This window comes from Oxyura jamaicensis, chromosome 3 (genome assembly GCF_011077185.1).
Source record: "Oxyura jamaicensis isolate SHBP4307 breed ruddy duck chromosome 3, BPBGC_Ojam_1.0, whole genome shotgun sequence".
Classification (NCBI taxonomy): domain Eukaryota; kingdom Metazoa; phylum Chordata; class Aves; order Anseriformes; family Anatidae; genus Oxyura; species Oxyura jamaicensis.
Genome location: NC_048895.1, coordinates 60,581,025 through 60,652,540, shown reverse-complemented (window position 1 = coordinate 60,652,540; position 71,516 = coordinate 60,581,025). Strand labels below are relative to the sequence as shown.

Genomic DNA, 71,516 nt, shown 5'->3' with positions numbered 1-71,516 from the left:
AGGTGCAAACATGTAACTTTTGGTCACACTTCTCAACAAATGAACTGTCCAAAAAGAGCCATAGTCAAAGACAGAAACAAATGCTCAAGTGGAAAAACTGATTAGCTACAGAAGAGCCCTTCTTCTTAAAGCCACTTGTTCAATAAAATGGAGGCAAATACATTTTGCCCAATAGATGAGTACTTTTTAAGGATACAGACACCAAGTCTTACACTCTCCATCTTTATCTCAATACACCATTTCGCCCCATCTGAATGATTTCCACTAGAGTATCTATTTCATGCTTTGAATGCATTGTCAGACAAGCTTTAGATCCTACCTATCTTGTTCCAAAAAAGAAGGCTATCACTGAAATTTCAAAGCATTAAACAAAGGCACAAAACTTTAAATTAATTTAGATAACTGTACAAATATATATACACAGTATTTACAATATTAAAAAAAAGTAGCTTGTTACAGGTAAATCAACTGCCACAAGCTGTCCAGTCTAATAGACATGATTCTGATTCTTGTTGACCAAGCCATACGAATCAGAGTGTCAGAGCTGAAATATTACGGTCCTGACTAACAGAACACCTTCTGCTTAGCACTTTGCTGGGTGAGGGTTTGCATTCCAGCTGTTGCTGTCACTATAACCAGTGTCAGCAAACATGCTAATGGTCTCCTTCTCAATTGCACTACCAGATGAAAAATACTGTACCACATTAAGGGAACATTTGCTTGAATCTGCTTTTCCTGCACATTTCCCTTAACCCCTTCACACCACCTCATGAACAGCATGTTCTGAAGCTGTGTCTTGCTGTGGTCCCACTGTCCGTTTTACCTTCTTCTTCAAACCACCGTTTGGGGTCAGTAGACAAATTGTCTTAGGTCACATGGAGCAGTTTGTTGAAATTAAAAAAAACTGATTTAAATACCTTGTGCTATTGAATCATGTTTACAAAATGAGATGCAAATCAGTTCAAGTTGAGAATCTAGTTAGCGTCTCCTTCTGGCTTTATGCCATGTCTCCATACATCTTTCTGTAGTACAGAGACTCAAAGATGTCGTTGTCTCCAGGGCAGTTATAGTGGCACGCGCAGGTCTTGATGAACATCATTTTCCTTTTCATGATCTCCCCATCAGGGCACTTGAACTCCACAGGGAGGGTGGCTGTTCTGTGGGGTGTGCAGCAGCGCCCGTCAGTGCAGACACCACAGAACTTAGCTCTGTAGGTCTTCACACTGGTGCAGCCAGACAGCTCAAACTTGATGGGCTTGGAGATTTTGGGGGTGCGAATGCACTTTTTGCCTTTCTGTTGGGATATAAGTGAATACAACATGTTTAGAAGGTAGACTTTGACATGGCACTAAGCTTAAGTGTTAAAAGCAGGCAGATGCACTAATCATTACAATGTTTTCAGCAGGAGAAAGTGTTTACATAGCATCATAATAACGTGTGAAAGAGAATTATAAGGGCATTTAATTGCAAAATATTCACTGCTGGGGCAAAACTCAAACTTCATGATTAGCCACTTGAAACTTACTACCTATCAGAATGCCATGTTCTTTGGCAAGATACTTTTTTTGCCAGCTGATGAAAGCATCCTAGTAGATCATACATTAAAGCTGAGACTCTACCTTGATGTTCTCCTCCAGATCTGCTTCACAAGGTCTGACCATGCAGAGCCTGCTCTGTTTCTCCAGTCTGCAGAAGGCATTATCGTTGGTGACCCTGGTTGAGATGCCCATGCCGCAGGTCTTGGAGCAGGCACTCCATTCAGTGGTCTGCACCAGGCAGTTGGCACGCATCATGGTTGGATCCGGACCGTAAGTGTCTTCCTGTCTGTACGCTGCAGGGGACAGACAACCAGGATGAGGCCACCATCTGAGTTTGTGCCCTGCTACATGCTCTGTCCCCTTCCCAGAGAAGTTTCAGCAGCTACATTTTTATCTGAGGGGCGATCCCACTTACTGTTGCCCTCTGGCTGCTGGGTCAGCCCCAGTCAACCCACCCCGCTACCCCTGACCCCCATGCAGGCACCCCTTTCCCCTCAGCCCACCACCCACGGAGGGTCCCCCACTCACCTGCTAGAGCAGGTCCCACGGCGGTCTGCTCCTTGGGCTCGTCACAGACCCACTCCTCGCAGCACTTGCCGGGGAGCTTCACCCTCCGCGGGAAGGGGCAGTCGGGGCTGGGCAGGCGCACGTCCATGCTGCAGAGGGGCACGCAGCCCACCGCCCCGTCCAGGCAGGTGCACTGGTACTTGCAGCTGCTCTGGAAGGACTCCCCGCTCCGGTACACCATGCCGCCGAAGACACACGGGGCGCCGTCCCGAGCTGCGGGGGCAGGAGGCAGAGGGGGTCAGGCTCAGCCCCGGCCGCCGGGACCCCCGTCCCCGGTCACCGTCCCCCGGTGCCGGTCCCCACTCACCGGTGCAGACGCCAATCCTGCGGTTGGCGGGGGAGCCGAAGTCGCAGAAGAGCCCCTTGTGGTGGTCGCAGGGGTCGCGCTCGGTGCACAGCTCGCCCAGCTGCTTGGCGCACACCCGGCAGCAGCCGCAGCCGTCGAGCACCAGGGAGACGCCGGCGGGGCAGCTGGGGCCGGGCCCGGTCCCGCACTGGCACTGCCCGCTGCACTCCTGCCCACGGGCCTCGTCCTGCGGCGGCGGCGGGGGGAGAGAAGGAGACAGCGGCCGTCAGCGCCGCCGACGCCGTGCCCGGGCCGGCCGGGGCAGCAGCGGCGGGCGGCGGCGGCACTTACCGGGCCGAGGAGGGCGACGAGGAGGAGGAGGGCGGCGGCGAGGCTGGACGGGGACATCCTGAGGCGGCTGCGAGGCGAGGTCCCGGCAGGGCGCTTCCCTTCGGCGGGGCTGGTGCGGGCGGCGTCTGAGCTGCGCTGCTCGGCTCTGCGCTGCTCGGCTCGGCTGTGCTCGGTGCTCCGTTAGCCGCCGGGACAGTGGCTGCGTGACTGCGGAGCCCGGCGGCGGGCGCCCCTTTATAGGCGGCGGCGGCGCGGCCCCGCCAATGGGCTGAATGGGGCCGCGCACCAGCAGCCGCATTCCCCGCATTCCTGCGCGCCGCGCCGCCCGCCCCGCCCCGGAGCGGCCCTGACCCCTGGCTCCCGCATTCCTCCGCCGCCCCCCCCCCCCCCGTCCGCCCCCCCTTTTCCTGTTTTTTTTTTTTTTTTTTTTTTTAAGAAAAAAAAAAAATCGCCGTGTTTTCCTCACGCCGCGGCCCGCCCCGCGCCCGGCCGGTTGCTAGGGGCGGCCCGGGAATGCTTCGCTCTCCCCCCCCCAGGTCCTCGCCGGCCGGTGCCCGCCGCCCGTCCCAGCGTATTCCGAGCGTTTTGTTACGACCAAAAAAGGTATAATTACCCCGCGGGGTGTATAAATTGACTCTGTGTCCTCCTGAATCATACCGAATATTTGTAATGTGTTCCTTTCCTAATAGATGCTCTCTATGAATAGAGAGAGTGCCTATTTACTCTGAAATATTTGGCACAACGGAGCGAGTCTGGAGCATGGAAGAAATGGCTATTATTTTCCCACTGCCTGTGTGCAGCTGTCATCCCCGAGCAACACAGTCTTAGCACAGCTCCGCTTCCCAAGCTCCCTGTTGGACCGTCCAGAGAGGACAACCAGATATGTTAACACACTCAGCCGAAACCCCAGCACCGTGGCTTGGATCTGACCGAACCCCAAAGCTATGTGTTGTGGTTTGGATTAAATCATTGCAGATAACTCTTAGGCTTTGCATTTACTTTTATTTTTTTCTTAGGCCAGAAGGATGGTTCTGCCCCCCACTCCCTGTGTACTATTTGAATATTCAATGATGTCATGTTTTTTGACCTCTGCATTGGCACGAGGAATGCATGTGTTTTGACTCTTGACCCACAGAAGTATGTTAGCATTTAACGAGAGATTGCCTTCGTGCATCTTGTTAGGCAAATTGGAATCTGGTGGGTATCTTAAAAGACAGCATCTTCTACATGTAGTCATTTTTCCACTGCCATATCCCTCCCTCTTTCCATTCCTCTGTACACATGAGTGCTCATATCCATGCTATGACACTGCAATATGTATTCACAGGACTCTTGAGGGAGAAGGATACATTTTCATGTAAAGCCCCAGTAGGATATATTGTACCGTAAAACTGTCTTTATATTCTGCCAACCCAGTACTTTGGCTGCTAAAGTCATTTGGATGTCATTCCGTCTACTTGAAGTTCTCCATTAAAAGAAATGAGATTGGCTCTGAAAGAGAAAAAGTCCCAGAGGAACAGTTATGGTAAATAATATATGTTCTCAAACATGAGGCCGCCTGAAATCTCTATTTACTTGAAGGACTCCAATGGCCTCAGTGCTGGGTAAATAATATGTGTACCAAACTATGTATGACATGCATACCAAAATGCAAATGTAACCAGGTAAACAGAAGGCCTTTTTTAAATGCCTAAATATGGTAGGAGAACATCAGAGAGAGAGAGGCTCTAGACATGTTTTATAACTTTCCATGTAAGAGGTTTTCTCAGAGAATCAATTTTATTAAACAAAACCGGAGAATCTCACCGGCAGAAAAAGTCTGTTTAAAAGTAACAAACCACCAGAAAGCCAGGAAATCCAAAATTAAAGGATAAATCTGTCCTAAGTCCTCACACTGCAGGCCAAGTACAGCAAGCCCCATCCACTTGCTGCCCTGAGAAAAAAGACTTACACAGGCACTTGGACCTCAGAACTAGTCCTTGCACAGACATGAATCAGGAGTTAGCCCCCTGAGTTACAAGTTGTGCCAACCAGTGAAGTGGGATAGGAATAAGTGCTCCGCAGGTTTGCCATTTTGTGATTTTTGGTTTCTGCACTGTTAAATGTGACTTACCATCTGCCATGGGGCAAAGAGACCCTGGAGGTAAGGGTGGTTCTTTCAGAGGCTAAGCTGTCATTAGCTTGTCCCCTCCAGTGACACTGTGCCACGAGCTGGAGAAGGACATCTTGGTGTTGAGACATAAAATGGTTGAAATGCACTCATTTTGACTTCCATGCAGGTGTTTATACAGCACATGCTTTTAAGATAGTATATTTTTTCTGCTGAAATTAGGAATTCACTACACTGGCCCTGCAGACTTGTTTACACAGCTATATACGGTATGCATGTGTCTACATCAGCTTCGGTTGGTGCAGTTCCTTTGGTGAAGTCTTGTAAAATGTACAGGTGTGGATATGCTAAATTCCTCTCTTGTGTTTTTCCTTCTTTTTTTTTTTCCTCCTTCCCCCCAAAAAGTCACTTGATCGGGTATCAGACATACTGAAAACCTGGCAGGACTACAGGAAAGTGGCTAGACTTGGAGTGTTTGTGTACTTAAAGAAAGAATCTTGCACATTTTCAACTTTCAGTCACAGATATTTTTTTATAAGAGCAATTGGAGGTCTGAGCCAGCCCTCAAAGCGGAAATCAAAAGCTCCAGAGAAACATACCCGAGGAATGTGAACGGGATCCAAGAACCATACGCAATGCACATACAGTACTGTCAGTCTTATAGGAAGTCTGGCCATATATGGACACCTGGGCCCTGGGCTGTTTATCATCACTGCGGGCTTGTAGCTGGCTTCGGACCCTTCCTGGCTTGCCTCGGCTTTAGTGTGCCAATTAGTTCCTCTCCCAAAATGCTCACCAGGATATTTCTTATGCATTGTAACAAATCTATCTCAAAATCCAGAGAGGTCTTGTTAAAGTTACGTTTGTAGGCTTTCACTTAAAATGAAAGTTCTGAGCAATGCTTGTTCTGCTAGCTCAGAAGTAGGCACAAAATAAAAATAAAGAGATTTATTCTGTCGTGAATGTGGTTGCCTGGTATTTATCTTTCTTAGAAGTCATCTGCTGACTTATTCTATGCATCTGTAGGCATAGAGAGCACTTCTAAAGCAGACTGCTTGCTGCACTTTTACTCGTCCTTCTCTGGAGGCATGTGTGCACTCGTGAATCAACAAAGACAGAGGAAAACAGAAAACCTCATTTCCTGGGAGCTGTCAAGCCAGTTATCCATGTCATGCTGTTGTTTTACTGCATCAGTGAGTCACGTGGCTAAACTCTTCCGCGCTGGAGCAATGACGGCTCGCTTCAGCTAACTTGCCAGTGGGATTTTATTTGCTAATAGTCATTAGCTCTTCTCCAGGGTGAAGCGTAAGGAGAAGGCTGGGCAGCATGCTGGATAGAGGGCATAGGTCCTGTGGAAATGTCTGCTGCTGAACTTGTGGACCTAGTCCAGGTTCCTCGAGATACTAGGTCAGATTCTCTGCAAGTGTCAAGTGGGTTGTTTCATTGAGTGCACTGTTGGCCATCAAAATATCTGCACTGAGAAGTCCAAGTCCATTGAGCTAAACCTACTCAGCAGTATGAGTAAAGCAAACCCATCCAATGTAATTACCGTTAGCAGATCCGAGTTTTCTTGCTTTGTTTAATCATTGCCCTTAAAACATGTTCTTTATGTTCAAACTTGTAATGCTTTATTGCTTCTAGAGTCACTGGGAATGTTGCTTTCAGCTCTTGGCTTCATTCTTAAGAAGTAACTGGAGTGTTTCACAAATGTGTGTGGTCTTAAAGCAGCAATGTGGTTACTGGAAGTAGAATAATCAAAGTGAGTATTCAAAGCACACGTAAAACTATTTGTATGAAAGAGAGATTCTAGGGAGCATGAAGCCAAGGGGTCTTTTACCTATCAGGCCTCAGGTTCAGCATATCTGAATGCATTCTGACAAATTTGCCCTGGATCTTTTCAGTGCTATAGGGAGCAGCATTCACTACATTGTGCAGAGTTTGGCCGTGTCCTGTGTTTCTGTGGGGAAGCTCAGAGCCCTTTCCACAGCTCACAAGAGTCAGTCAAGAGAGAAGAGGCTTTCAGTTGTCTGTTCCTCAGTTTTGTCTGAGGTTTACAACCTCTTTCAGCAGTAAGTCAAACTAGGACTGAAGTGAGTCACCTGTCACTCCTTTGACAATTGTCCTATAAATGGTTAACAGAGTTCATAAAAAATGAGTGGTGCTGGATGGAGAGGAAACGTGTTTGGGGACCTGCTTCAGGACATTCACCAGAAGTCCTTTGAAGTCCCTCTCTTAGAGAAACTGCATGGAAAAGAGTTGGAAGAAGACTTCCTTCAACTCTGTCATGGCTTACATGAGCAGGAGTGAATCAGATCTCCTTATTTTAAAATGCATGTGATCTTATTTTCATTTTTTTTTTCACCTTGATTCTCTCAGGAGCTGTGAGTATAAATTTTGAGTTTTTTTCTTTAGTTTTCTCCAAGCTGGGAAACATCAATGTTTAATTAAGGCTTGACCAGATTAAGGACTTTAATTAACAAATGCTGTTTACAGTAGACTATGGGAGCTGTTAATTTATGTTGTAGCTGCTGTGGAAAAATAGAGTCCTGTGGAGAATCCTGTAGGATACATTTGTCCACATTGTGTGATGGGGTAGGGCCAATATTTATACATTTGGGGATGAATTGAGTAGACCATTTTCCTTGGGGAGAAAGAGATATCACTGTCTGTGAAATTTGCCTCTGTTTTGCTGCAACCTGAGATAACTGACCTTGGTATGGTGTAACATGGGTTTTTCTGTTTGCACAGGCCTTCCTGAGGTGGTAGACAGACTGGATTACTGCACAGGTCTACAAAGCCCCTGGAGAACTTGATAAGCACGCTGCATCAGCTGACCTATGACTTCAACATGCTAACATATTATTTTAGGGAGTGCTTGATTTTCAGGAAAATGGCTCCCTATAGCTCAGCTGCCAGCTTGGCTGGCTGTTTTTGTCAGCAAGTGATCTGTGGTATGTGAACTGTGTAAATACATCTGTACACTGACGCAGATGGGGAAACTAGGATGTAACCTACAACAGCCAAGGTGGCTTCCTTATTGACCTGCGGATGTGTGTGAAATTTGGCAACTACCAGACCAGGTCTGAAAACCATCCTACAGTGCTGATCTCTCTGGCATCTGTGGGAAATTCTCTGTTAGACCGTTTTTCACGGAGAGATGAGAAGAGCAGATACTCCAAGAAATGTGCATTGTCAGGGGAGTGGTGACATTTCTAAGATATTTCAATTTCCTGCAGGAACTAGTCGAGGAACTGAGTTGTGCAGTGGTCCCAGGTCTAGGGCGTACAGCTGTGTTGCAGCAAATGTCTTGGTGATGAGTGGCTTTTAAGTAATAAGCATGAAGCTGTAAAAGTGGTAAGACTCCCACCAATGGCAAGTGTTTGTGAGCATATTACACTGTGTACAACATTTGTATTAAAGAGTTATAAATAGAAATCAAGGTTAGGCTTTTACTGTACCTAGGTGTTTGTTTTGACCGGTTTGGACAGTGGGGTCTCTATGAAGTTTGAGTCTATGAAGTTATTTGTGGTGCATTTCTTGTGAGGAAGCTACCCTTGATGGATCTTGTGGAAAAGTCTGACCTTAATAGCATGGTAAATCTTTATGATTATTTAGGATTCAGTTATGACATAGGATGAAAAGACAGTTCATCAGTTGCCTTTTTTCATTACCTAAGATTTGCAAGGTATTTGGGAATCCTAAAACAGTCCTAACCAATGTTCATCCCATGAGTTCGGAACTTTGTAATACAAAATTTTCAGGTGAGTTTTAAAAGCAGATAAATACTAGTCACATCTCTTTCTTTCTCCACATGTCATTCATAAGATACAGGGGGCTGAATTTCAAATTCCATAGGAACAGCTTTCTTATTAAGCAATCTTAATCTAGTGAGACTGTGTCTAGGCCTTCACATAACTTTTTTTTTTTTTTTCATAAATGACTTACAAAGTGTGATGATACAGTACATGGCTTCATGCTTTGTATTTTATTTATTTATTTATTTATTAATTTTTCCATCAAGCTGCCACAGGGGGGAGTAGAAGGTTGGAAAGGACCATGCTGCCCAAGAAGTCACCGATACAAGGCAAGTGCTGTACTACAAGTGAATACCCTAGACAGTCTGGTGCATGGAGAAGAACGGGTGCAAAAGGAGAACGTACTTGCTGGGAATTAAAAGGTTTTGTTGGAGGAAGTAGCTGGAAGGTTTGTGCAGCTAGGGCGAGCTGAATGGTTCACCATGTTGCAAAACCATGCTGTTTTTCTTACTCGCTGCAACCAGCTTTTCTATCCAGATGTAAGGGGAATGTGACTGAATTATTTCCCTGACTCAGAAGGGAAGATGACATGTGGGAGTTGTGCAGGGCTTGCAAACTCCCTGTCAGTCTGACAAAAGGCTTTTCCCACGATTAGACTATTTGCTAATGAAGAAAAAATGCTAGGCAGAGGCAAAGCATCTCTGCAAGGCAGAAGAGACAGTGAGGACTTTGCAACGTGATGGGAGAGGGTTGTTCTTGTGGGCCCACTAGGGCTGGTGAAGTCCACATGCCCTATGTAAAACAGGAGCAGCTGGAAGCTGGCCTCTGGGAGATACATTCTTACACCTTGGGCCTGGGGCAGGGCCACCCTCTTGTACTGTGTCCGGGACCCACAGGCAAACAGACATGGCCTGGAGTGGCAAAGGGTGAATAGGGCTGAGGAGAGAGGTGCATGCATATGTTTATGTGGGAAGGGTTGGGGGATGGAGAACGAAGCGTAGAACGTGGTATGTGAAGAGAGCAGCGTAAGTGAACCAGCCAAGGATGAGGTGGGCTTGGCAGCTTCCTTTCCACCACCACTACCACAGCATTTTACCACCATGAAACAGTCTGTTAACCCATGGGCAAACTCATTTGCCAGAAAAAAAAGAGATGTGTCTGTGACGAATTCTAAGTGCTTCTGTCCTGAGCCCCTTTGGATGCAAGTCTCCCTTTTAACTTGCCCCTCTGAGCTCAGGAACAGCCTGATCTGTGTTGGGGAGCTATATCATTGAACAACTTAGTCAACATGTCAACATTTTTACTCTTTTTTTTTTTTTAATGGTGAAAAAATGAAGTAATTTTCAGGAACTACTTATGAATCAGGAAAGCAAATAGAAGGAGTAGATCAGGCACATTTTCTTTTATGAAATCCTCCAGATCTGAGTGTAGATCCATCATGAGATAGATTAAGGAAGGAAGAAGGAAGAATTAAAGGAAAAATGCAAAAAAGACATTAATGTTTTCTTAACTGCAAAAAAGACATTAATGTTTTCTTAACCTATCATGAGAAATAACAAAAAATGGTGTGTACTCCTCACTAATGTGTTATTTTAAAATGCAGCGAAAGATGGTGAGCAGGTCTTTCTTTTCATTTTAATGGCGAAGTAGATATGAAAGTAGAAAATTGAGTGAAATTTTTCTGTGTTTTTTGTATGCCTGTGATTCTAGGACTAATGAGATATCATCAGAAAGAACCTGGGAGAAATCCACGTTTTTTGCTTCAAGTATATTGATAAATTCAGTGCCTGTTCCTCAACCTTGTCCACAGACTAACATACAAACACAAAAAAGAGAATTAATGGTTTGGTTTCCAAGTAAGACGCAAGGAATTTGTTTATGCTGTTGGGAGGTAATGTATCAAGGTTTCAATGGAAGTATGTTAAGTATATTCAAAGTCTTACAGAATGCAAGGCTGGTTTTATTCAGCAGTAAACATCTCAGGTAACAAGAACATTTATACATTTAGCAAACTTGTTCTTAAGCCTCAGGTTCTGGAATATTCTTAGGGACAGTTGTCATAAGTTCAAGACTTAACTGGAGACAAAATTGCAAATGGAAAAAGCTGAAATAAAATAAATTCAGAGCAATTTTGAATTTGTCCCTTAGTTCCAGTGATGCATGAGTACTAGAAGCAACTCAAGTCAGAAACATACTGCCACCATTTATTGCACTCATTGGGACTCTTCAAATCATAACAACTTGGAGAACACAGACCTGAGTTAGTGACACAGTGTCACATGTAAATTTACCCGCACTACTGTCCCACTCTTTGTAAAGCATGTTCAGCTTATGTTGTCAAATCTTCCAGAACATTTGCTAACTGGCCATGACGTGCGAGCATATAAAAGAAGATAATAAAAAGGAAGGCATCTAACAATGTAAAAATCCTAGGCTCAGGTTAGAGTGTTTTTGCTATGTGCCGTGTCAGGATGCTCATTCTGGACATGGTGCGTGTTCCTTAACATCTGAAAAGTGAATACATGTACAAAGACAAAAACAACATGAAAACCAGCATTATGTGGTTTGTGATTCCATAACCCTTTCTGTGGCTTTTCAGCTTTCATTGCTTTTATTCTTTTCAGGAAAAAAAAAAAAAAAGTTTGAGAGTTTGAGAGAAATTACAGCAATCCATTTTGATGGTTTAAGACATCCAACTCTTTGGCTAGTTGTGTTAGCTCTTCTATTTCTACTCCTCATTACAGTTTAACCCTTGGATAGGATGCATGGACAGCACAGTTACTGTAATTTGTATTAAGTTATTTGTAATGCAACCAAATCATTCTTTTAGTAGAAAAGGTGTAGATATGTGTTTCTGGTGCTGTAGGTCACAGGTTTGTTCTTGCAGCGAATACACTGTACATTATGTTCAGAGCTGACATATAAAGGACTTCTGACATTTGAAAAAGGTTATTTTGCTATGATACAATTCCAGCAATAAAACCACACATGCTGTTTTTCAAGCCAAATTAGTTGATGAATGGACGTCTGATTTTTGTTTCTTGAAGGCCAGTCTGAACAAATCCTGCCAAAGTTATGTTATTGCTCAGAAATTGTCATGCTTCTCCTGCAGACCAACACAGAGCAGTAAATTCTCATCACTTAATTATTAAAAAAATAAGTAAATTAGAACAGAATGAATAAAAGCCAAGGTAACAAAAAGTTCTGTCCCACAGATATTTATCAAGAAAGCCAATCTGTAACATAGTTGCAAGGCTTAGAGCATATTCGGTACTTCAAGACTAAATGAACCAATGTGATAGAGTTTTGTGGAGAACTAAGATGAGAATAAGAGGGAAGGTGGAGAGAAGAAAACTCCAGTTTTCTTACGAGGCAGTACAGCTCTCATAATTTATGTGATATGGAACCACAGCATCGATGACAGGAAACTTATTTCATGGACAAATGTGAATATAGACCCAAGCTCTGCGATGCTCTTGACTAGAGACTGTTTTTCCTTGGAAGGAAGTTTTGAATCAGGAGTACAGACAGTAGATACCAGCTTGTTGCTGTGATGACACAATCTTTTATGCTGTTGTCTTTAAAAAGTTTCTGGTTTAGCTGTCAGACATCATTTAAAAAAAAAAAGTCTGAGTTCTCCAGCTTTGGAAATATGAAGTACACAGGCATATAACATTGCTCCACAACTGGAATGACAGCTAAGTTTTTTTAAAGGGACAGATAATTTTAAGCTTTATATGTGAAAATTACAACCGTAAGCACTCCTGACTTTAAAAGTGCTGGACGATTATTCTTCAAATTTAACCTGAGTCCTGGCTTACTCTACTAAAGAGCACAGAAACAAAATTTCTAATGTTTAGCTATTTTTGAATTTTGAGCATGACCTTTGTGGTTACAATATTTAGCAGAAAGTGCCTTGTCCCACCCCCACATAAGTAATTGTTTTCATCTTGCTCAGTTTCAGGAGGTGACCAAATATGAACAAGCTTCAACTCAAAGGAATTACTATCAGGAAATGACAATCCACAAAGTGAGTAAGTGTGGGCCTGAGATAATCATTAAACATATACAACCAGTCCCAGCTATAAATAGCTTCAGCAGACTGGCCATAGGACAGTGGTCACATTCTTCCTGACCAACTGTAAAATGTCGTCACCGGCACATGAGGGGTAAAAATTTCTTCCCTACGTGTCTACGCTCTCCATCTTGCAAAGCATTCACTGATTAACATATCGAATCCCTGTTCATTTTAGCAACTTTCTCTTTTTCCTGACCATTGTTTTTTCATTCCAAATGCATTTTGAATCTCAATCCATTTCAATGCCTTTCCCCGTTTCACTTGGGTCATCAGTAATTTGCCTTCTCTGAAACTGTTATTCCTCACAGCCTTCAGCTTGGGGTCCCATGAATCTCTTCTGCAGTCTTCAGAGTAACGCTCCAGTCTTCTGTAGGTGACTTCCTTGAGCTATTTCTGAATATGGTTTGATATACTTCTGCTATCCAAAGGGAGAAGATTTTATGGGAAATGTGGAAAGCTTTTCAATGGGCCATCAAGAGGTCTTACAGATTTATTCAGCCTGTACAGTAGCATGGACAATGCTGTTAAGATCTCTGCTTTCCAAGCTGGAAAGGTCGCTGTGTTTCTTGGGAATATTTTTGGAGATGTTTCTGTGGTTTGTCAGAGCTAAAAATAAGCTATGATCAACGCACTTAAAAATTATGACAAGATTTTTTTTTCAAGAGTATAAAAGCCAATCAGATGTTTGTTTTCCTCTTAGGGAGCCAGTCAGAACTACAGTCAGGCCATGAAATCCCTTTCAAAGCACCATGTCAAATCTTTTTATTTTATTTTTTTTTAAAAAAATATCTCTTCGTCTGTCTTATGCAGGTCATACAGCCTCTCATTTTCTCAACTGACAGGAAATGTCACCAGAAACATTTGTAGTCTTTTCTCCTTAAATTTCTAGGCCAATTGGAAAACTTTCATCTAAGTTTGTTTTCATTAGAAAGAGGCATTCTGATGAAATTGACCATGGGCATCACTTGTATTAATTTTGTTGTAAAATGAAGATTACAAAAAGTTTGTAATTCTTTCTCTTAACATGTTAATGTTCCTTTCTGATTTTGGAAGGGAAAAATATTGGGGTAGTATATTTTGAAATTCAGTTTGTATCAATAAACCACTAGCCTTGATTGGCATGAAAAAATACTTTATTTTTTTTCTCTTTTTCTTTCTTTTTTTTTTTCCACTTTGAGGGACTTTTTTGATCTTTGTCATTTTAAGTGGGGCTGGAAGAGAAATTTGGAATACCAATATTTTTCAAGAAACAGAAAAACCAATTTGTGGTCCACATTAGAGAACACTTAAAAATATTTCATGATTAATTTTAAGTCATTAAGGACTATTGTGTAAAAGCAAATTTGGTAAGTTTTACTGTTTTCTGTCACTGTAGTTATTTCTAAAAAAAGTCCCAGTGTTGTGAATGATTGTAGTACAAGGCCTCTTATTACGTAGTTCAGAAGCTCAGTTTTGGATGAGAGACCTGTGAGTCCAACAGGTAGGGATCTATCACTGATGCCTTTTGAGGAAATCTTCAGCAATCAGTCTGTGTCTTCTGTACTCTTCCTTGAGTCCTGTGCTTGAATATATACTGTATTTGGGGGTGTTGGCTCAAGCTTCATTGCTTTGAATGAAGTGGTCCTTGTACGTAGGACTTTATCATTGCTGGGGCTAGAGGGGGAGTTCCTGAGATACAGCACAAAAAGGCCTGAATCTGGTGAGAGCCAACTGGGAGAACGGAAGGTACCAAGCCGTGCTCTGATAATGCTCACACATTAGGGCCTTACCTCACTTCACAGCTACTTCATGGATATTTTGTGTTTATAAAGTTTTATCTAAGTGGCCCTGCACAGAACAACTCTCCACAGGAGTTGTAGCTGGATTTCTGCCATGACTCCTCAAGGATCTCAAGGAAGGTGGACATGCTAGGGACATTTTGAGAGGACTAAAGTGGGTGGTGTTGCAGGTACCTGGAGTCTGAGAGCTGGTACAGGTTATTTCCTCAGGGATTTTCCTGCCTTTCACAGCAAAGGGCTGTAGCATTCAGCACCTGTTGGTGTTACCAGCAGTTCCTCTTTCAGAATCAGCTTTTCAGATGGCCACAGGGAAGAGCTGATGTAGGAGCCTTATCTACTTTGTCTACCACCTCCCAAGCACACAGGTTAGAAAAGTGATCCTTGCATTTAGAAAAGCAAAGAGGTAACATGACCTCTCTTTCCATGTATTGATTTGAACCCCATCCTATTTTAAACCCCATCTTCATCACTGAGTCTTATCTAACTCTGGAAGAAAACACAGGATGTTGCTTCTCATCAGGACATAGCCTGCATTTAGTTTTCTTTCAAATGGCGCAATAAAATATGGGAATAGGCTTCAGCTTCCCATGTTTTAATTCTTCTTTTTTAATCCCTGTTTTCATTTTCGAAATTATTTGGAGCCGAGAGACATTTTTTTTTTTTTCTTTCCACTTCTGATTTGTTTGTTGGAGCGCTGCCTTCTCACCCTATTTGGATGTTAAGAGGCTCTCTATTTTTCCATTTCTGGAATAGCCATTCACGACACAGTGTTTCTTGTGCAAACCCTCAGAATTTACAGTGTGTTTATTGGTCTCTCACCAACTGCAATTTCTCTCTTGTAATACTTTGTTTCAAAGTTTCTTTCAGATACTGTCATAGGGATTTTGTTCACAAAGTAATTCTGTTGTAAACCTAGGAGCTAAGTGACTGTGTTCCTACAGGATCTAACTCATCAGAGAGTTAAAATATGAGGGATTTATGTAATTTGTTAAACGGGTAAAATTAAGACAATTGAGGGGGTTGTACAATTTTAATAGTAAACTAATGTGCAAAAGACACTAGTTGTGAAAAGTGTTGTAGGAATGCAACAGTAAAACACAGCCCAAGTGTTGAAGAGACCACACTCAAGTCTTGATTTTGGCAGTTGTGCTGCACAGATTAAGGGAATGTTTGTATAAAAGTGCTTGCAAACTCTGGGAAAATAGGGGAGAACAAGTAACCCAGGGATGGATATTTCATCAGAGTGCAGGTAGACTGGTTTGACTGTGGGGAGTTTCGGCTGAAAGGATAGTGGAGCTGAAGCACGAGGGCGCATTGCTGATCTGCCTGGTTGCATAGCCTGTTGGTACAGGGAAATGTTAATGAACATCACAAAGTCTTTGGCTTTTTCCTGTTTTACAGCTGTGGGAGTTGAAGTGTGGAAGGAGACTGCAGAAGCCAATAGAAAGCTGGGATGGGCTTCATGTATGTGAAGGAGGTCCAAGCCATTGAAGAATGCAATGGCGCAGGACCAGTGGGTGGGAAACAGTATTTTCAGTCAATAAAATGAAAAATCTACCAAATCTGCTTTGCAATGAAACTGTATTTCTCTGTCTTCTATTGAACTGGACAGATTTGGGTTAGGTACTTTTTGGAGGCTGGCTCAGAAAGGAAAATGGCATCTATCCTTTGGTTTGAGTGCTACCCTTGAAGCCTAATGAACTGGCTCAATAAATGAGTATAATAATATTGGTTTAGACAGCTTAAAGCCTAGGCATGAAATGGTTCTTTGCTGAAAATCAGGAATGTCTGGGAATCTTGCTTTTCCTGCTGTGGTCCTTGATGAGTTTTGTCCAGGATGTCATAGGAAATGTGAGCTCCAGATATATCATGAGACAGGCTGTTTTATGTGGCGGCTGCCTGTTTCAGAAGAAAATGTTGGAGATAGCTGAACGTGCATGCTGGCTTTGGGATGCTCATCAGCACTAATTCCAAACTTTCTTTTTGGTTGCTGGTCACTGATTAGCACTGTGAAGCAATACAAACGCGATAGCTTTAGCCACTAAAAATTACCCCTCTTCCGCTCTCACGGTCTTTCGCATTTTCTTCAGACTAGAATTTTGTAAACAGCCAGATGGAGTTTTGTTTCCAGAGATCTCACAAATCAGATTTTGGTTCCAGCTAGCTATTTCAGGCCAATTTAGATTCTACTGAAGGATGGATTTATAAGGAAAATGTTGACAGATCCTGGCCTCTTGTATTGCTGGTGGGAGCCACGATAATAATAATGATTTCTTTTAATACTCTTCCATCAAATGTTCAAAGCAGGAGTTTTTTCCTTTGGTGCAAACATCAAAAATATGGATAGTTTTTTTTTTGTTTGTTTTTTTTTTTTTTTTTTTTCTTCTCTAAACTTGGACAACATCTGTGTGTCTACCATTTCTGTGGGAATGCAATACACCCTTTTCCAATTTTATTAAAAACCACTTTCTTTTTTGGCTAGAGTGTGTGCCATTGCAAACACTTTCATGATGTCTCATATATCTTGTTCTAGGAAGCTGGAGTCTGCCTCTTTCGTTTCTACAGGACTTCCTTGCTGTGAGAAGTGTACATCAGAACTGTGGTTTTCCTCTCAGGATGCCTTCAAGTTGTTTGCCTTCTTAACCCAGACATCTTAAGCATTTCCAAGGAGTTAAATTACTGTCCCGTGACAGTAAGGTTTTACTGATGCTTATGTTGCATGTTGTCCCAAAACAGAACTGATGTTAGAGGTAGTTTGAGTGTGCTCTGACATCTGGAAAAAGTTATACTGAAGCCTGGCTGCAGTTCAGTTCTTTACCTTTTAGGACAAGCCTCTTGCATTTGATCTGGGCTGGAAATTCTCAAAATCAGCTTTGGAGATGTTTTGATGTGAATGTGTAGAGAAGGATGTAAGAGAAAATGCAAGAGGATCTCATCTGAATTCTGCTGAGTGGCAAAGAAGGCACCCATCTAATGTTGGTGGAGAGGTTAAGTAGGCTTGTCAGTGTGAGGTAGAAGTCACGTCTTTGATTGTGTATCCATATTCTGTAGGCAAACAATTTGTTCACTACCTGAAGGGAAGACTGAGGGAAGATTTGTACTGGCTCGTGATACCCCACACAGAGAACGAAAGTGCTTCCCAAGGAAGGAGCTAGCTTTTCTCTGAGCAGGAGAAGAGGAAAAGTTGCGTACAGTCCTCTCAGCCTTGCTTCAGAGTTTATGGAAAGTGTTGGCCTTGCTTGCTCACCTCTCACAAGTGAAAACAGGCCGGCCATCTGCGGGAGCGGTCTTATTTAGTGGAAACTGCCTCACGTAAGAAGAGGGGGCTGGTGCCACAGAGGTGTGGGTTTGTTGACATCTGCTCTCTTTCTGTGTGATTGGAGGGTGCTTGGAAGGTGTGGTCTCATCTGCATCATGCCTCCACTGCCTTTGGCTCTGCCAAATTCAGCCCTGCCTGAGTCTGTAAAAGGAGGGGACTGCTGCAAGCAGAGTAAAAACGACCATGTGAAAAAAAAAAAAAAAAAAAAAAAAAAACAACTCTTTTCCTCCTCTGTTTCTTCAGTGTATGCATTCCTGCTGGTATGTACCTGAAAAGAGATGGCCACATTCCTGGGGAGAGGGCTTTGGGTCTGTGTAGGTATGTGTATGTGTGTTCCTCTGTGCGTAGGTGTTTGCAATGCCAATACGAGCATAACGGTTTTTGTGCTGCTCTGGGGCGTGGAGGGTGCCAGAGCTGTTTTTGAAGAAAGGCAAGAAAAGGAAGTTCTTATTCATTGCAAATGGTTCCTTTTTTATTACTAATATTCTATTCTATTTATTTATTTATTTTTAAGGGGAATATACAGCTTTTCAAAGGTGCTACTGACAGCTGTGGAAGAAGGCCTGTCTTTATTCAGTGTGTGCAACATTTCATGTAGCCCCTTGCATCAGAGTGGCCCCAGAACAAACATGGTGGCAGCACTGTGCACCTGGGATGGAAGGCTACAGTACAGGACATGCAAGGTAGTCTTGCATTGGCTATGTGGCATGCACTGGATATGCAATGATCTGTCCCATCCCCACCTGCAGATAAGGTATATTTAACTGTAGGGGTTACTGCATCTTATGGTCAGGAAGCAATTTGGTCGTTACTGGCCTCTTTCAGCTGTTACTGACCTCTACCTGCACTAACTTTGGGGTGCAAATATCTTTTTGTTAGAAGTTGGACTGTGGGAACTACTTGTGTGTGAATTGCAAGGCATCCAAAAGCCTTCAAGCCACTGCTGACTTGGTTATATTGAATTTTCTGTGACCGTGCTAGTCTTTCCCCATTTTTCTTCTTCCAGACATGATTGATGAGGCACAATCTTGATGAATTCCAAGCCATAAGAAAGGCAGAAAGCAGAAGTAATACTGTGTGGTGATGTTTGTTTGCTTCTTTGTTTTCAAGAAAGGATATAAAGTGTCTTGAATCAACAATAGTTTGGCAATTGGTCCAGGTGCATGTACCTGAGCACTAATGTTATTTTCAGAGAGAACAGAAGTACCGTGTGATTTTGGGTCAGGGTGGAAGATGAAAAGAGAACCCCTTTGGACATGAAACTCTGGTTGGCATCTGCATTTGGATGCTGGAAGAGCTGCTACCAGCACGCCGGGCTGGCTGCCCTGGCATGGCTGGGATTACTTTGCTGCTACATGCCGTTGCTCAGCGTAAGAACAAGGCACTTACAAGAAGGTGGCTTTTTGTGGCGATATGCAGGTCACAGTTCCCTTTCTCTAATGCTATTCACTGCTGCCTGTGCTGCCTCTGTTTATACTCTTCTAGTGCATGATAAACATCAGGGCATGACAGCCTAAAGATAATAACATTTTAAAGTTCAGATACCTCTAACTCCTCTGCAAACATCCGGCAAAAAGCCACTTCTCTTTTACCCACAAAAACTTGGTGAAACTAGAAGTCTGGCTATCTAGCACACTCTGGTTTGGGAGGTGAAAGTTAATAAAATATTTCCTCTCTTTTCTATAACCAGGGCAAGCTGAAGTGCATAAAAATGGTTGCCTGCCAGTCCACCGCAGGAGGAAAATAGTCTGGCATTGTGTCACTGGAGTGCAGACAGTCAGGAGAGCCAGAAGGTTTGTCGTCAGGAACCCTCGCACGTACTCTGGGGCGGCAGCTCAAGTTTTTAAGTTACACGTACATATTGCACAACTTCTGAAGACAAGAAGTCCTCCAGATGATGCAAGCCAAGTGAGTGATATGTTCTGAGGATGCCAGTGTAAATTTACCCTTTTACACCTGAGGAGCTGACTGGTTTAAGCTGCCATCTCAGAAGCTGTGTGAGTTAGCCCGCACTGTGTGTGCTGTGCTGTTCTGTTTGCCCAGAGCCAAGTGAGGCTGTCTGAATAAGGCTTGTGAATCTCTACAGTGCCCTGCATTCATGGCTGAGACTGCAGCAAGAGCCATATGCCTCATTTTTAAAATTGGCCTAGGCTCCAAAATACAAGGGTGCTTTATAAGATTTTCTGGCTTCCTGATCTTCCTCTCCTTCTTGAACTTTCTTTCTCAGACTTAGATTCCCTCCTTCATCCCCACCATTGCGCCCAAACAAATACTCTGGTTAGACCTACGTGGGCAAGTGAGGGTGCCTGCCCCAACGGCAGCTCTCATGAGTAGAGCAGCCCTTCCACCTCCTCTGAATGGCATGACAGCCCCTGGCTGGTGCATTAGCACATGCACCAGAATAGTGTTTCTCCTGTCAGAGGAAAAGACGTCAAGCTTATAACTGAAGGAAAAAGCTATCTAAAGGTGATAAGAGTATAAGAGATGTTACTGAAGTTCTATATTTGAAATCAGTTACGTATGTGTGTGGTAACCCAAATGATGGGCGGACTGCACTTTCCCATTACCATAATTACATTTCCTTTCATAGCTAGGGTTGGGGACGCATCCAGACATTACAGAACACATCAGTAGATTTAGTGTGGCTTACTCAGTCTCCATTTATCAGACTATGTCCCAATTATGTCACATTTAGGAAGCAGAATAATTTTCTGGTTATAGCACACAAAATTTGTGGCATACTAATCCTAGTCATCCTACTGTATGACCTTGGAGAAGTTGTTTTACTTCTCTTTGATGGTAAAAAATTAACTTGCCTCATGGATGGATTTTAGTACCGTGCCAAGTTAAAAAAAAGTCTGAATCTAAAGTTAGCCTTCTAAATCCATATTTAGGGGCTAAATGGGGTGATTTGTTTTCCACAACCCTGAGCACCCAGCAACTGTCTCCCACTGAGGCCAGCTGGAGATTTTGGGTGTTCATCAGTCTGAAACATGAAGCAAAAGAAGAGCAAAGGCAGCTGCCTGTGTGCACGTGAAAAGAAGCTCACTGATGTGGTGTGAGGCAGGAGCAGCAGTCTGTCTTTACTGGTTGGTTGTCACAGTGATGGTGGTGGGGAGAGGCAGGTGGGATTAATCTCACTATTTTTGCAGTCTGGAGGTGGGATGTCTGCCGTAGGCTGGTTGTTCACAATCCTTTTAGAGGACCCCTTGGTTCAGCTGATGCAGAGCAGCTCTCGGTGGAGGCAGATGAGCATTCCCCAGTGTGCCATTCTGTCCACCTATCTGGTCACAGGATGAGTTGTCCTCCAGAGATGGTCAGCTCTGCCCACTGAGCGTAGAGTTTCATATATGCTTAGACAGCTTGTTCAGGCTCTGCTGACTGTAAAGGCAGTGGGTGACTTATAGTGCATTAGGTAAGTCCATGTGTGTTGCAGAGCTTTTTGTGGCTGCAGAGAATGGCAAAAACCTACCACAAGCCTGAGAAGGTTGGTTATGAAAGTTATGATCAAGTGAAAGCAGGGAGAAATACTTGAGACTTGCAAGGAAAAAGAAATATAAACCTTACTGTAATCAATGAAAACCTATTCCGTATTGATGGGATGGTTTGTTTCCACTGGACAGCTTTGTTCTTCAGGGCAGTATTTGAGGAGGAAGATTAATTTTCCCACGGGAGAAATAAGCTTTGAATAAGTCAGCTAAAATGGATTGTTCTTATGTGCACTGCACATCTATAGGAGAAACAGAAGACGTTTACATGCTCCCTGAGGAGGAACCATGACAAGCAGACAATTAACCAATTCCTCCAGATCCCCCGATTTAAAGAACCACGTAATGGCTTAATTGAGTTGAGTTGCTGAGAGAGCAGCACTGCACTGAGATTCGTGCTGTGAAGTGCACGATTCCCAGAGGCATCCATCAGGTTTTAAAGAATTGACTTTCCATGCTAATTGACCCAGATGTGCTTGATTTTACCTCACAATCTCCGCTTCATTCAATTACTGGTAAAGAGAAGGGAATGAGAAAAAAAGGCTCAATTTATCTCATGTACTATATTAAAAGGAAGCTTTCCTAAAGCAACATTTTGTAGTGCTGAAGAAATTGTTCAGCCTGAACTGGAGCAGCATTTATGCCACTTTTTTTTTTTTTTTTTAATTTTATTATTATTTCCCAAATGACCGAGCATGTATTTTGTAAGGAGTAAAGAATATTTGTTAAGCCACTCTGCTTGGTAAGGGAAATGTAGGCATCATCAGCAGAAGAATGAGTGCGGTACAGATGGATGGACGGTGTGTGACCTGCCTGGCCAGGCAGCGTTCAGAAGCACAGCGGGAAGTCGGAGCGTTCTCATGGCTGGAGGCAGAGCTGGCCCGCCTGATCCATCGGTGCACGAAGGAAATCACACAGTTTAGCTATTTTCAGCTTTAAGAAGGCAAGGAGCCAAGTTGGAGGAATAGGCTTTGCAATGTGAATGAGCAGCTGAACTCTTCCATGTCCCAGGACAGTAGGCACCCCATTTTCACAAGCTTTTTTCACCTTTTATGTATGTGTAAACATCCCTGGAGCACACGGAGTAATTAGCACAACACTGGGCTTTCCAGTGCATTCTGTGTGTGTGTGTGTTTGTGCAGGACCCCCTTTTTTGTTCCTTGTCAGTTCACAAGCATTAATTCATTTATAAATCAAGTATCTTTTTGTGGTAGGGACTGAGTTCACCTCTCTAGCAGCATTCCTGGAATACCACCGGAGGCTTTCTTTCATAAAGAAGTGTGCTCTCTACCTGGTTAATGATTTCAGACTTACCTCAAACAGTGCCAGCAAGAGAGGTGTTGAGTAGCTTCTGTGTATTCATATTTAAACAGGCTGTGTAACATTGAAATTAGCTTGCACCATTGTTAGGGGAGTAGAATTTAGTTCCCGGTGCTTGTGACTAGCCATATTTTGTACCAACCAGTCAAGTTATGGAGCTCTGCTCTGAAGCAAAGGTGTTTAAGACATTTAATTCTTTGTTAAAAATTTTATGCCATATATGGTCAGCTGTGGTGTTTTGCCTTTTTTTTTTTTTTTTTTTTTTTTTTTTTGTGTGTGTGTGTGTGTGTGTGTTGTTGCTGTTGTTTTTTTCTTTCCTCTTGAGAAGGCTCTCCTCCAAACTGCTGAATCATGCTGCAACCTTAGACATGATGATTTTTCAGAATTTGAATCATAGCTGAGCTCTCTGAATATCAAGCTGTGAAGCCACACATGGGCTCAGCCATTTGGCAGCCACCGAGTACAGCTTTGGCAGTGTCATATTCACAATCCAGATGTTGGATGGTTCAGCCACCACATGTGGCATTTTAGAGAATAAAGCAACAACATGACTAAAAATTGCAATTTACTCTTAAATACCATGGTTTGTACTGTTCTCTATGCTTTAGTCCGGATATTAAGAACCAGACTGCTTTATGCATGGGTCAGTATCCCACCATACAAGAACTCCTCACCTAACAAGCCTGCATGCAGTGAGAAACTTCTTTTGCTGTACAAACTGTTTTTGTCTTGCATTGCAAGGTCCCCCATGAGAAGCTGTCCCAGTTGGGCCCACTTCTGAAGTCAGTTATAGGCTTTGACATGTGCAGGATTAACAAAAAGCATCATGACCCAGTGGAACCAGCACTAAAAGTCAGGGTAGTACGTGGGATTTGTAAATGCAGTAGGATCATGTTGTATTCATGTTCTGCTCTGGCCTTGCAGGCTGCAGTGATGAATGCCTTAGCAATACCTGGGAAAGTTAGAGACAACCTTCATTAAAACAGGATTCTTCTTCTAAGCTATGCTTCTGCACACCCAGTCAGTTGAGCTGCTTCCCGCAAGTGCTTCATTTTAAATAATGTTCTGTATTCAGATGGTGTGTTTTGAACATGCTGAACATTTGTGCATGTGAAAAAAGAAACTGAGTCTTGACAGTTCCATTCCTGTATCAACAATTCTTTATGACCACAAAACAGTCTGTGAAAACAGCTACTGCTGTTTTGCTGGGCATTTGAAAGAAAGATCTTTATTCTTTCATAGTGAGCACTAAATCTGGGCAGGAATAAACAATGAATCACCTAGGTCAAATTACTTTCTTATGTCTGCAGAAAACACGGTGCCTTTTTTTTTTTTTTTTTTTTTTTTTGAGGGTAACTGAGACACATAGTAGCAAAGAAAGTGCTCATTAATTTGATCTAATGTATTTAAGCTAAATCTTAAACTTGAGACCTATGGAGAAAAGAAATCAGGGAATACATATAAAACCCATTTACACAATGCAAGAATGTTCCTGTGAATACTGAAGGACTGATAATTTTACTGTGCCTGTTATGCTAAAACCACACCTTGATGCCTTGCTGAAAGAAGATAATATATCCGACAGTTTTCTGTGCATACCAGCCAGTTAAACTGAGCTGTTTTGCGTGAAGAAGTAGCACTGAAACGGAGGAGGACTGGTGCTGGAGTATGAGATACATCATACATGTGCAGAAGGGAACTTGTCTGTGTCGATCTCAGTGCCAAGTGGATAGATAGGAGACTCAAAGGGGAATATTGTCCCAAAAGGAAGAAGATATTTAGAGACAAGGAGAGGCTCTGTTGGAAGCAAAAGGGCTTCCTTGGGTCCATGACATAACAAGGAGAGCAGAAAAAAAAAAGTATGAAAGAACCAAGATAACTTTTTTTTTTTTTTTTTTTTTTTTGTCTTGTTTTGTATTTCTGCAGCTGTGTGAAACTGAGTTCCTTGAAGGAGAACATCAAATGAACAAAGCAGCATGAGTCCTTGAAAAAGAATAAAATGGCTGGAAGAAGAAAAATCCCAGGCAAATAATATCATTAGAGAATTCAGTGGCAGCAAATTTAACTGGCCAAATAATCTAGAAAATTTGGAATATATATATTTTTTTCAAGGAACAGATATGTATAGTCATTATCTAAGTAAAAGATAGCATGTTTTGCACTGTTCTAGGCAATTCCCATTTTTTTTCCAGTGCAATCAGCTACTTAAGTGCTGATATACTGAGAAGAGCGGAAAGGGTCTAACTTTCAATGAACACTTCAGTACTAAAAGTGAGAACTAAAAGGAAGGAGGCACTATGAAGAATCATAGCAGCAAAGGATCTGGCCCACAGGTTCTTGAAGGTTCTTCAGTCTTAAGATGGGAGAAGACTAGCTCAGTCAAAGTTCAAGTCAGAAAACTCCGCTCTCATTGGTTGTAACTGTAAAAAATGCTAAAGCAGCTGTTATGATGTACTATGGTGTATTAATTATTATTTCTGTCTTATCTACAAGTCCAGCCAAGAATGAAATTGCTGAAGATAATCTCAGTTGTTGAGTCGCACAGTATTTTGGTCCTGGTTCTGACTGAAGAAAGTCAGGTCAGAGACTGACTGGTGTATTGACAGTTTACTTTGAGTTTAATAGTGTAAAATAGAATTATTTTGCTTTTGCATACTGAAAGATGATGCTCCCAGGATGAAGTCAGAGTAAAATGGATGTGGTAATTCTATGCAAATGAAATATATTCCATAAGTTTTATTAAAAGAATTCAAAAGAAAATAGAGGAAGTTTTTAAAAGCAGAGGTTTTTGCTTCTTGGGAACCAAGCCAACTGTAATGGAAGCAGATGCTTACATGGAGTCCAGTACTTACCACTTAAAACATCCAAATGGCAATGCAGCAACATGCTTGCTGTGTTCCTGGAATTATGAGATACACATGAAATGCTTTTAAAATGTTTAAATTAGTCAAAGATTTAGTCATACTGAGTGCAAAGAAATCTGTATGGTAGATCATCTCTGCCTACATTTCTGAGCTATTAAGTAACTTAGATACTGTTAATCCTTTCCTGCATTTTATTTCTACAACATAAGAGTCTCATACTAGAGATACTGGATGTCTTGCCTCAAATGTTTCATAATATGTAATTCCTGCAGATTTATGTGTGTGCTTGCAGAGAGATGACATCACCATTTATACTGTTGAAAGGGGAAAATGTCATTATGCAGACACCTTGTGTCATTTTAAAGCAGACAGGAAGACAATAGTATTGTTCAAATGTAGAGTTCAGAAACAATAGAACTGCATATCTAATATGTGCTGAAGTTTTAAGTCTACACACATCTTTAGTGGAAATCCTAGGAATAACCTCAATTTCCTTCAGCTCAGTGACTGATGGACACCTGGTGCAACACAGGATTTAGCAAGAAGGTTTATTCAGTAAGTAGTGATTGCCAAGTACTAGCCAGGTACTTCAGTTTAAATACCTTTTGAAGGGTATTTAATAATTTGTCATCTGTACTACAAATTCCAAAACCTACAGTATGTTTGGAAGAAAATCAGACATATTTAAGGGACAGAGAATTATACAGAAGCCTTGGAAAACCTTGAAACAACATTCCTCCCTTCCCGAATTAACAACCAAATTAGCAAATTGATTTTGTTACCCCAAGGTAAGCAAATGTGTACTGAAAATGCTTAGCTGCACAATGGAATTGAAGTGCCACAGGTTTTTGTATCCTGGCAGGGAGGAGAGCACCGGGAGAGGATAATTAAAACTCTTCAGCCCCTTGTGTTACATGTGAAGAAAACATCCGTAGGGGATATGTTATTTCAGTGACTGCTGTATATACGTATATATCTGTATTTCTGGAAATGAGGTAGTGTTCTTCTTACTGCTAGGTGTACTGGGTCTGGCTGGGATGTTAACTTTCCCTGCAGCAGCCCATACAGTGCTGCGCTCTGCACTTGTAGCTAGAACAGCAGTGGTATCACACCGGTGTTGTGTCTGCTGCTGAGAAGTGCTGGCACAGCATCAGGACTCTCTCCAACCCTCCTAGGGGGTGGGCAAAAAAAGTGGGAAAGAAACATCAGCAGGGCAGCTGACCTAAACCACCCGAAGGGATATTCCATACCATATGATGTCACACTCAACAATAAAAGGTGGAAAATGGAAGAAGAGGGGAGGGGTGGGCTCTCATTGTGAAAATGTCCTCCTCCCGAACACTGGCTACATGCACTGAGGCCCTGCTTCAAGGATGTGGTCAAGCATCGCTCATTTGTAGGAAGCAGAGAGTAATTTCTTTCCTCTGCACTTGTTTTGTTTTGTTATTCCCTTTCCCCCCTCCCTCCTCCCCTTTCCCTTTTACCCCTTTAGCTGAATTGTTTAATTAATAATAATATTTCCTTAATATTTTTTTCCTCTTTAATTAATTTATCCTTATCTCAACCCGTGAGTTGTTCTTTCCTTTACTTCTTCCCCTCCTCATTTGAGGAGGGGGAGTAAGAGGCCGGTTGTGGTGTTCAGCTGCCCAGCACGGTAAAAGCACCACACTAGGATAAACCACAGAACAATTATTCTATACACCCCAGGATAGTTTGGATCTTAGTTATTTCTTAGTTTTGTACTTGCTTTGTAAAACAAAATCTAAAGTCATTGTTTTGGTTTGTTTTGTTGAACTGATTGAACTAAATTTAGGTTTTGAAAACCTAAATTTAATTCCATTATTGCTTATCACTGCTTGGATTAGATATGAGTCACCACCTAACGATTTCTCCCTTCCATTACCAGAACAATAAGAGGTATCTTTTTTAGCATTTGGACCTGAGAAAGCCTTAGTTGTCCCAAATCTCAGTCACCCAGTGAGATCTTATCAAGCCTCTGGTTTTGTTTTCCTTGATGCTTGGACTCACTACATAAAGGTTTTAAATGACAGCTCCATGTATTTCTTCAGGAACTGGATGTAAATAAAGAAATCGAGGAATGGCAAGCTTACATTCTGTGAGATTAGAGTCACTGAGTATAGAAACAATGGCCAGAAAAATGAGAGGAATAAGGAAAGTTAATAGAGTTGTGAGAGACAGGCATTAACTTTTCTAAACCATTGAAAATGATGAAGATTTTTTCTGGATCGGTATTCCCTCATGCAGGTAACCAGAACATAAACTGCACAGATTCATTTCTAGAAACATGGAAAAAAATTCCAAAAAAAATTATCTGGGAAATAGATTGTCTTTTTCAAGATGCACATTCTTGCTGCATTAAACCAAAAGAGCTTGCCAGGCAAGCACATGATTTTCTTTTACATAGATGTTGCAAGAATAATTTCAAATACTCTTGTACTAATTCTTTTTCTGTAGGCCCTTCAGGAAGATAGTTATTGGTTGCTTTCCAATATATTGATGGCAAAACAGGCTTTTGAAGAAAATGAAATCAAGAACTTTCTCCTTTCTTCCTGCTAGAATACAACTAAAGTTTATTAAGGACATCAGCAGCAAAAATTGTCTGAAAAGAAAAGGCTATTACTTCAAAGGAAAATGAAATGTAAGTAAATAACAAAAACACAGATATAACTGTAAATGTTACAGCTGCTTGCCTAGCTTCTTCATCTCACCACGCAAGCTGTGGTTTTGTCTACATTGTTTGTGACTTTTGAGTGGAAAAGGGTAGGAATTACATTCTTTATTCTTTTTAATGTCAGCGGGCAATCACCTTCAGGACAACTTTCATAAATTACTCTATGTGCTTGAGAGCAGCAAATCTTTTCCCCATACAGAGGACCTATACTGCATGCTGCACTGATGAACCTCCTGGATTTGTAGGGAAGTTGCTTTCCCTCATGGTATTTTCAAAAAGTTCTAAGCCATTAGTACAAATGAATCCAGCAGAAGGGAAATGGCATAAAATCTTTAATTTCTACTCAGAGAGCCTGTTTATCTAGTATGGATAGTATCATCATCATGCATGAGTAGTGCATGGGTGAGTATCCATCATGCATGGGTGAGTGTCACCATCATGCATTCTAGGCATGGGCTTACGTTTGGGCCAAGAGTCTGTAGCCCATTTCCCTTCCTTTTTCCCCGTAGCACTTGCTGTTCAGATCATGTGAGGCTTGCACTGTTCTCCTACCTCCTAATACCGCTTGCAGCTGCATGCAGCCTTTCATGTCTCCTTCAGCTTGGAGTCGTAGGTCTGCTGGAAAATCCAGCCACGAGACACTTTAAGTAGCAGCTTGATCTTTGTCAGTGAGATCGACTCAATTTAGATGCATACCGTTGAGAGGTCAAATCTGGACTGGAATATGTTAAGGGCTGTCAGAACATTGTAAGTAGGAAAGACAGACGTTGCAACCAGCAAGTGTTTGATTCCAGCAGAGAGTCTTATAAATGGGGATGTTTAATAGACCGTGGAGAAGTTAAAAGGGAGGATTAGACAACTGGTGGGGTCAAGTGCACTTAAGTAATCATAAATGCATAGAGTAGAGCTGTAATTAAAAACGCTCCTTCGCTCTCTCGGTTGGCATTGGCGTTGGAGCTGTGCCTAGTACAGACATAGTCTTAGTTTCAAGGGGCTTCTCTTATTGGTCCAGATCATATGAAAGCTTTAAAACTTATGTATGTGCTTAAACTTACAAAGATGGGGGAGAAAATGCCTGAATCATTAAGACTCTTTAATAATCAAATTTTACCACATTCTACTCTGAAGTTAAGGTGTTTGTGATAGCTGTCTGGAAAGCAAAACTTTCCAAAAAACATTCAATTTTTATTTTGCCATGTGTAAAAGAGTCTATTTTTAATAACTATTTTTATTAAATATGTAAGATGAAGAGCTTTGATAATACTTATCTGAAAAATTTTGATACAATTGTCTGAGAAAACTGTAAGCAACTTTTATTTTTAAAATAAAAGGGGCATTTTATACAAAAAATGTTTCTCAGCTATTTTTACTATCCGTAGCAAACACACAAGAGTTATGTAACTCCATTAAATGCTTAGAATAATATTTCCAATGCACACTTTGCTTGTTAAGTTAATGGACTGTTTTCTTACGCACCAGGATAGAATCACATGATGAAATTTGAACTGATGGCTTTAGGCCTTCATTCTCTTTGATTACTTATTTGGGTCAGGCATTTAGAAAGAAGATAAATATAATACAAAAAATATTGACCTTCTCTTTGAAAACATGTATTTAAACAAGGATGTGAGTTGCTGCTTTGCGCTTTGTGATGTGCTTCTAGCTAAGTTCAAGTTCAGATTTACCTATAATTTCTAGTGACAGGAAGTTTATAAATGTCCCGTTCACAGCAGTGGTGGAAATGTATGAGGCTGAAGTCTGAAAATACTAAAAGAAGAGGCAGGAAAGGGCTATCTGCCTGCTAATAAAAGGATTGTCCAGAATATGATACTCATGTGACCCAAAATAGCACTTCTGTTTCTCTCTTATTATTTATCTTTTTTTTTTTTTTTTTTATTTGGCATAAAAATATCAGCTGGGATCTGGCTTCTTAAAAGCTCTTTTTAAAAGAAAAAAAGTGATCTTTCTTCCTAAAAAGTCCTGGCCCTTCACGTTCCTTCTACAAGCTTCAGCTGTGTTGAGAGTAAGAAAATAGCTTACCCTGCTGTCCTAGCAAAAGTTTTCAGGAAACAGAAGTTAGAATGGGATATGGTGTTTATATGGAAACTGCTAGAGTTACAATGGAGCTTGCTTAGCATCAGTAAAACTGTTAAAGTTTAAATAACATTGTATTACTAAGATTTTTAAACTTTTTTTTTTTTTTTTTTTTTTTTTAATAGAAAAGGCAAATGACCACTCAGAAACACTGAGACTGCATTGGACAACACATGAAATGCCTCACAAAAGTACCAGAGGCTGGTATGGATTACAGAAAGAGAAGGTAGAATTGCCCTCCTACGGTCTTTGCAGGCCGCATCTTCTAGTGTTTGGGACAAATGTCTGCTAGGCCATAGGTCTAGAAAGGTTTGGAAACCCTCCAGAACTCATTTGCTGGAGATCGTTAGTGACATTTCAGGTATTTTAGCATGAAGCTCTCCAGTGATTTGTGTAAATCCTGAATGCTGTCTTCCTGCCTGGATATTAAAAGCCTGCATTTCTTGCCATTAAAATGTACAGAATGCAGTTGTTCTGGTATTCTGGGGATATGTTCTTTTAGTACCCTGTATCCTGAGATTGGGCAAAACATGAAAGCAAAATCATAAGGAGCTGTATTTCTGCCTGGTTCTTAGTAAGATAATAGAGAGTCTCAGGATAAACATAAGCTGCTTTGTTACTTACTTTCTTAACGTTGTTTTCTGTGTTTTGTGCATTCTGAACAGTGCAGGCAGGAAAACAGAAAACAGTCTTTCCTCTTGAAATACTTAAAATTTCACTGAAAGCACATCTCCATGCCTTTTCAGCCCTGCAGAAACATGTCTAAGTTTGTACAGCACTGAACAGAACAAGACCTCAGCCCATGACTGTCGATTTCAGGCCCTGCTGCAGTACAAATAATCGTCAGTAGTTTGTTGTGAGAAAGCAGATACGTTCTCAATCAGTGATACCCTGAGAAATGCAGGCAAGGTTTCAAAACAGAAATTAGAGTCGGAGCCCGCCCAGGCTGTTGGAACTTTGCTCTGCTTCCTTTGAACCGCTCCCCTTCCATCGGGGAGGAAATGCATGGCACGTACTGAGCATACACTCATGGGGCTGCTTGACCTGCCACTTCTGCTGTGTTTGTGCGAGTGGAAAGAAAACTTCACACTTTAAGGTATCCTTTGTTTGCCTGCTGCATTGTCACAAGAAGTTTCTTTTCAGCAGCAAAGAGTTGTGCTCAGGACTGGAATCCAAGTAAGTAAGTGCTGGAATCCATCCATAATAAACTGGGGTGTCTAGGAGAAAGATATTTCAATGAAAAGCAATCCAAATTGTTTTCAGAGGTAGAAAGAAAACATGCGGTTACATCCAGGTGAAAGCACTGTCACATCCCCTATGTGTGCTGTCTGTGCAGCTGCTGTTCCCTGCTCAGCACTGGGGTGGAAGCTGTTGGGTTGCTGTGCACCCAGCTGGGCTCAGTGCCACCCTAACAAGCTGCCCCCTGCATGTGGGCAGAGGCTGCACAAGACGCCAGCCTCTCCAGAGGAGCTGAACTGTGTCCTTGTGAGCAGAAAACCTGCTGCCTTCCTCTTTGTGTTGTGGGGAGGCGGCTGCTGGAGGCTGTGCCTGCAGCACCGTGCCAGGCTTCAAGTCTGAGCAGCTGGGCTGAGTCTGCCAAGGGAAGATTTTACATCTTGTTGCCTGAAGACAAGCATTCTAGCAACAGTTAAAATGGTTGAACAGCTTGTCCATTAGAAAAGTTTTTTTTGTTTTGTTTTGTTTTGTTTTCCACAGTCACTTCCCAGTCTTGGACATCCAGTCACTAGTTCCTGCAGAGATCCAGTGCTGGCACGAGAGACTTCTGAAGCATTAGGCTGCCCTGTGTGCTTGGCACCAAATTCAGACAATTTTGGGAACAGTTCAGATCTTCTGGAGGCTGGTGGTTTCTTTTTTCTTTCTTTCTTTCTTTCTTTCTTTTTTTTTTTTATTTCTTTTTTTTCTTTCTTTCTTTTTTTTTTTTTTTTTTTCTGTATTTCTTTCCATAAGAAAGTGTTTCTATTTTAAGAACTTGGCCCAATTTTTGGAACCCAGTGGTCTGAGCTTTACTGTTGTTGTTTTTCCTCTCTTCAATCAAAATGAAGTGGTTCTGGCCAATCTGAGCTGAGCGATAGTGCTGGTTCTATTAAAGTTATTCTCGAGGAGGTTTTGTGAGTGCACGAGTGTGTGTGTGCGCATGGAAAGTTTCTCTCAATTTCCTGGAATAAAAGGGGTCTTTGATGCCTCTAAATGCTTAGTGCTTTTAAGTGTCTCTGTTAAGGCTGATTTTATTGAACACTGAAGGGAAGCAGGCCTAAAATATGATATGTCATCAAAGTGATTTTCATATTTGAGGCTCATCTACTCAGTCTCTAGTTTTCTTTCTTGCTGCAGGTGTATACCACGGTGTTCAAATGGGTAATAAATTTGTCTTCAGCCTATATAGATACAAAACACCCCATTTTAACACCTGTGGAACATCTGAGAGCATAGCAAACTGACAACTAGAGCAGTGATTGAAACCAAATATTCCTGCTGTCTTGTGGCTACAGTGTGTATACATGCCTTGCACACCCAAGTTAGCCTCTGGGTAAAAGAAGGGTTGCTGCCTCTGCATGGTGCTATGCTTAAGCCAGCTGGCTTTTTTAGCTGTGCTGCTTCCAGAGCCCAAGGGATTATGGTGAGCTTGGAGGGCTGCCCCTCTTCATACTCTATACATAAAGTACAAATTGTCACTTTGAGAGAATCTATCCTTCTGTTACACAGGGTGTCCAAGTGGATGGGAGGACAAGTGCCTGTAACCTGCTGTTTGGGAACTTTCCAAAGAAACAGGGAAGGGCAGAGCCCATTTCTCCCACTTTTGAAGGACCATGGTGGGTAGTAATCAGCTACTTCCAACCTAAGTGCAAATGTTCACCATGCCACTGGAGACTGTCCTGTCATAAATTTTGCAAAGCATGGCCAGGAATCTGTGCTCTCTGTTGTAATTTAGGCTGTTTTCCTACAGACTGGGACTTTGGTTTGAGGACAGGAAGGTACATTACAATAATTCTGAATGCAAAACTTGGGCCACCGAGGATAGAGTTAAAATTTATGCATGCCCTCAGAGTTTCCTTGTATGCAAGCTGGAGAGGCTTGCTGCTTGGTGTTGGTCTCGGCAGCGCAGAGAATGGATGTGGTTCCCTGTAGGCATGCCCTGCGCAGTGCCTGGTATGTAACAGCACAGCATCACAGGGCTGGATGCTGGCTTCCTCAACACCGGGCATCCCTAAAGTGTTGCCTCTGAATCTTTCTGGAACTAGACTTTGCTGTTTCTAATGAGTATAGACTCAAGGCTTTCCTCCTAGGACTTAAGGGCATCCAAAAGATCCCAGTGTATTGCTTAAACATTTGAATGCTCTCATCAAAACACCAATGAACTGGCAAACTGCTTCCACATGAAAGCCTAGCCACAGGTCTTCAATCCTATGGAGAAAAGGGGTCCATATGGAGTCTAGCATTCCCTGGGTCAGAAGCATCTCAGGTTCTTTCTGCCTTCTGACTCTGGATTCTGGAAGTTCAGAAATGTGTAAATCTCAAAAGAAACCTTATTTTCCCTTGATTTCCATTTTGTTTTTCTTAGACAGTCATGGCATTTTTAATTTTTTAATATCAGCTTGAATGTAATAGAAATTCAAAAAACTTTCATTCTGTTGCTTTTTTATTTTTACTGTTTTCACACTAACTTGCCTGCCTACTTTCTAACCATACAATGTGCACCTAGAAAAGAAACCTAGACTAATTATTGAAGTCTAAAAATATATATATTTTTTAAAGGAGTGGAAGTGCTAGCTTCAGTTTTCTAGGCAAATTTTCATACAAGTAATTACATTCTGTCTACTGCATTCCTCTGCCACTTCAATTGGATATGGTATTCTTCCTCAATTTGTGCCCTACACCTTTGCATAGCATGATAGAGTGCTGTTAAATATTTGTGGTCCAACATCCCAGCAGCGACTTCACTATAGTAGCAGTGATTAAAGTAAGCTACCGGATGAGCTAAAATTAGTAGCATATTCTTGTGGTACTTAGCATCAAGAATTCGTGTTAGTCCAAAACTCTCAGAGTAAGATGTGTTTTTAACCATGACTAGGTAACACAATAACTTCTGACATAAATCAGCAGCACAATTAGCTACGGTTACTTTCAGATGAGGAATGTTTGATGGTGACTTTGGAACAGCAGTATAAGAGGATCACTGTGAGCCATCTGCACTGATACCTTCAACTGTGACCACCGGTTTACAATGGAAGCTGACATGTTATGTTGGTGGGTGAATTAGAGGAGGTTTACTGTGAGCAAAGGAAGAAAATAATCAGGAACGTCCAGCCAGCCAAAAAATCTGGGCAGGGGGAGATGAGGGCTGCTCCCCTGGTGTATTCACAGTGGGTACGAGCTGTTCATAGTGGCTGAAACATGATTAGCTAGAGGTGCATGACCAGTAGCTAATTCCAGGGAACTTTGTGGCTGCTCCCTGATAATCACAGTATTTCACAGCTCTCTGCCAGAAATAAGAGGTGTCGTGTCGTGTCCCGTGTCCGTGTGCCCCCCCCCCCCCCATTTCAGCACATTTGTAATGGCAGAACTGGGACTGGTGAAGCTAGTGTTAGAATGCTAATTGTAGCTTTTCTTTAATTTTACCATGCTAGAGGAAAAAAATATCCCTTAATTTGCATAGTCCTTTTACTGGCAATACTTGGCCTTTAACACGAATGTGTTCAGCTTAAAGAACCAAAACCACCAGTGCTTGCTGCTCCTAAAATTATACCTATTTATTTGATTTCACCCACCCAGACTATTATACCCTGTAGGCTAACACTGTATGTCACAGCCAGGGACACCAGACCTGGTGATCCTGTGGATGTTTTTGGGTCAAGGCTGGGGCTGAGCTGCCTTTAGGACCACCTGCCAACAGGCTACAGAGCTGAGGAAAGCCATCCACTGAAATCCAAAATGTCATGGCTGGTACCAAACCACACCAAATTCCTCTTTTGGGGAAGGGGGAGAACTTTATGGGGAGGAAAGGAAGGCATGGCAAGGCGAGGAAAGGCAAGGCTTGGCAAGGCAAGTCATGACCATCTTATTCTGTGAGTTGTAGATGATTATGTCAAGAATTTACAGTCCAGTCAGGAAATTCAGCTAAACAAATCTAAATATAACCTGATGTGGATGATGGAAAACTAGAATAATGAAGTATCTGACCTTACTCTCTGTGTTTCCTGTAGTGGAAATTTCTTGCTCTCATCACTCAGTAGAGCTGCAATGGCACGACTGGGAAGCAGTTGAAAAGCTTGTTGAAAAGATAGGATAACTGCAGCCTTTGATCTTGTCCTTATTCCACTACCAGTCCCCAGGTTTGTTTAGTATCTGGCTCATTTTGTTTGATACCTGATGGTGTTACGTGCCCAGATTTATGTTTCATTGACGTAAACATTTGCTGCTCCTCCATGCCAGGAAAGAAACAGCAGCAACCATCAGCTTGTGCTTTCAAAAAGGAATCAGGCAAGGGAGGAAGGTGAGGGTTCCACGGGGAAAAGGAAGGAAGGGATCCCAAGTCTGAGCCCTTCAAAATTTTCAAAAGGAACAGAATTCTGATGGTTTTGACTAAAAAATTGTATACTCTCTAAATATTAAAGTCTGAGTGCTACAAGCTCAGTGGCCAGATGGTGGCTGCTTACAGATACTCCTGATTGTTTTCATTTCTTTCTCTTCTTTTTCTCTTTCCTGAAGGAGATGCCAGGGCTCACATTGGCCTTCTCGGTGCATACACTAAGGGCTTCAATAAACAACCCAAAGAATGTTTTTTGGACACAACTATGAGACAGAACATTTTTCTTAAGTGTATATTTAATTCAGAAATGCTGCTGACTTTTTTGTTTAATCTATTCAATTTACACGTTTTCTTTTCTGCTGCTTTGAACTAAAATTCAGGTGCTTGGAAAAATGTCGTGTAGTTAGTGCAGGAAAAACAAGGAAATATATATATTTTGGGGTATTGTTTTCTTGAAATATGCCATACCCTTTACATAGCAAATATTCTGAGTTTGTAAAGTTGCTAAGCTTGTTCTGTGCATCCCAAATTTTTCAGTATTTTCTTGAAAGCCATATGCACTAATGGATTTCACAACTACATTGCTTCACAGTTTCTTCATGTCCCATAAATTAAATGTCTTTTCAAGTTTCCTCAGTTGGGATTTGTGGATTGTAGAAATGTCCTTTAACTACCATTGTCTCTCACTTGACAGGCACCTGGAAAGCAACACAATTTGTTTTGTGAAGAAAGGTAATTTCAGTCCGGAAGTCCATGAATAGCTTTCTGTTTTTTGCATTTACTGCTGCTGAGGACATTCACTATGTTGGGGACCAAAAGTTAGGTACTATTTTGTCCTTGTTGGTGCCTATTTCTTCCTGTCTGGCATGGCCTGTGTTGGTTAGATTTATGTGCATACAGATGGATACAAGTAATCTCTTGGATGACTTGAATTCAAGCAGGAGTAAGTCCTGTGCTCTTCAAATTTTCCAGGTTTCATTTTCACAAGAAACCTCTTTAGGGTGTGGTTTTTGGACCCTGACAACACCCCTGAATGTCCCTGAGACCCAACAGCAGATCCAACCCACAGGCACGCCTGGTGCAGCAGACCTGGGGGCAGCAGCCAGACAAGAGCTCTGCCCCTGCTGCGATGCTCAGATGGGACGACAATGCAGAGACTGAGGCTCAGCCAGGTCCTGAGAGCACTGCTGTCTGCTATGACACCCATCAGCTTCGGGGCCAGCAGGGCAACACCAGACCTGTTTCCTCTTACAGCATCATTTCTCTGGCTTTGGGCATTTCTGTTCCACATATTTCCATATCAGCATTTCTGAAAAATTTACTCTTCTTGTAAAAGGATGAAGCAAGTGGTTCCTCATTCTCTTAACGATGCACCAGCAATGTTTGTTCTGCTGATTTGACTGAAAATCCAATCTTTTCTGGCCCTAACGAAATTGTAATAAAAGCTTGTTTAATAAAGTAGCAGAAAAAATGGTGGGAAAACAGAAGCACACGAAGTACATTTGTAAAGATCCCGTTCCTACAAGGCTACAAGTGACATTATGATCAACAGTGTTACTAGCACACAGAGGAGAGCTGTTCCCCAGTGAAACCAGCAGAAGCCCAGCACTAACTGGTTGGCAGCATTGAGCTTGTGCCCCTGCAGTGGGAGAGGAGACTGGGTCATTGGCTGGTGCTCACAGGGTGCTGGTTGAAAGCACTTCATGGCAGGTGTGGCAGCTATGTCAGGAGGTAAGAGGGCAAGGGGACATGTTGGGGCAGAAGCTCTGCGGATAGCTGGCCAGTCCTTCCAAAGCTCTTCTTTAAAATCTGGCTTTAAAATCTGCATGCTGGAATTGGATCGGTGAACATTTTTTTTGGTTGTTTTCTATCTTGTTGTTATTTTTATTTTGTTTTCAGGCAAGCCTCACATTATTTTCCCGTAAGTTTGACCACTGCATTGATCACTGTTGGTTTAGCAGCAATGCTGAAGCTTTTCAAGGCTGCACTGCTCTGTAGCATCTATCCAGAGCCTGCTCCTTCTGCCCTTGCATCAGGGTCAGCTTTCAGGAGCCCATTTGACTGCTGGCTGTCCTGGCACATGTGTGATGCAAGGCATGGAGTCTTCCCTGGGCAGTGCTAAGCACTGCATCCATATGAATTTTCCCAAGGTGGGATGAGCCTTTTCCAGGCTGGTTGAGCCCGCCTGAGGACAATACCACAATATCATTGCACAAAGGTACTCTTGTGTAGTCATATCAAGACCATAATGTCCTCATGCTTTGCTGAGCTCTGGACTTTTCGGCCCATGAGAGCCATTAGTTGGTTTCTGGCTCCCTGCTGACCAGCATTTAGAGAAAAGTCTCATAGTGGTGTTTTCCCAAGAGATTTCTCCTTCTAAAATATGCTTCAATACAATCTAACAAAACCAGATGAATCATTTTTCTATTGGAAGTACTATCAGATGATACCTGAGAAAATGAATTGACTTGATAATGGCATGGAAATGCTGTTCTTTAAAAATCATCAGTTTACAAAATGGAGCCTGGGGGGAGGAGGAGGGGGGAAAATAAGTTTAGAACTTAATTCCTCCATGCTCAACAACTTCATTTACTGGAAGAATACAACAAATCTCTTGTTTTTGCAGCACAAGGGCTTTATACAGGTAAACACGTTGAGAATTTTGCCTGTAGTGTTTGCCCAGCTAGACCATAAAGAATCCCTGTGAGCAGGGGGAGCTGGTGACACTGCACGGCCCCAAGGATCTCTGCTTTCCTCCTGTGTCCATCTGCCCGAGTGCCAGGCAGTGAGACCGCTGGAGTTGTGCTATTCCTGTGATGTCGTCCAGCACGTTTATTCTGAGTACAGAAGCAGTGGTCTTCCATTTTGCAATTACAGAAACAAGAATATCCTGTCGAGCTTTCTTGCTTTCCTCCCTTCCCTGCTGCCACCGCTTGGTATGGCTGTAGGGAATATAAATGGAACAGGAAATTTGACCGCGTCCAGGATCAATGTCATTAAAGACACGTCTTGTTTTAAAATCTAATTTTATATAACTGCTCCGTTATATAATATGCTTTTGTTTGTCGTCTTGATTTTTATCGACGTAGTGTGCATTCCCCTGGACCTTTTCATGAAGGAATGTTTATACCTGTGGGCAAGTGCTAATGGCAGTGAAAGGCTTGCATTCATGGGAATAGCGTTTAGCAATTCATGGTTGCCAAGGTAAGCAGCAAAGGCATGCCCTCTGCCACTCCACTGCCTCTAAAAGAAACAGTCTCTAAGGTAACAGGCTAGCACCCCTTGAGGCCAAAAATCTTTAGCTTTTTAGACAGAAAAACACATTAAATAATACCAAGAAAAGCATTTTTTTTTTGTCCAGGCATTTTTCCTTCACAACAGAGAAGGGGCTCAAAGTGTTCTATTTTTGGTTCCGCGCAGGAATTTAATTCAGATGCTGCCCAGTGCTTTGTGCGCTCAACACCCCTTTGACAGTTGAGTTTCAGGGGCACATAGGACTAATGAGCCAAGGCATGACTGCAGTTGAAGGCTGGCGTATCCCAGGCCTGTGGCTGTTGTTCAAGTGAATAGGCAATTTCCCTGATTAGCCTGGAATTTGCAGCATTATCTGGACGGTTAGTTGGCGTGAGCCCTTTTTCCAGGATCACAGGCAATGTGGGAGACTGAGTCACCTGAAGAAAAGATCTGCAGAGGCAGTGCTGGCTAGATGCTGCTTGTTATGGGTCAGGAGAATGGGCTTCTCTTCTCCACTTCATTTTGCTCTGAAACCTATTGCCATCTTCCTTTATCTTACTGCAGCAAGAAGGGGAGAAGAAGGTGGGTCACCTTGTTTTCCCAGTGTAAGAGTTTAATTGGAAGAAGAAACAAACACCAGAGGTCTGTTTTAAAAATTGAGTGCAAAGCTGGATCACCTTGCTGATAATCTTGGTGTATCAGAGCAGAGACTCATTCCATATACTGGAAGGCTTGCCTTTATCATCTGCAGGACTTTCGTATGACTCTAACACTGGAGAGTTAGCTGGATGGGGGAAAAAGCAAAAGAAACATTTTCCAACACAATTTTTTTTCTAAGCAACTCGGGTTATTGCAATTGCTTTACAATTATAAAAGTGACAGTTCATGGACTGTAACTGAGTAATACAGGGCATGCTTGTAGTCATATGCAGTTTTGTGTCTGGTAGAGTTCCTGGAGTTGTAGCAAAAGCCTTAGGGCTCTTCATGAGAAGAAAGATGCTTCCTGGAAAACTTTTGCAAGTTGTTCAACTGACTTGATGCTGACATTAATATGTTTTTACTCAGAATAAAGGCAGACTGATAATCAGACCTTACTGTACTTTCAAGCATGGAACACATGCCTCACATTTCTGTGGGTGTTTGGGAATAATAAATCACATGCTACTGAGTTGAGTCCTAACAGTGCAGGGGGGATAACGAGTCACCTACTTTCTATCTGAGAGAAAGAAAACTGCCCTGACTGCGTTCAAAAAGACATGCATCAGAATACACCTTTCCATTTACTTTCACTTCATGTTCTACAGACTAAATAAATGTGGAATAACTACAGACTTTCTAATGTTTCAAAACGTAGTAACACAGAGAACATTAAAGAGGGAAATGAATTTGTTACGCCATCCACCTCAGAAACACCCACAATGTGATAATGTGTTACTATGAAAAAGATGCAAAATTAAGGGCAAGCTAGGAAATACCTAGACATCATGCATGTCTCACTCCTTATTCAAGTCTGAGATGTATAAATGGACTAATGTTTCACTTCAGGTAGGAGATATGTAGCAAGTTGTGAGAAATGACATGTCTTCTAAGGCAGTGTGCGCAGGCACCTAAGCAGCCATTGTGAAACGTACCCCTCTAAGAAACATTATACTGTTCCTGTGGAAAGATAGAACCCTGGGAAAATTAAAAGTAAAAACTGACTGCTCATACTTGACAGTGTGGTTTATAAGGCCTGTCTTTCAACAGCCATAAAACATCTGCATTCCCATGTTAGAAAGATGAAAATTTGCAATTGCCATTTGCTTAACAACTCTTAACTGCAACTGTAAAAATGTACTAGTTTCATCTAACTAACTTGCTATCACATTTGTCCTTCTGTCCTATCTATTACTCTGTATTTTTGCAGATCCTAAGGCATAGTGTTGTGGTGGTTTTACCCTGCTGGGCAGCTGAACTCCACCAAAACTGCTCTCTCACTCTCCCTCCTCAAAGGAAAATGGAGAGAAAATAATATAGAATTGATCTTCAAATATATAAATAAGCTGACTTCTCTGGCTGATCCAACATTCAACAAGGTCATTAGAAAGACTCCTAGCTAAGCAACAGTCTATCCCCTTGGAGCCTCAAGCAGAACTTTTCCTCATAATGTGTTACCTAGATTTCAGTAGCTCATCAATAGATAAAGGACAGAGACTACCTTAATGAGAATTTATTATTATTATTATTGTTATTTTCACATTTGGAGTTTATTCATCCGTTTAGCAAATTTGACTGATGATGGAATTTCAAACAAGCACAATTTTATACAACAGCTGGATACTAGAGTTTTTATAATGTTCTTCCTATAACATTTTAACTTACCCAGTGTCCAAATAGTTTTGTCCCAAAACATTGGCAACTTCACTTTAATTTGTGTTTTCAGTTCAGACACACATCAGAGAGCCCAGACTTCTGTCCAGACCTTATCAAAATGAGTCAAATGTCTTGATACTGCAAAATTGAACTGGAAATAATATAAGACTTTATTGTCATATATCCAATATTTCAGGTTCCAGCTGGCACTACCAAAGCTTCAGCTTTTCTTTTGTAATGTTAACATTTATTTCCATGTCTATCCCAGATCTAGAAGCACAAAAGCATAGAAAAACATTTTTAAAAAAGACCAACCTAATATTTCAGAAAGCAAGGCAAGCTGTGGATAGTACTGATTCTAAGAATAGGCAAAGGTCTTTTATTTCATTTAAACTGTTTTGTCCATCTTCCCCTCAGTGTTTTCCAGGAAACCTCAAGATATTAAAACCTGGACCTATTACATGAACATAGACAAATGTACTGATGTTTAATGATGTATGTATTCACAAAAGAAAAACTGTGAAATGCTTACCAGGGACAGATTTATTGTATTTGGTACATAATAGCAGGTACTCATGAAGTGTTTCTCTCAACCACTGTATTTATTGCTAGACCTAAATTTAACTTCCTTCAGCAGTGTTTCTCTAAAAATGCTGGTATACACCATGGTTTTTGTCTTCTGAAAACAGGACATGTTAAAAAGCTTTAATCCATTTACAGCTAAAATACTGTTTATCTTTCAATCCCAGGGACTATGTATGTGGTTGATAAGGAAACACTAGTCATTTTATCCTTGTGCACTGCCACTTACCCCATCACAAATAATATGTCTGGTTATTATAAATGATTTGCACCTTGTGGTGCTTTCCTGGCATTTGTGCTTCTCAAGATGTCCCTAATTTTTTACCATAATATCATAGTGAAACTGGGATTGGTTTAAAGGTGATGGAAGAACCCTGCCTTACTTTCTGTTAAAACACCACCACCTCCTTTTACTTCTAAACTGAGCACAAGTGATGGGAAGTCACTGAAAGACAGTAAATGTGAACCACACTTAAATCACAGAATCACAGAATTTCTAGGTTGGAAGAGACCTCAAGATCATCGAGTCCAACCTCTAACCTAACACTAACAGTCCCCACTAAACCATATCCCTAAGCTCTACATCTAAACGTCTTTTGAAGACTTCCAGGGATGGTGACTCCACCACCTCCCTGGGCAGCCTGTTCCAATGCCTCACAACCCTTTCAGTAAAGAAGCTCTTCCTAACATCTAACCTAAAACTCCCCTGGCGCAACTTTAGCCCATTCCCCCTCGTCCTGTCACCAGGCACGTGGGAGAACAGGCCAACCCCCACCTCTCTACAGCCTCCTTTAAGTTATCTGTAGAGAGCGATAAGGTCGCCCCTGAGCCTCCTCTTCTCCAGGCTGAATAAGCCCAGCTCCTTCAGCCGCTCCTCGTAGGACTTGTTCTCCAGGCCCCTCACCAGCTTCGTCGCCCTTCTTTAGACCCGCTCAAGCACCTCGATGTCCTTCTTGTAGCGAGGGGCCCAAAACTGAACATGCTTAACTGGTTTTAAATAGTTTTGACAACACACAGAAAACTATTTATTTTGAGACTTACAGGACTTCTGCAGGATGAGTTGATGCAAATACAATGAAAATTGTAATGTTTACATAAACTATAAATAAAACATTAAAGAAACCCAATTTCCACCAGGATCACAAGTCAAAAATGAGTAAGAATAAACAAGGTCATTAATATACAAATTCATTGTTTTTTTTTCTCACCTTAATAAACAATGAACTCATTGATATACCCATATCTGCATATATATACACACAGAACTCAGAGAAAACTAAAATGTTTAACAAGACCTGTTTCCCAAAATAGTACTTATGGGAAACAGTCAAGGGTTTAACAGAAAGGCACTAGTTTCTTGGATTTGTACCTAGTGCTTCTTGAGAGAGTGAGTTAGATTCTATAAAGAAGCAGGATAATCAGAGAAATCTCTAAAGGTAAAATCATAAAGCACAGACTGATACAGACAGAAACCCAGTCTCACACTATGCACATGAAATTGTCCACTTCTGCATGTGCATACTCACTCATGCGAAACATAAAATCTTGAAAAAAGGAATGTCATCATTATTACATATAGTAGAAAAATAACTCTTGATAATTTGGGATAGAATAATATCAGCATCCAGTGTTTGAGGGAGTAGAAGAAATTATATATATTATGGGTTTTAATCTTGCTTTTTTGACAGTTCATCCAAAATCAATGCAAATGTCTCTTAGTCCTTTGGGTTCACAACTTCCATTTCTAATTATTAATGTAAATTACTACTGATGTAGAGGTAATGCAGTAAGCTACATTAACATCATTTCCATAGATACATTATTAACTAAAGTCTATTTTTCTTGCAGACATACTAATGCCTTTATACTAACTGTATAAAAGTAATCTTGTTTTTGGTGAAATACAGAGCTGAGGGAATTGCCAGTCATACAGCATACAGATAAAGCAAGGTTTGAAAAATGAAGATAATTTTACTAGAATTGAAAAAGTCTGCTTTGGGATTTGAGGAAACTGAAGTTAATGACCCAGAATCTTTGAAAGCTACTTAATCTTCCCACAACATTGGCAGAAAAGAAGAAAAATACATTTAAAAGTTACACACCCAATAATACTTTGTTGGTTTTCCACCACAGGGAAATAAGCTAACACTGAAGTACATTAAATATTTTTCCCATGTTTTACACAGAAAGAACAATCACTGGTATTGGCTCAACTACATCTTTGTTCACCAAGACTTTGGTTAGTGATTGTGGCCACTAATATTCTGCCACTGTCTTCATGCAACCAGTTACAATAATTTGCTACATGGATGAGTTAGAAATAATTAAGCTACTTAAAAAGCTATTTTACCATTTATCCCAGGTTATCCTCTTGCCTCACTGTATTGCAGTGTCCTTAGGTGCTTTGTGCCATCTGGGCTCCTGGCACACATCTGTCTCCATGCGAGCACATCCACCCCAGGATGGCTGAGTGCAGCATTTTGTGGATGCAGGGAGGCAAATGTGGTTTTGGCAGAATGCTAAGTGTGAGGGTAGAAATATCCCTAGGGGGTCCTGTTATGGAAAAAGGTTGGGGGCATCCTTCAGTTTGGGGTCAGATGAGCATAACAACTGGTTTGTGAGGACGTGGCTGTGCTGACGTGCAACTTATATTGAAATTCAAAGTCATAGGGAAAGAGTCAGAGAACAACGGCTACATGAAAATTACCCACAGATTCAGCTCTTTCCAAAAGGTTAAAAGGATCTGGGGGGATGTTTAGCTGGTACAATGCAAAGCAAGTATGGATGAGAATAGGATGCATTTACAATGTCAATGAAAAAAAAAAAAAGAAAGAAAAGGTCAACCAAACAACAACAAAACAATAAACATTTAAACTGTGATTTACATTAAGAGGAATGGGATTTTTAAGATGGCAAGATAAGAGAAGCAAATATGTTGCTCTACTTGGCTCCTAGTTACAATAATGAAACATTTTTTTGGCATGAGAGTTCAGAAGAGAATAAAAATTGTAAGTTTAGAAAATATGACCTAGAGGCGAAGGTAAAGGAACTGGATTTTTTTTTTTTTTTTTAATCTAGAAAACAGAAGTCTAAGACATGACATATTAACATAATCCTTCAATATATAAAATGTTGTTATGAAAAGGACAGTGAGCATTTTCTCTTCTTCTCTCTTTGGGAATAGGACAAGAGATCCACTTAATACTCAGGAAAGAAAGAAATTAGATTTCATGTGAAAATTTCTAATTGGGGTATTGACTTCTGAACCAGATGCTAAGAGCTGTTGTAGACAAATATCTGTCCATGACAGCTTGTATATGCTTTATCATGCCTTGCTGCTGGAAGACAGGTTAGAGGCTAAATTCTAGGTATTTTGGAAGACCTTCTTCTACAGTTTAGGAGGATATTGGCACAACATTTACTAACAGCTTAAGCACAGAGTAAGTTATAGACTGTTTTTTTTTGATACCTTGGTTTGCTTTTTTTTTTTTTGTAATTTCACAGATCTTTTCCTTTCAGCTCCATCTTTATTAATGTTTGAGTATTTACATAATTCAGTTTATTGTGTTAAGTAATCAGACAGCGCAGCTATTACATAGAAGAGTTTATAATTTAATCTCTGTTTACCTGGAACTTCAAGAGCCAGAAAGAGTCAGAATATATGTTAGTTACTGCTATTTAAAGTCTTAAATCTACAGAGATAAAAGTTTTCTGTTATATTCCTTCATAGAATCAGAGAACAGCCTGGGTTGGAAGGAACCTTGAAGAACACCCAGTTCCAACCCCTCTGCCATGGGCAGGGATGCCACAAATCCCTGAATATCAGACAAAGATCATCTTTGTCAGTCATTTGGAATTTGTTAGGGAAAAGAAAATAGCTGAAAATCCTCTTAAAACCATTATAATGATTCCACCATCCCAGCATGTATGGGACGTCTAATTAAATGCCTGCAGTTATTTAACTCAGAAACAGAAAAAATAAACCTTCTATTTTTCTATTAAGATATCTGTAAGACTGAAGATGACTTACAGTCACAGAGAGTTGTACAGAATGAGAAAATTATTCTGTGCTTCATACTGCAGTATACGGTCAACTTTAAGGAAGGCACACTGGGGAAAAAATAATGTTAGGATTTGGGAAGGTATATTTTGTTTTTCTGTGGACAGCTGGTCTCTGGATTAGTTCGATAAGAAACATAGCTCCTGGAGGTGGCAGGCTGTATGCCAGGATTCACAGTTCAGGCAGGTTTTAATTTGGTGCATACAAGAGAGTTGCTACATTTTCAGACTTTCATAACAATCGATATAAAAGCAGCTTTCCCTAGGCTCGTACCAACACAGAAATAAAGATGATGATGACACCCTCTAATTAGTCTGATCCATTTGGCTGAGAAAGCTTACAAAGAGCTTGACAGGATTTTTAAACCTTTATCAGTAAGTTTTCTAGTATCAGCTAGGCAAAACCATTAACTATTAAATGTGGATTATAGCTTGCTAGGTTTTATCAGCAAACACCTACTCCTGGGTAAGTGTATGGGCTTTACACCTTAGTTGGTGTTAAGTGACTCCCAAAAGCCCCATGTGACTGCCTGCTTCCACTTGCATCACAGCCTGGGGAGACTTACCTTCTGTTTCTTTAGACTGATTTATGGAGCCTCCATAAATCTTTCTGGGCACTGTTTCTCCAGATACTGCTTTATGAAAACTCCAAAGACTTTCATAGGAATTGTGCATTTTGACCGAGACCGAGCAAATATGGAAATCAACAGGATGGTTAGTTTTTGGAAATGCTGGGCCAAAACTAATGCAACTGAGGCAGCAGGAGGCCTGGCAGAGCATTTCTCCTGGGCCCTCATTCCTCACTGATGAGAGGGGGGCAGCTGGAGGACACCAGCCCTTCATCCTGCTTGCACAGTAGTTAGAAAGGTTGGAATGACTCTGTTGGGATAAAACAAGAACTACTGGAAGGAAGTCTTTTCCATCCCAAATTCTAATCAACTGTGGTTTTTGTTGTTGGTGGTTTAGAAAAAAAAAGTTTGAAATAAGTCATTTTTTAAAATAATTACATTTCATTTTCATACAGGTCAGAAGCTGAAGAACTGTAGAAATGTCAGAACTGCGGATATGTCCTCACTCTAGCTTAGGTGCCCAGCTTCTTCTCAGGCTCTGGACCTCTGTTCCTTTTTTTTTTTTTTTTTTTTTTTTTTTTTTTTTTTTCTTTCTTTCTTTCTTTCTTTTCTGTTGATAACAGGTTTCCGGGCATCCCTTTGGAATAAATCTAGTCTTCCTGAGATTAAACCCCCAAGTTATTCTGGCGAGAATTTGCTTCCAGAAACCACCAATTCATCTTGCTCATCTCTATGCAATTTTCCTGTTATTCTAGAAAACTCATGTCCTTGGGTATCCTCACACAGGCTCATACCATGCCCCATGGTGTGCATTAATTTGATATCATGTTATGGTGACACCAAAGAAGCAGGCTGAAACGTTCTGAAAGGTCATGGCATACAATAATTGTGTCTTAGGGCCATTGGGGTTTTCTATGGACTCCAGAGAAGACAGCAGGAGAGTTGCTGCACAGTGCATCCCTGAAGTGTATATATGCAAGTCACTCCATGTTACCTGCTGTAGGACTGTTCCCTAGGGGACGGCCTGTAGCAATATGGTTGTAGCTGGTGCTGCATAAACGAAATGAAGAGTTCACAAAACAGAGAAGAAATAGAGCTGTACTTAAGGATTCCCAGAAGATTGAGGAACACCTAAGCAGAAAAAATATTTGTAATTTATTCAGACAAAGGAATGATGGATGAAAAGCATGGTCGTTGGATAAGAAGTTCATTCTATTTCTGCCAATTCCTTGTTGTAATAATATGTCACAGCCAAGCTCCAAGTAGTGATTTGCTATACCATAATTCTTGAATTCAGTTACCATTGAAATACATTTACTGCTGGTTGTTAGCATCCAACCATCAAAATAGTGCACAATGTACCTTCTTGTTATTTATTTATTTATTTATCATTTAGTCAGAAAAAGTCTAATTAAACTTGGTTTTGCAAGTGTTCTTACAGACCACAGGAGACCCTTTTATTCTGCTATCCAGAGGATGGGTGAGAATTTTCAACATCCAAAAGTCAAGAACTGAAATCAACATCTCTCCTTCTTGAGTAAGGTGATATGCAGAGAAGTATCAGACCTCCTTTCTTCCATGAGTCCAAAATCCCTAGAGAGAGTAAAAGTAGAATGGTTCCTCAAACCAGCGTGAACTTTGCTGCAGGGACTCTCTAGCAATGGTTGTGCAGTTCTGGCAGGAGAGAAGGAACAACTTTACCTTCTGTTTATGCTTTTCAGAAAAACAAAAAATAAAAAAAAAAAAAATCAAGGATGTGGGAGATGGAAGACCTCAAGCTCTCTATCTGCTGTGGCCAGCACATAGCAGAGCCTCCTCAGCACACCGCTTCCTAGAGTATGCCAGCTTATAGGAAGCAACCGCTCACAGGCCGAAGGGAAAATGGAAAAAATGCTGCAAATGCCACAGCTTTTTTCAAACATTTCTGCTTTCCCAATATCCCTGAGGATTCTGTCCCAACTCCAGCTGGTGTGTGCCAGTCAGTATGTCTGGGAAGACTGGTAGAAATGTGGGCAAATCTCTTCATTCACATACTTGACACTATAGCAGCAATGCCATGTGTAAGGTCAGGGGTTCTCCTGCAGGTATAGGTGCTCTGAGGCCTGTATGTCCCTACCACATCATTGAAGAAATAGGGATTTCTTTGAAGAGATTTTGTAGGTACAACCAGCTACTTTATTGAAATCGCAGGTTTTCTTGGTAATAGAGGTATAGAGAAGCAAAAGATCTGCTGCAGATGTGGAAGAAATCATTTGCATTTATACAAAACTCTGAATTGGAGGTTATTAATGAAAATACTTTGACCTCTTGAGGAAGAGTAGTGCAAAACAGAGGAGTGGCATTTTTGCATCATTTCACCCACAGGGCAGTACATGGGAAAGGACATGGTCTCAGGCTTCTTTTTGGTGCATTCTCTCCCTCTCTCTCTTTTTTTTTTTTTTTTTAAATTAGGTAATATCAAGATGTTGGGACAGCTAGAAAACAAAAGCCTCAAACCATTTCAAAGGCTGTTGTAGCCTTAAAAATTTCAGAAATGAACTACAAAAATGTATTGGACCTGGTAGTCCCCTTTGATAGACATGCAATGTGTATAATGGTTGGGTTTTAATTGTAGAAAACTTAATAGCTGTGCACAGTTTCATTTTTTAATGCCTGTTCCTTTTGAATGACTGTTCCTGAACAGTCCTTGTTCAGGAAGGCTTTTCTTCCTCTTTGAGGAACTAATTCTCTTGCAGAGTGGATGCATGTGGACCTATCTATACTAGGCACACCAAAGATCTGTAAAAAAAAATATTTTATTTTATTTTATTTTATTTTATTTTATTACTTCATTTTATTTTATTTTATTTTACTTTATTTTATTTTGCTTTAACTTTATTTTTAGCTTCTCATGCTTCTATGTGCAAGTAGTTCTGAACTGAGCAAAATATGAGATGCCTATCTCATTTGGAGAAGGTAAATAGAATGCAAACTTGCACAAGTTCATTCAGTGATGGGGGAAAACTGCTCTGCATTGCCACTTCTTTCCTTTGTGCCCTCTTCCTCACCTTTCTTGAACATATGCTGTAGACCAGTCTGAAAGGAAAGTCTCCATCCACCACTCCCTTGATATTGATATAAAGGCAGCTTTACCTCCACCCAGATTCTTCCCTTGCCTCAGTAACCAAGAAAACACAACATCCATCTCTCCCTCTTTCTCATTCTGTCTTTGGACTTTAAGCCAGGTATAAGCTATAAATTGAAGTGAAATATACAGCTGGGTAAATAAAGAGAGATGAAAGGAAGAAAAAGGGAAATGTGTTTCCTATCACAGAGTTAAAAAACAGACTTGGCACACAAGGAAAAAAAAAAAAAAAAAAAAAAAACAGGAAACAAGGTTCTACATATAAATTAAACTTTTTTCACCCTGAACCTTTTTAGATAGCCCAGGAGTAATAAGAATGTGTGTTTCTTGGACTGGCAAAGCAAGCATTCCAACACTAAATGGCTTCCTGTTCAACATGTTCAAAGCCAGGGACTGTTTTGGGGGGTTGGTTAGAAATATGTGTGAAGTATGCACTTTTACTTCAAGCCAAATCAAATGTTTTTGTTCCTCATCCCCTCCCCCACTGAAGAAAAAAAAAAAAAAGAAAAAAAAGGTAAGTGTGACCAACATTTTTCCGTCACCGAGGAAGTTCAGTGATTAGCCTTGAGTTAATCTGCCAACATTCAGGCTTTCCGGTAAAGTTACTTCAATGGTACTGGTCAATGTCATTCTGCACTGGCATGTGAGGCTGTTGAGCTGTAATGAGTAGATGCATATAGAGCTCAAGAACTTGGTCCCATGCAAAGACAGGGAAATAGTGAATATTTGAGGGTGCGAAGTGTTTTACAGCATTTTCCCCCCATCGGTGTCAAACCTATAATTCACAAATTGTTGATTCATTTTCTTCTTCTACCACATCAGCCTCAAATGTTATTTGGTACTGGACATTCTTTGCATCTTTAGGACTTTTTTTTTTGTGACTTTTGAGTTTTACAAGGTTTGATTACATGGCCAAAAGTGAAAATAACACAAAATAACATGTGGGAAAAAAGCATGGAGCACTGCAGGTCATGGATGCACCAAGGCAAGGAGGTTTTCCAGTTCCTCACTGAAGCCACAAGGTACTTTTTGCAAAAAAAAAGCCACAAAATACACCTTTTTTTATAGTTAGTGGGCAATAGTTACATCTACCTAACCTGGGCTTCAATCTATCCCTTTCAGTATAATTAGAGAAGTCTCACTACAGCTTCTAGTAACATTTTTTCTCCCAGCTCCAAACAAACAGAAGACATGTAAGTGGTAGCCAACTATTTTCTTCTAATGCATTTTTTTCTTCATTCCAGTGTTTTTGAGCAAACCTGGGATCTAAACGCTGTCCTATTTCAATATTTGAAGAATGCTATGTACTGATTACAGTCCAAGGTGGTATGTTGTTGCTGAGACATTGGTCTTGTCTGTTGCTGTTAAGCCACCTTGAATGAACCAAGTTCCATAATTTGTTTTGGTCCCTTCTGCCTATTTTTTTGTAAAAAATATTAGGAGGCTCTTCTAAACATATATTTTGGGGTTTTCACTTGGAAGAAATGCATCTTAGGAAGAGGTCTGGATCTCCAGCCTCATACAAGGCAAGAAAATTCAGCATGTGCAGATTTAAACCTGGCTAAGCAATGATTTTACAGCCAACAGTAGCACTCATACTCAGAAGTACTGCTGAAGGTAGAACTATGGATAACAATGGCTGAAATTAGTGAACACTAGATAGACACCACTGATGACTCATTCATGGAGCTGCTCATACTTCAAGATCTCTGTTGCAAAGTATCATGAAAGTAAAGTATCTATATCCTCAAGGCAAGACCTTTATCTGAAGACAAGCAATAACAGCTCTTTTTCCTTCTACAGCTTTCTGTTTCCAATTCCGGCAAGTACACAGCCACTGTTCCTCCTGGTGGGGATGATGGCAGCAACACGAACCACCACATGAAGCTCTGAGAAAGACTTGAAAACAGGGGTGGATGAGAACACAGAGGAGACCTACACATAACCCTAGTTAAGTGGATAAATTAGAAGACTGGACACTATGGGAACACCAGAAAACTTGGTGTAAAAAATAGAATACTAGAAACAAGTTGGAGAGAAAGTTCAACTTTGTATAGAGGTGTTTTATTATGTTGATTCTACAGACGGAAAATGTGTGGTGGTCAGAAAATAAAAAGATTAAAACTTCTGAGAACAAGTGGCAGGGGAAAGAAAAGATGCAATGTGATTATTACAGCTGGAAGGGCAAAAGCAAGTAAGTGGGATAGAGATTCCTTCTGCTCTTCCAGTAAGATTTCTGTTAAAAAAAAACTTTATAAATCTGGAAAACAGATCAGATGTAAACAGTGTTCCTACATATGCAATTAAAATTAGTTATGTTCTTCCTGTTGTGACTCGTTTTGTGTTCCTGACACATCCAGGCTCTTTGCATCAACAAGTTTTGCTGTGGTGTCTGCTTGATACTCAGAGCTATTGCTGGGAGAAAGGTAGGGGAAAAAGTGATGAAGGACAGATTTCCTAGACCCATCCCTCTGAACCCAAAGTTCAGCTTTCCCAGGGAGAACCATAGGAGTACAGTTTCTAGTGGTCCTGTGACTGCTGCTCAGTGAAAACTCTTCTGATACCTCCCTGGTACACTTATATTTGATTTCAACTTATCTCCATGCCTTCTTTGTCTTCCGCCCTTCAGACTCCTTCCTTCCTTCCCTCAGGCCCATCCAAAATAGATGCATCGTATTTGTTTCCTGTGTCCGAATCCTGAAACTTTAATTCTTCTGAGTTTCTGTTCTATCTTGTAGCCTCACATCCCTTACAAGATTTCTAGACACCAGTTACTTCTGTGAGGCCAGTCATTAGCAAAGTAATATGAATTTTCAAGAAGGGGGATAGGTATAGGCATGTCCCATGAAAACTGCAGAGTCCGAACTTTTGCAGTTGCATTGACAAAAGTGGAACTACAGGCTCCCAGATATACAGTATCAACAGGTTAAAAAACAAAGGCACATAGTGTAATCAATGTATTTCTTGTACCTCAGTTTGTGCTGAAAGAAAGAAAAAGAAAGAAAGAAAGAAAGAAAGATAGAAAGAAAGAAAGAAAGAAAGAAAGAAAGAAAGAAAGAAAGAAAGAAAGAAAGAAAGAATTAAAAAAGAAAGAATTAAAAAAGAAAGAAAGAATTAAAAAAGAAGGAAAATTAAAGAAGGGAACAACAAAAGAACATTGGGAACAGAAATCCAAGTAAATATGTAAAAGAAAGCCAAGGCAAAAGAAAGATTTCAGGGATAATTTATAGTAGTTTAAATCCCTATTTCTTTTGCCAGTTAGAAAAATCCTAATCCTGTTACATGATCCTAACATCTTTAAAACTGCTTCAGTGAATCATTGCCATTACCAATATGGGCAGAAATTTACTATATCAGCTTCCCAGACACTGAACACAGTGTTGGCAGAGCTAATAGATATTAACTCAGTGAGTCAGATAGGGTGTTCTTTTTTTTTTTTATCTCCAAGGCACACAGCAGCAGTTCCAGCCATGTCACCACTGGAGCTGCTGCTGAAAGCTGGGCAGCCGATGAGATAAGAATGGGTTTGCTGATTAGTGGTACTGCAGGAGTTGCGTGGTAAGTGCAAGCAGTCCCAGCAGGTAATGAGACTACTACTGACATCCTGAAATACTTCCTCGAGGTCATGTAGGTCATCTTCAGGAATATAAAATCAATCAATCAAACAAACAAACAAAACCAAACAAACATGAATAAAGCTACAGCTGTCATTATAATGCTATCATAATGTCATTATGATGCCTAGTTTCAGGCATCATCAGCTCAGTTGCTACACTTTGTCTTTTTCATTTTCATAATGATTCCCAAATCTCAGAGGATCTTTGCACCTGTGCGATCTTGTTCCAGGGTGAATTTCAGATTTTACTCTTTTTTTTTTTTTTTTTTTTTTTTTTTCCTAGCATATGCTGCTTTCAGAGATGGGTTTTGAGTGTTGTTTGTTTTGTGGAAGCAAAGTTCCTACATCTACTCTTAACATAATGGGAATAGATTTTATTCCTTGTCAGGAAAGACTTTTTTTTTTTTTTTTTTTTTTTTTTCCTATTGAAATAACGAGATCTGAAGATGACCAGGGTAGAACAAAACAAGGAGTACACTCTGCACTCTGTTGAAACACAGCACTATGGAAGCAACATGAAGGTGCTCTGAAGCAGTCGCGTGTATTGTTGAGTCATTATGTGACTGCCCTCTGCCAAATGGCATCAGTGGATGAAGTAACAGCCAGAGGCTCATGTTGCTCTTCAGGAGACATCAGACTGTTTTCTCTCATTTTTCCATTCTTCTCTGCTTTCACTGTTCTACCCGTTGAATCAGTTGAGAAGTTCAAAGTTCAAAGACACTGAGAAAGGCAGGCTTTAGACAGTGTGACACATACCTACATAGTAATTGCCTTTTCAACACAGTCACAACCATAATGGTCCCTCTCATATCTGCTGAACAACCAAATGATCAATACACTGCAGAGAGAATATGGGCTCCTGTCCCAGACTGTAAATATAAATTTCTGTCAAAAGTAAAAGAGATTGTTTTTTGGTTGTACAGTGCAACTCTGAGCATTCCTCTTCACAGAAAGGTGGCTAAAAGGAAGACTAGACAATCAGATAACACAGTTTGGCAGTGCTTCTCTTCCCTGCCAGAACCGTTATTTCCACAAGGCTGCAGGAGCATAACCTCTTGCATTTTTGCTTCTCAAAGTGAGATTTTGAAGAGTGTTAACAAACTATGAACACACTTTAAACTATGAACACCTAATCATGTGTTGTGTACATAATATACAGGTAGGATCTGCTATGACACAAATAATAAAAATATGGCTAAATACTGTACATAGCTCTTCACTTAACTTGTAAAGGAGTTAGTGCTGTATTTTCTTTTGTTGCAATGAGTTGAAGCATTTTCTTCTGGAAAAATGTTATTATTTGGCAGAAAGCTATATAAAGGAGCCCAAGTGTTTTTCTTTGGTCATTTTCTTTTAATTTAAATATCTTGTTTCTATAGATTGATAATTAAAGAAAATTATTGGCGACCAGATATGATAGGTTTTCTTACTGTTGAAAATAACCTCCTCAGATGCAACACAAGATAAGATGAACTCTCAATTGCTCTTAGAAGAAGGCTTACAGTATGCTATTTCCAGCTATATCTAGCTTCCAGAAAATTCCAGGATCTTCGCAGCTCACCAGATTAAATGGATTTGAGTCAGAAAAGTGTAACTTCAGATTTCCTTGAGAGTGCTATACTGCAAGAATAACCAACAGGTAGACCAGCAACAGACTGACAGGAAGCAAATTGCCAGCTACTAGAGGAATTTCTTCCTTAGTCTGCATAGCTTATAGATGGGGTGGCTTAATGTGTAAGAGAGGTTGCCTGATTCTTATCCAGTGGTAGATATTAGGGCTCCGGGTGCAGTGACTGCCTTACTCAGGACAGTGGTTCTCTGCAGTCTTTGTCTTCCCCCTACAGTATCCTTCAGGTGCACTCAGGTCCCTGACAGAAAACTGAACCAAATTTGGGGACAAGGCCAATCTAAACAATCATTTATGAGTGATGCACATGTGTACATGTCGCTCTTCCCCCATGAAAGAATCCAAATTAATTTCAGGACTGTCCACATGTCATTGAGTGTGCTGGAAGGCAGCATCAATGCAAGGTCAATGCCATGAATGCTGTTATATCTGAACACTACTATCACTAGAGAAATGCTCTAAGCTGATTATTGAGGAATGGGAACTGAGCCATTTTAGCCAGCTTGTTATCAAGACACTATGTAGTCATAGTAGACTACAACATATCCAAACCAAGGACTGGAGATTTGCCACTTGATTTAGTTTACCTGGGAGTCCAGGGCAGTGCTTCAGAGCCACAGTGATCAATTCTGTCACCAGTCAAGGGGAATGGAGAGATAAGCATAGAGAAATTAGGAGGCAGGGAAAGAAACCATAGGTCCAGTCCTTATGGTTATGCTGGGGGCTCTTTCTTCTTTCTTTCTGTGCATGCAAAAAGCAGCTGATCCAATATGTTCTGCAAATAGATACAGATGCATGCAGAAGAGCTGGGAACATCTTGTACACAGATGTGAGTCAGTACTTGGCAGGTGGCTAGCTGGAGTCAGATTCCCAGACAATAATTACATTTAAAAAAAAAAAAAGAAAGAAGAAGAAAGAAAGAAAAGGAGAAAGAAAAAGAATTAAAGAGACATGAGAATAAGGACTAATTCATACTGGTCTAGAAAATGAGCTTTTATGTTAAGGGAATGACCCCTTCTTATTTCCACATAGTTGATTATACATCACTTCAGGTGTTGTCTGCATAAAATATCCAGAAACATGATGATGAATCTTACAAGGGCATCTTTTTCTAAATGGGTACAGACTAGACTTCAGTATAATGTTTTCTGTCCTCCAGGCTGGCCAGCCAGTTCTGATCTGAAAGTTGTACAGACCTAATAACAGGGTATGGTGTTCAAACATGTCTTGTGGAAAGGTCACAAGAAGACCCCATTATTCATACAGTTGTCCAAGGAGAAGGGCATGTGCTTCACCATTCATTCTGTTGTTGGCTGTAGGCCAGAGAAATATTTCCACAGCAAGACTTCAAATGCACCTTGAGAGCTGTGAACTCAGGCACGTTTGCTACCCAGTGGCAAACAGCATTAAGCTTCCTCTTACCGTGTCTCAGGCTTAGAGCACGTTTTCTAATTTGAGCACGAACAGCCAGATGTGGCCAGAACCACAGAGCTGTAGGTGGGTTATGAATCTGTGCATTGTAATTTGACTTTTAATTGCTGCTGAATTCAAATTTTGCTTATTCTATTATAATCAGTTTTTATAGAGGTGTTTGAAAACTGTCTTTTCAAAAACAGCAATACATTAGAAATATATTTGTCTTTGGTATATATTCTATCTGTCTTTGTCTGTCAATATATCTACTATTAGCAATGGAAAAACAGAATGCCAAGAGTCAAAATAAATTTGTTTTGGGCAGATCAGTAGAGTTGAATCTTTGCATTCAAATTTTCTGATAGAAGGGCATGCTCCTTTGTTGCCCTCCAGCTCCAATGGTGAACCAGACCTCTTTTCCAAGTGAGGAGGCTGTGGTATGTCCTGAAATCATGCTTTAACTGGATACCTATGTCTAAAGAGGAAATAAGAGCATAAAACCAATTATAATGTGCTTAAGGCATTATGATACCATTTCACTTTCTATTGAGGCCTAGTTAAAATTTAATTTTTTGCTAATATTTTAATATTTGCTGTTAATTTGTTACCACATTTTCTGTGGATAGTCTTTGCTACCTTTACTTCTCTTCAGCCCCAGTTCTTGAGACAGGTCTACAAGTTTTTTCTGTTTGTTTAATGCAGGATAGGGGTAACAACAGAATTGCATCTCAGAAACCTAGATATGCATCTGGGACAGCGTGAGCTGTGGGAACAGTGTTAGGCTGTGACTCTCCTCAGGAATTTTTAAGCTCCAGGCTGCAGTTTGACCAGGATAACGAGCTTTAGCTGCATGCAGTAATCCAAAGAAAGCTGGGTGAGTAGGAACCACATCTCCATGAGAGCCAGATACTGCCATAAAACCAGTGGGATGTAATACTTTCCAAGTCACTGGAGTGCCCTACCTTGAGATGAAACAGCAGCTCAGAACAGGATATATTTTTAATGCATTTTAATAGGAAGGAGACCGGTTAAGTGGGGAACAAAGGGCAGAATGTAACTGATTATATACAGAAAAGCCTCACAAAAGAACTTTGCTGGAAAAAAAAGGTGAAAGGAAATATTGCAAGCCATAATTAATCTGTTATGATACTTGAAGACAAAAACAAAGGATTTTTTTTTTTTTAATATATATTCTCAGCGCTTTTTTTTTTTTTTTTTTTTTTTTTTTTTTTCCTAAGCAAATTCCCGGGGCTCCTAATGGCACACAAGGTTACAGCTTCCCGTTGTTTCCCATGATTGAAAGCTTCCAGGCTACCCAGCAGCTGTTGAAGTGAATGCTGCTCTTGGCAACAAGCATTACTGTCAGTTCAGTCCTGACTATGGCCAACGGGAGTCTTCTGGTTGACCAAAAGGCATCTGGATTGAGCCCTAAGGGATTTGACTCTCTAAGGCTTGTGGGGACGCAGAAGTCTCCAGACATAAATTTTTCTTTGAAACTGTTATGTGCATGACAGACATTATAAGAAACAGGTCTGAGCTGATAATACTGATCTTGTTGACGCCCTGCCAGCCAGGCTGCAGCCAGGTTGCACCCAAGCACATGGTGGCTGGGGAAGGCTGAGCCTCACACAACTGCTGAGAGCCAGGGCTGCCGAGGGCAAGGGGGCAGGCAGCACATGGACCTGAGGACATGCAAGCTACTCAAAGGGAATACATACTCTGCAGGCTGAAATAGTTTCCCTGTTACTGGGCTCCAGATGCAAAAAGACATGATATAAAAAGTGCGTTATAAAAAGAAATAAATATTGATCTGTTCCTGTGGTGAATGGGCGTGAATGGGCTTAATGTGCTGTGCTGTTACTTTGTGGACCTCTGAGCAGAGATCACTGTTTATACAAACAAGTGAATAAAGAAAGAACTAATTAAAAACCTTTTAAGTCTAGGCATCTCTGAGCTTTAGGAGTCTGGATGCCAGCTGGTTCTGAATCAGGGGTGCAGGGTCCAGTTCTGATTTTAAGCAATGTCTTATACTTTGATCGGCATGTGGGGTGGGATTTATCCTGCCTTAGTCCTCAAGAAGTTAGTTAATCTAAGTATAGTTGCCCAGGCTGTGGCATATCTGGATTCTGATGTCCTTGAATAATTTCTTAATAATCTGGCTTTTCGAAAACTTGTTTTCCACAGCTTCTGTTAAAGACAAAACCTTGTGCAATGAGGAATCCAACTCTCACTGGGCCAGGAAGACAGGGAGAGGGAGTATGAAACTTAAGGGATAGCAGGTTGTAAGGCTGTTTCCATGTCTGCATCCAATGTTTGCATGAACCATATTCACCCTGCTTTTGGCATCGACTGAAAACCTGGGTACCAAGGCTTAGTCTGTCCCACCTGACTGGCTGTAGGCAGCTGCAAGTGTTGTAGTGCTGATGGTTTAATATTCAAGCCTTAGCTCTGAACTGGTGTGGTACAAAGGAAAGTGGAGATCTAACGCTTTGGACAGAATCCTAAAAATTAAATGTTGCAATAAGTATCCTTTGGGAATTTAGTTCTATTTCTGGATCTAATAACCAGTATGAACCATACACATTGCAAGGGTCCTGTGTGTCAGTCTGCACCTGCATCTATTCCTCATATACCCATCCCTGCCATGCCAGCTCCCCAGATGGATTATTTTCATTTTGACCTATGACCTTTAGCACACATTTTTTTCTGGCTGGGTTGAGGTCCGTATCAAAACACATTTTCCTTTTGGAGCAAAAATAAGAGAAGATAATCTGTAGTCCTCTCTAATGTCTCTTCCCCTCACGTGGCCACTTGCAGACTAAAATGTCTAAGAGCACCAAATGGAAAGAGTTCTGTTAACAGGGCGTTGGCACAGAATAAACACTTCTGCATGGCATCCTCTACTTCAAACCATTCTTCATTAGTACTGTTTATTCTAAATTGAGCATAAAGTTATAAATGGAGAGCATACCACAGAGTGCCTATTAATACAGGGTCAGATTCTATAAGACATGACATACAAAAAGTATTTACTTGCAACAACAACTTCTATTTAAAGTGATGGTTCTTTAATCCCCCCTTTTTTTTTTTTTTTTTGATTGCATAACCTGGCACACATTTAGGGAGGCAACAAGACTTTTTTACAGAGTTGGTAAAATGATAAAAGTATTCTATGGAAAAATTAAGCTCTTCAATAAATTGATAGCTGAATTCTTAAATTTCATTCTTTCCATTTCCTTCCTATAGCAGCAGTTGGGCTCTTCTAGTGAAATGCTTATCCGTATTTCCAGTTTGATACTTTTTTTTCAAGGGATTGTGATGTCCCTACCAGTACTTGGAGAAGAAGATTATCACAGAAGTGTGGTGTTTTTTTTTTTTTTTGTTTTTTTTTTCCTGTCTTGGAAGGGTGACATTGAATCTAAATCACTAACTAAAGTAGCTGTTGATATTTGTTATATATTTTTTCTGAGACACTTGTTCATGCATTAAAACTGCATGTGGCAGCAATTAGCAAAAGCCTCACTTATTCTGAAAAGAAGGAAGAGCAGACTGGATGGATAAGGAATGTGTTGGATTTTTTTACCTCTTTAACCATTGTAAGAAAACTGGTTTTAGCAGTTATATGTGTTGTTTCAGTATCAATCAGGGTCTTGAGTATCATGTAAATAGATGTGTCCTTGGCACCTCTTTCAAAAGACCTAGCACTCTGTTTCAACTCACTCTCTGTTTTATTGAGGACTCTCAGCCTCTGTCCTGTGTTCACACATGAAACCGGAAGTTAATGACATGCCTACAAAGCCATACTGCTGCCTGGTTCCTACAGGCAGAAACAGTTCTGAAAACTGACCTAAGTGTGGTTTTGGTCCCTTTGTTTCCTCATAGTCTTCTGCCAGTGCTGTTTTTTCACTGTTGTATTTTCTCTTTCCTGTGTTGTATCTATAAAAAAAAAGCAACTGAAAAATACTTTCCATGCATTGTTTTGCCAAACCAAACAGACCATGACTGTCTAGGTAATATTTTCTGCACTCCTGATTTTCTAAGAAGTCTTCTTTTACTTCATCACATTTGATGTAGGACACTACATACAATTAAGTGGCTGTACTTGTGCAAAATAAACCAGATGTACTCCTACCTGTGCACATTGCAAGAACAGGCTTTATTTATTTATTTACTTTTCTTAGCCTTATCACATTAGCCATGGAGATATTTTCAAATGGTAAAATAAGAATTTTTGATGAAGTTTCTTGTCTACCAGCTTGAAACTGCCATTTCTAGTGTTATTTTTTTCCCATTCACTGTGTGCCTGGGGTTCCCAACTCCTGTCACCAGAATTTAGATTCATATCACTTAACCTTTGCCATAGGAAAGCCGAAACCTAGTCCATGCTAGCTGTCTAGGGTAAAGCTCTAATGTAAAGCAATTCAGTTCAAAGATCTTATGAAGAAAATATTTGTATCTTGACAAAATGGTTTATCTCTTTTAACTACAGAAGAAACCAGGGTAATGGGCTTGACCAGATGCCATAACTTTGGGATAGTTATGTGAGATGAGTCCTGCTCTGGATTTGAACAGTACTTGAGCATTACAGATGAGATGGTGCAAAAAAGGTTTGCAGGAAGATGCAGTACTGAACATCACCTATAAGATGACTATAACAAGCATACCTGAAGTTATCAGTGGTGCAAAATATATTAGCAATAAAGTTCTCTTCAGGCTAAAGGAAGTGTGAAGACACTCATAAAAATTAAAGTGGGAAATTAAACAGAAAAAGATAAGAGTTATTAATAGTGGTTCAATTTTTTTTTTTTTTTTAATGAAGACTTTTAAAATAAAATCATTCAAATAATTAGAGCAAAGTCTGCAATTCTGGCCTAAAGAAGGAGAAAATGCTAATCTTCATTCAGTGTTACGACATTGTTCAAATTTCATGATCTACTAAGATTTCCTAACCTTATCAGGAGAACCTGAAAAAATAAATGTCTGAGAATGGGTGTCACCAGACAAAAAGAAATAAACAGGGGCTAACATAATTATGAAATTCAGCATGTGAAAAGACACTAGGCAGACAGTCATAATTACAAGAACAAATACACAAGAGGGCAGAACTCTTACTGCCAACAATTACAATGGTATTACATATTGCTTGTGTTCTCATTTATGCTAAGATTATGCTAGCATAGTTCAGTTGATCTTTCTGGAATTAGTCCTGAATTTCAGTGGTGTGAAAGCAGAATCATCCAACATGTGTCTCTTGCTTTTACTTCTCTTCAGAACTAACAGCTGAGGAAAATGGAAACTTCTTGTGACTGGTGATATTATATGCTATGAAAGGTTAGTCTTGGAGTTAGGAGTTGGATGTCTGTGCATATATTCTGCTGTTACACAAGGAATTATTTTTTAATGCAATCAAAACATTGTCCCTGGATCCTATTGCATTTGACAGTGGTGTTAAGAGTTCTTTGCAAGCCAGCTGAGCAAAAATAATGACACACTAATTAAAATTCAAAACCAGGCCTCGCTTTTACAGGAAAATCCAGCAAACAGATTCTTCAAATCTTGGCTTTCTCTGGTTCTGATTTTAACGAGTCAACATGTTATTCAAGATATTTTAAAATACTTTATTTGAATAAATACTGCATTTTCAAATACCAAATAGTTTCTTATGTAAAATACTTAAGAAATATTAGAAAAAAACATTTCTGAGTTTAGGGCCTATTTCTACTTTTTCAGTGCTGGTGAAGGGGTCAGGTCTGTGCCTGACTACTAGTCATTACAATTGCTACTAAACTACAGCTATGCAATGGAGAAATGTCTTGAGAAAAGGCAACCACATCACCCAACATAAAGAAGAAATCTTAAGACTTGAAGGCCTTTCGATACTAGCATGAGCAATACCACTCTCCAAGTACTAGCAGGCTGTCCTGGATAAGATGTAAGAAAGATATAGGGAAAAATGTCAGGAGTCTGGGAAGGTTATTTTTCTTCCTTCTGAGATTGAGGGCTATTTGCTGGTATCCTGAACAATTATTTTTCTCTGAGTCTCATTAAAACAAAAGAAAACAAAACAAAGCCCTGCCTTTGTCTCAGGTCATTCCAGAACATTTGCCCTCCTCTGTTATGTATCCAGGCAGGAAATGTTTTTCTTCTTTTAAAATGAGCAATGCAAGGATATTGTGGAGAATGCATGTAGTGCAATATGCTATCAGCACCCTCCAGTTGTTTATCATGGCCATTTTCAGCCCAAACGGAGACACTAAGTTCTCTTGGATTCTCACTGTGCTGGCATGGTTTCTGTGTGCGACAAAACAAAAACAAAACAAAACAAAACAAAACAAAAAAAAAACAACCACACTCTCCCTGATAAGTTTTATAGGACAACTTTTCTAAGCCTTATCTCTCAGTTTCATTCCACTACTGAAAAGATCAGTTTTACAGCAGGCTTGCTTCTCCACTGTATACTTGTCAGTGATAATTGTATGGTTTTGCCTTCCCTCATCCTTTGCTTCTGTATGGAGTAGATAAAAAAGAGTACTTTCTTTCCTTGCCCTGTAAATGGATGTGGCCTATGTCTAAGGTCACTTCAAAACAACAGACCCTCAACTGCAGTCATGGCTAGGGGCCTTTTCTATAAAAATGCATTGTTTTCCTGGAGGTAGCAGGCTGGGTAGGGTTATGGCACGCCAGAAATGCACAGGAATTCAAGGCTACTTCATAAGCACAATTTCCAATCTCAGCTTGTCTCTCTACAACAATGTTGTGTTATGAAATTAGCATGGATAGAACTGACTGAAGCCCTTGGCAGCTTACCTGAATGAGGCAACACCTACAAATCATTCTTCAGTTGCTTATCTTAAAAAAAAAATAAATATATATATATAATATAATATATATATAATATTATATATATATATTAATATATATATTAATATATATTAATCCATATATATTATATATTATACATTATACATTATATACTATATATAATGTATAATATATAATATATAAAATATATATATTTTATATATATATATATATACACTTATATATAGGTAAATGCTCAGTTTTGCTAGTGCAGAGCCCCAGTAACCTCTTCTGCAGTGGTGACAGCTTCAGTCACAACTGTTTCCTATCCACCAGTGCCAGCTCTGAAGTTTTCAGTGAGCTGCTATGGTAAGAAAACTTAGGAGAACAGAGTTATTTTAACTAATGCTTTTCTTCTCAAACCTTAAAGCTGTTAACTTTAAGAAGTCATTAGAATACTGGCATTAAGTGGAGACAATGCTTATGAGTTTTAATGAATGCAAATGTGGGGAGGAACCCATTTTCAGCGTCTAAGAAACAGAAGGCATTAATCTAGATGACATACTTAATTACTCCAATCACACTTTCCACAGTGAGAGGCAATAAAAATAAGAGCCTGTGATTATTTCTATATTTCTGAATAAAAATGTTGATGCCATTAGCTAAGAAAGACTTCAGTGACAGTTTGAAACATGTCTCCAATACACATTTAATGTAGAGCTTAAAGGTTCATTATTCTTGGCTAATTGCATGCCAATTGATCATTAAAAACAGATATGCCAAGGCTTAGGAAGCACTCATTCTTTACATGAATGTTAATCCCCAATAAACACGCTTTTAACAATCAGTTGGCTCACTTTATATGTAAAGCAGGGAATTCAAGTCACAGGATGTTAGTAAAATGCTACTTGAAAGTACTACTATCATTTCCCTATTTATCCTATGCTGTCTTCTCTAATTACACAGAAAAATAATTATTACATAGCTATGTGACACTTTTCTAATTTGGCTTTTGTCAGACATCCTTTCTGCAGAAGTTCATTTTTGGTAGATTGCCCCAGTTTAATATGAATGTGAGTAAATAATCTGTCAGAAATAAAAATATGTTTGAAAGAAAAAGTGCACTTCTTTAATTCATACAAAGAACCATTGCATATGAATAGATCTATATTTTCTGAAAGAAATAGTTCTGTCCTGAGCCTGATGGCAATTGCCACAGAACTAGAGGGTTCAGAATGATTTCTCCAAAACATGGAGGCAGATTAAAAGTTGGCTAGAGTCCTGTTACGGAGAAAAAATCACAGTGCAGATTTATTAGAAAATTCATGAGATCTGTGTACAAAAAAAAAAAGTAAAAAAAAAAAAAGTACAAATGGTTAAAAATCCAGGTCTCTATTTTGTAGCTCAGGTAACATCCTCCACTAAGTCATGGATGAAAAGTGTTTTCAGTTAGGAAAACTGTAAAAACAAGCAACATTATCTTAAGATTGAATGAAATTTGCTATTCTTACTTTAACTCAGCATAGAACTCAGATCAAATTAAGATTCGATAACATAACGAACCAAGCAGACGCAGACACCAAACAGAACAGCAAATCTCACCTAATATTAATTCCAGTCATTTTATGAGATGGAGAATATTAAGTTTTTCCTCTTACATACACAATACTGCTCATTTTTGTCTCAATCCTTTATACATTTTTTTTAAATTGTGAAATATTGTTTAAACTATATCTTCATATATTTATTATTTTAAATATATTTTTTTTTTGTTGGCACCTTCTAGCACAACTTGAAAAATAAAGCACGCGGTTATTCTTTTGAGCAAGTTCAAGGCTTTAAATCTATTCTGTACTCAGCTATATCTCTAATAAGAGGAGATTGTTACTATACAGTACAGCAGAGACCATTGCTTGTCTTCTCTCATCTCTTCTGTGGCATCTACAAAGTTATTCAATAAGGAAGTAGTTATTTTTATTTTCATATCTTTTGATAATGTTAGCCACACACGCATCTGTGTATGCATGTCCCATTAAACCTGCAGGGGGAGAATGCTGCATTACTTCTGCATACCATTGATTCTGTTAAAGATCTGTATGGAGGGAGGAGTCTGCTCGCAGAAAGGATACTGGGCCAAGTAAGTTGACACAGAAACATTTGGTATAATATAGCTGACTATACTGCCTTTAAAGCCTGCTAGCGTACTGTAGAACAGTGCCTGAAGGGTAACTACAGAGCGCAGCTCTGAGAGCCACAGATCCCACTGTAGAGGAACTGTAGAACCTAAAGCTTTTACAGTCAGAGGGAATTAAACCCTGGTTTAATTTAGAATGGCAGGAATTTTGTCAGTGATGTTACCTGGTAAGATCTGGTCACGGCATACCAAGGGACTCCAGATAAGTGGCCTTACTTCCAGCAAATCTCTGGGTATCAATGATGAGAGAAGAGCATCTTGTCTCTTCTGGGGAAAGTTAAGAACCCTTCAGCTGAATGATCTGCAGTGGGTGGGGTTAGAGAAAAATTTACATTTTCCTAGACCACTTGGAATGATCTATGCTTATGGTGCAGATCAAATGACTTTACAGTGTCTGCCTTTAGGAACAGTTTGCCTGTCAGCTTTATGACAAGGGATCACAGGCTCAGCCAACAGTGAAATAACTCACTTTGTCTTTCTTTTTCTTTCTTTTCTCCTCAGAATATCTCAGACTCAAGGTTCTCCAAATCACTGTTAGTCCACAGGGCTTTTTTTTTTTTTTTTTTTTTTTTTTTCTATTCAAGCCCTGGAGCAAAAGAGCAGGTGTACCACAAGACTGAGAATAAGCCTCTGGGTGAAATGCTAATGGTGAGGCTGCTGACCCACTTCACTCAACTGGCAGATGCACTTTTCCTCTTAGGATGTCCCTGCCACAGGGAAGGTTTGGGTTCCCTGTGTGTTGTATGTGCAGCTGCTTTCAAGAAATGGTAAAATAGATCCTTCTTATCACTAAGCAAGTTGTCTCATTGGCCCCAAATCCAAGACTGACCTTTTCTTTTCTAGTGGAATCTAAGACTGGGTAGCACTTGGCCTTTGGCAAACGGATGTTTGGCTATGAGCAGAGATCATGTGATGATATTAATGATTGGTGATTAGTACAAGGAAATACCAAGCACATGGCCTGTTCTGTAGGGGACCATCAAGCTAGACATGGTAGTTGTATTTCAAGAAAACGCTTAATAGCTTGTAGGCTTTCTAAGAGCATTAGAAGTTTAATGTTCTGGAGTAAGGTAATCAAATCTCATGCTTCGGGGCACATGCAGGAACTCTGCAGGAACCAGGAAGGCATTTCCCCTCATGAGAGCTTTATGCAGTTGTTTGGGTGGTTTCCATCTTTTCCCAGAGCAGTGGTAAATGGAGGTTGTTGTGGGCAGGATGCTGAGCTGCATGGGCCAGTGGAGTGACCCCACATATCTGTGTCCCCATGTAGCTCTTTAAGGAGATAAAGATTTTGAATGTTATAGAAATGAATGCAATATGACAGGAAAACTCCAGCAACATGGCTTCAAAGTGAAACTTTGGGCCAGCTTTCACTCTCCATTAGGTAGGTGCAATACTTATTCAATTCTCCCCCAGAACAGAGAACAATACTTGGCAAGCTGCCTCTGCTGAAGAAAAATGATTAATGCCTTCTGTCAAGTGCTCATAAAATGGTGTGGCACTTGCACACAGTGTCTTTTCTTAGGTAGAATGTTAGTGACCACAGCAAAGCAAAGCAAAGTGTTCACATCACTGAGGTTTTGTTCTCTGACTCCTCACTTACTGTCATGCCAGCCCACTTCTCTATATGCCCATCTGATAAAATATGTGCCCCATTTTTGGTATCTTCTGCTTCTCTTCTACATTTTATCATTTCTGTGGCTTTTTCTGCTCTATTATTTTCCTTTTCCTTCTCTTATGCCCAGCTGAGGGAAATAAATTAACAGTTGTTATTGAATTCTTTTCTTTGATCTGGCTGCTACAAGCTATTTTAATCCTTCTTACAATATGATGCTTCCACTTTGTCACTACCAAATAAAGTTTGTTTGTTTGTTTTTTTCTCCTAGTGACATTTTAATGTGCTTATATATGTACTTAACAGTAAAGTGGATAAAGGTCAGTTGCTCCAGCAAAGGAATTTTGATCACCATTTCAAGCCAAGATATCTTTTTTTTTTTCTTTTTTTTTTTTTTTTTTCTGTCTAAAAAGAAGTTTATTTTTTCTCATGACATCACAGTATGTTTTTCACTTCACAGTATTGCTTCATCCTTTTTGAGTTCATCATCAGTATTTTTCCCGAGATATATGCCATATTTATTGCCATTTGTTTTCACAGCCTTGAAAGGTGTGATGGTGCTGCAGAGGAGGAATTTTGAAATGTTACACCTCAAACACTGGGATCTAGAGAAGTAATTGACTCTTCAGTTGTTTTGTAAGTTTAAACACCAAAAGTAATTGAGTTTGTGTAAAATAAAAACTAGTCCTCTGGGAGAAATGTGAAAAAAATTAAAAAGGAAAAAATCTATGTTCTGTCCAGTGGGAAAATACAGAAGACATTAATAATGAGTAGGTCCAAATATAATGTAGGCCATAACAGTGTTACCTTTGTCATTCTACATGGAAATAGCAGAACAAAACAAAATAATTAACATAAAGTACCACTGCTGGAGAAGAGCCTCCAGCTTTCATTCTTCTTGGAATTATCCTTTCTCCTTGAACGTAGAATATTGCTGCATGTTAAGATCTACACAGACATGTTGAAGCACATAAACTCTTAAAACTGCAGTTTTGAGAAGAAGCAGCAAACAAGAGATGAGTCAGGGGAACCACAGAGTGATTGCCTGTTTTGCACGAAGGGTTCTTGTCCCTCTTTCTCCACAGGGAGCTAAGGATTATTTGATTCTACTTTACACATATTTAAGAAATTGTTTTACTTTTAAAATACTATGATCTCCTCTCTCTTCCCTAGGGTTTGATGTAAATGGCAAACTTGAAAAGTCTGAGTGAGCTGAGGACTATGGAACAACGGATGTGGTTTGGAAAATGGAGAACAATTGACTTGAAGGGTGAAAAGACTGAAGCTGTAATTTGTAATGCATAGAATCATAGAATGGTTTGGGTTGGAAGGGACCTTAAAGATCACCTAATTCCAACCCCCCTGCCATGGGCAAGGACACCGCTCACTAGATAGGGCCTCATCTAACCTGGTTGTGAACACCTCCAGGGATGGGGCAAAACAAATTGGGAGGAAAGAGTTTTAAATGATCTTGAAGAAAAGTACAAGGACTCTTATTCTTCTTCAGGGAAAGAAGGAAATCCAGTAGAAAGAAAACCAATATGATCAGAACTTTTTGTCAGTGGTTTTGCTTTCTGTGAACCAGAATTCTCTAATATTGGAAAGTGGTAGGCTGAGATTATTATGGGCACAGTCATAGATGTTATACAGGACACAGCTGCAAACAGCTCTAGAGGCTCTTTTTTTTTTTTTCTGCTCCACTATTCCAGCAGATGACTACCGTACTTGACTACCGTACTTTCAGAGAGGGAGAGTAAAAGCAATCTGTTTTCAAAAGCCAGACAGTCAGACACTGCTTGCCTGGGCTGAGTGAGAGGGGATGTACAACCCACAGATCTGTCTGTGGACTTGAATACAAGAGGAACAGAATATCCGTGCTGCGGGAGCCATATGCAGATGTGAAGAGGTGAGTCTGTTCCACCTAGAGTGATTAAGGATCCAGCTTTATTGCCATTGCAACATCACTTACAAAGCATGAGCCCAGTCCCTAATGAGCTTAACTTTAAAAATAAGAGAAAGCCTTTCTTGCCTCAGAGTACTTGTTATGTGCTCTGAATGTGCTGTTCTCCTTCCAGAAGCTTTTCATCTTAAAGCATGTTTTCACTAACCGTTCTGAGACAGCTCTGTGAAACAGAATGGCAAAAAAAAACAAGACTGTGTGCCATTCAACTTTAAAAGGTTATGGGAGAAGATATTGTTTAGCCTTGCAGAGTTTATACTCTCAAATTTATTTTAAATTTAAAAGGAAGCACTTAAAAGGAAGCAAGCCCTTTGGGGTCTCCCTGTGCTCCAACACATAAGAAGGCCAGAACAAAGATTTGGGAGACTAAGCGTAGGCAGAAACTTAAAAGCAGAATAAGACTTCTTTCTATGGCTGTATCCTCTGCAAGGTTTACAGTGGTCAGAGCAGGGCTGGAGAGAGAAGCCAAAAGGCAGAGTACCAATGTCCAGGAGAAAAGATGGTAAATGAACAGTGTTTCAGGATCACAGAAAGAGGGGATCCTTCTCTTATATTGGAGACATACAAAGATATGCAAGCTTTGTATAGACATTAAAGAAACCAAAATTTTCTAGCATTTAAGAAGATTGTAAATGAGTTTTTAAACTGAAGAGCATGAAAGGAGGCTGATGGTTATGGAATAGGTCAATGTTTTAGTCAGTTCTTCTGTTGTGGGTATGACATGTGGATTCTCTGTCTAAATAGGAGATCAGAGGAGATGATATCATGGAAATGGAAAACTGTCATTTAGACTGCTAAGAACTGAAAAAGTGATATGCATGCTCCCAGAGAATTGCAAGGAGCTGAATAAAGAAGATGAGAAAACTGGAGTACACAGTTTTTCATGAAAATATCAGCTCTGGGTATGCTGGGACCTTGATGGAAGAAAGATCACCATGATACATGGTGATAGAATATACCTGAGCACATAGTAAACTGTTCTGGCACTCAAGATGTGTTTTCAATTAATTAAAACTTAACATAAAGGCAAATTAGCAAATTAACAACCTCATTGTGCAACATCAGGTTTGTACAGATGAAATCCCAGACCTAAACAGGAAGAAAAATATATCATCATGTCACTGTCTTCAGCTGTCTGATGAAGTGAGCAACACAGAGTGTCATCATAGGGAGATGGAAATGCAGAGCAGGCAAGAAAGTAAGAAGGTTCAAATAAAACGGAATGGCATTGCTCACACCTTGAGTGATGCATGCCATTCCCATCCTGTCATCTAAAAAAGGGTGTAACAAAACTAGAAAGAGTTCAGGGAAGAGCAACAAGGGTGGCCGGAGATACAGAATGAAAAAGGTAAACTGATCAGCAAACAGAACAGCTGGACTTGATGGTGAGAGGAATTGTTATGTATGACTCAATCATCATATCTACTGCATAGCAATTTAGGCCTCCATGAAGGTTTGTGCTGTCTTTGTGGCTCACTGTTTGAGCTCTCCATATGGCTACAGACGGAGCTGTGGGCACAGGACCTATGTACTCAAGTGGGCATGAATATTCATTGCCAGATTTTTTGTTTTATCTCAGGGAAAAAAAGTTAAAGCGAAATATTTCATCCGAGAAGGGATTTTTTTTTTTTTTTTGGCTCATCTGAAATGAAAGCCTGTAGGCTTTTCTTCTCATAATAAGCATTTATAATAAGTAGACAGATACTGAGGTGACTTCTCTTCCCTAGTGTGTTAAATAGTAGGGTGCTACACACTTTTATCTAGGTTTTAGTAGCATTCTGATACAAATGCAATTGGATCCAAGGAAGACTCTCTGAATGTTCAGGAGCTACCCTACAGCTGAACATACATGTCAGAGCACCTTGGGAAATATGCTGACAAATGTGCCAGGTGTCTAGAGCTGTCTAAATAGAGCAGACCAAGACTGCCTGGCTGCTGATGCACAATCCTGCCAGCCAGCTTGTGGTTCAGGTACCAAAATAAAGCACTTGGGCTCAGAGCCATAGATCTTGAACTGACAGTCTCAGAGCAGAGGATGGTTTATTTTTGTTAAGTCCTGGATATGGACACTTGCACAGTCATTTAAAGAGGGTTAGTATTACCTTTGCAGAGGCATGTTCATTTCCTTTAACAAATTTGGTATATAAGGAACTGGCAAAACTACCTGAAATTCAGGGGGATTGCTGAGAGAATACACAGGCCTAAATCAAAAGTGGAGAATACAGCATCAAAAGAAAAAAGGCTGGCAGTAGCTCACAAGGAGAAAAAAAGTCCCCACCAAACAGGTAGTGTTAACATGAGATTGGGTGTCAACTATTCTTCAGGAAAGAAATAAAAGAAATGACAGAATGAAGGGGAGGGATAACATGTAAAGTGAAGACTCCTTTAGTCAGTGTGGTAGAGACATTCTTATTAGGGTCCACCATAGAGTTTATGTTTGGCTGGCATATCCTTCCTGTTGTATAACCTTCCTCAAGCACCACTTCTAGCTCTGTTGGCCTGATGCCTCCTATTAATCACTCCATGCTCTGGGCAAGGTAGGTAGATTCATGGCTGATATGAGAAGGTCTTATACAAGAAGA

At 40.4% G+C, this 71,516-nt stretch overlaps 2 protein-coding genes across 7 annotated transcripts in view; one reads left to right on the top strand and one right to left on the bottom strand.

Moving 5' to 3' along the window:
- The window catches only part of CCN2 (cellular communication network factor 2), a 2,985-nt gene extending 39 nt beyond the window's left edge, over positions 1–2,946 (bottom strand). The window contains exons 1-5 of the mRNA XM_035322284.1: positions 2,743–2,946; positions 2,413–2,638; positions 2,067–2,318; positions 1,620–1,831; positions 1–1,294 (exon numbers count right to left, since the gene is read on the bottom strand). The exon at positions 1–1,294 is cut by the window's left edge and continues 39 nt beyond it. Coding sequence (XP_035178175.1) covers positions 998–1,294; positions 1,620–1,831; positions 2,067–2,318; positions 2,413–2,638; positions 2,743–2,799 — 1,044 coding nt within the window. The 5' untranslated portion in view covers positions 2,800–2,946 and the 3' untranslated portion in view covers positions 1–997. The remainder of the gene's footprint in view (positions 1,295–1,619; positions 1,832–2,066; positions 2,319–2,412; positions 2,639–2,742) is intronic.
- A 14,963-nt stretch (positions 2,947–17,909) lies between these two features.
- Positions 17,910–39,763, top strand: LOC118165212. 6 transcript variants are annotated; one of them, XM_035323159.1, is made up of 7 exons: positions 17,910–18,042; positions 18,977–19,177; positions 19,473–19,694; positions 30,366–30,466; positions 32,965–33,071; positions 36,483–36,520; positions 37,714–39,763. In XM_035323159.1, the coding sequence occupies exons 2-7, from the start codon at positions 19,039–19,041 to the stop codon at positions 37,908–37,910; spliced, it is 804 nt and encodes a 267-aa protein (XP_035179050.1). In that variant the 5' UTR covers positions 17,910–18,042; positions 18,977–19,038; the 3' UTR covers positions 37,911–39,763. The 6 variants fall into 6 exon arrangements, 2 of the variants coding, with proteins under 2 accessions (XP_035179050.1, XP_035179051.1); XR_004749914.1 differs by having other exon boundaries at positions 18,977–19,201; positions 19,473–19,636; positions 36,483–39,763; XR_004749913.1 differs by having other exon boundaries at positions 18,977–19,201; positions 19,473–19,636; positions 30,366–31,336; positions 36,483–39,763.
- The last annotated feature ends 31,753 nt before the right edge of the window (positions 39,764–71,516 follow it).

Bases quoted from the DNA above. Each gene is read 5' to 3' on its own strand.
- LOC118165212 (XM_035323159.1), top strand. From the start codon at position 19,039: ATGAAACTCTGGTTGGCATCTGCATTTGGATGCTGGAAGAGCTGCTAC. The intron at 19,695-30,365 runs GTGATATGTTCT...TTTTTTTAATAG, and splicing joins AGATGATGCAAGCCAAGTGA to AAAAGGCAAATGACCACTCA. The intron at 36,521-37,713 runs GTAATTTCAGTC...ATTTTCCCGTAA, and splicing joins AATTTGTTTTGTGAAGAAAG to GTTTGACCACTGCATTGATC.